Source organism: Durio zibethinus, chromosome 6 (genome assembly GCF_047325235.1).
Source record: "Durio zibethinus cultivar Kanyao isolate XHJ-2024 chromosome 6, ASM4732523v1, whole genome shotgun sequence".
NCBI lineage: Eukaryota > Viridiplantae > Streptophyta > Magnoliopsida > Malvales > Malvaceae > Durio > Durio zibethinus.
This window is the reverse complement of record NC_143167.1, coordinates 7,404,379-7,476,340: the sequence shown is the minus strand read 5'-3', so window position 1 is coordinate 7,476,340 and position 71,962 is coordinate 7,404,379. Positions and strand designations below refer to the sequence as shown.

Below are 71,962 nucleotides of genomic sequence, written 5' to 3'. Positions count from 1 at the left end.
AAATCGTAAAGATTATTCTCGAAGAAATTCTTTCTTTCAAAGCACATATGAATTGCATTCTCTCGAGTGTATACCTAAATGGATGAATGAATGAATAAATACACTGAGGCCAAAGCTTTTTAGTGAAAATTAAAAAAAAAAAAAGGTAAGAATAAAAAACAAACTGTAATTCACATATCGAAATTCAAAAAGACAACATCATATTAACATAAAAAAATATTTTCCAATTAGAAAAAATTCATAAAGCATTTCATTTTCCAAACAACTTATCACTTGAAGACTTTCTTTTAAACAAAAATCCCTTCCATGTTTATTATTATACCATCACTTTCTCATTATTTCAAAATCTTTAACCTTTTATTGTCATTGGATCAAACCATTTTACATCTATAAGTGATTGCACCTTGTATTTGAAATTCTCACAATTCTTAATAGAATGCCCTACAATCCTACTATGGTATTTGCATTTCATATTTGAGTCAAAATATTTTTGGTATTAAGGCTTTAAAGGCTCTAAAGGCACAAGGGCAACAGTGTGTCTTTCAAATAGATAGGGATAGAGTTTTTCATATGAAATGGGGATAGGATCTAAATATTTCTTTTTCTTTGATGATTTTTGGGTAATAGATTGACTAGGAGTCCATGAATTTGGTGGTGGTGTAAAGGTTCAAAGTTGAACAATTGACTAAATAGGTAATTGGGGAATGAAAGGTTGAAGACTTTGGTTTAGATGTGGACTTATTGGAGGTTGTATGAAGTTTTAGGACCTGATCCTAGATGCTTAGAAAAGAGGTCAAAGACAGACATGAGAATAATTTGAATGTAGGTTCGAGTTGAAATAGGTGAAGGTTGTATAGAACTTAGTAACTTTGTTTTGGAAATCAAATTTTAGAGCTCTGAAACTTGGTTAGTCAAATCACTCGTCCTTTTCAATACCTTATCCAAACCTTCATTAGGTGCAAATCACTGAATGCTTCAACATACTCAGGAAATGTACTGGGCTTTACAGGGATCGATTGATCATGACTTCATGAGTTCATAGGACTTACTTGGACTGAAATTGGTAAAGACCCTTGAGAAAGCACCAAAATAAATTCTTTGAATCTATAAAAGGTCTTCATCAACTCAACGAGCTATTTTTTCATCTTTCAAATGTCATAACCATACTCCTCTTGATTCCATTCTAACCAACTTATGCAGGCCTCTAATTGATCCTCTATATTTTCAGGTTCTTATACCTACTAAAACAAATGTTTTATTTCAAGGGTTTAAACCAAAATGCTTATGCTATTATTCATGCTGAATGAATGCTATAATTCTTATTTATCTTACTATACAAAATATGTTATGGATGCCTAAGTATGATAATGATGCAAATATATTTACAAAAATAAAATGACCCAAAATATATAAATCACCTTAATGATGAATGCTTATGCTTAAATCTTTCTTTTGCTTTTTCTCTTTTATTTATCTCTACCTTTTTCTTTTTTTTATTTGGACTCGTTTTTATCCTAACTTTATTTACACTACTACCTCAAACACAAATTACATTAGACTGCTTAAAATATCCTACTTTTTAATTTTTAAGAAAGAGATTGACATAACTTTTAACTTCTAAATAATTTTTACAGCAGGTTAACACTATTGATGGCTTCATGAGAACTTCATTTGCTGATGACTGGCCTAAAACAAATACCCCATTTTTAAAATATAATTCTATATCATATATGCAACAAATTAAAGAATATAAAAATAAAATGAATCGATAATTCAAAAACAAGCAAATAATAGAAACAACATAGCAACCATATAATACAACAAACAAAATATATATATATATATAGTGTTTTAACTTTTGGTTATTTTTTAAAAAGGCAGCATGGCTTTACCCTAAGCAAGCTTCCTATGGCTTTCTATATATTGTGTCAAGATTTATTCATCTATAGGTACCCAAATCAAATCTTACATCATCACCCATTACAAACTAATAAAGCACACCAATCCTCACCCATTATAGGCTACAAACGAAAATATCTCGATCTGAGTGAAAATGTTTTGCTAGCGAATGCAGAGGTTATTACCTCACGAAAACGTAGCTACTTCACTTCCTCCTAATGAATATGCATGTAAGTGAATATGCAAAAGTGTACAAATTGACATATTAAGCAAAATAATATAAACAAATCACAAATACAAAATTAAAACAAGATAATAACTAACATGCAATTTACTAATTTGTATTTATTTATTTTTTTGAAAAAAATATTAATATAAAAGGAATTAAATTAAATATAAAATAAAATCAATTAATTTCAAAATTCTTAACAGCACATAATTAAAATTTTGGCTTGACTCTCAATAAGTCCCCAGTGGAGTTGTCAAGCTATCATAACATATCTGTCCAGAGACTTGATTGCTAGACATAATCATTTAAAATCATGAAAAATACAGGAGTTATCACCAATTTTTTTTTTTAGAATGTAATTAGCCACCCAAAAATTTTATTTTTTCAATAAAATCACTTTAAAATTTATTAAAAAGATAATTTTTGTCTACAAAAATAAGATTGGGTTCAGGAGTCAATTATGCATAGAAAAGGATTAGCACTTCTATAGCTCTCATAAAATTAGTACCAATTAATAATGTATTATTTATAACTTTGGATAAAAATGATTTTTATATGAAATTTAATTAAATTTTCCGTTATTTTTTAAGAAATACTATTTTTTAAAAATCATTTTTTTAAAATATTGTAAAAATCTCTAAATTAAAGAAATACCTTAAAATCTTTATACATAAAGGCAGAATTTGAAAGTAATCGTTTTCATCTAAAATTTACCACAATATTTTTGTGAAAATAAAAATAATAATTATCAGCGACTCTCCAACATTTAGACAGAGTACCAAAAATTATATTTCTTGAAATATTATTTTATATTTATTTACTTATTTATTTTAAATTTAGTTTTAAATAGTAGTTTCCATCAAAAGATATTTATGTAGAAAAATGATGATACCATAATTAAATAAGGAACAATAATAACAATTAAAATATATAAGTATGCGAATTTAGAATCGAGTCTTTAAGTATAAAAAGGCCATATGGACTTTTCAATCTTTAGGCAGAGTTTGGATACAACTTTTTATTTTTAAAATCCCATTTTTTATCTTTTTATTCTTTATTTAATTTTATTATTTTAATTAAGAAATTATATGAACAATCTTAATGAGATAAAATTTTCTAAATACCTCATCTTCTAGGCAACATTCGGGTATAGATTATTTCATAAAAGAATTTCATATAAATCTTTAGACCTTAGGATGATTTTGGGGTTTCAAGATTTCATTTAAGTCCTTAACTATGGTTTAAGGTTTTAAGGTTGTATTTTTGGGACTCGGGTTTTACCTAAAGTTTAGGTTTTCATTTAAGGTTTCAATTTTAAGGTTCCATTTTGGGGTTTCATTTAGGGTTTCAAAAATTTATGAATCTCTCTAAAAATTTTTAACATCTAGGTACACTTTTAGAGCAAGCTCGTATTTTGTAATTTTCTTAAAAAATCAAATCTTTTATATTTTCATATATTTTTTTTCTTTAAAATTATTATTATTCTTATTTACCCTTATCTATTGCTCTAAACAAATGGAATTTTTATATTTTATTTATTTATTTTTTCATTAAAAATTTTATTATTATTATTTATTAATCTTTTATTATTTTATTTTAATATTTAATAATTCTCTAACATATAGGTGAAATTATTATATTATTATTTTTTATACATTATCATTATTTTTAAAATGCAATTTTGGACTACCTCCAACATCTAGGTAGAAAATTCAAAATCTTTAATTAATTAATTAATGTCTTTTTTACAATATTATTATTATTATTAATCAAGCCCATGCAATAACTAAATGCCAAAAAAAAAAAAAAAAGAGAAACCAAGACAAACCTCATGGCATACTAGATAAATCATCTACACCAACACTTTTTTTACTTCTTTATATTTGCTACCACTTTTGTTTATCGAAAATTAGGAATCATGTAAGAACAAGAATATGTCATAAATCTTGAAATGCCAACTCTTATAGACAACAAAAGGAGACATGCACCAAACTGACAAACGTAAGCAAAAGGTAAAATTTTAAAGTGGCGTTTGATTCGTAGAATCGTAAATTTTGAAAGAAAGTGTGATTTTTAAAAAAGTGCGATACCTTATATTTTTTTAATTTTTAGGGCATCTAATGTTTAGATTCATTCGTTTGGTTAGGAGAATCCATGTATATTAATTCTTGAATAATTATCATAATCTCCTTAACATATATGATGGTAACTTTTCATTAGTTTTTATTAATAATAAATACCCAAACGACAAAATGATGCATTTAGCAATAAAAGAAAACAAATATTTTTATGATTACTATTTTTATTTATAAAATATCATCAATAAAAAAATATTAAAGATTATTTAAGGCGTTTCTAGTTGAGAAATACCATAAATAATTTTTAGTATTTTTTTAAAAAAGAAAAAGATTATTGAAAGCATTTTTGAACCAAAAACGCCTTAAATAATCTACTTCATTTTTTAAAAGATATTATTTAAGCCAATTCTATATAAAAGAATTATTTAAAACATTTTTTTGTACAGAAACGCATTAAATAATCCATTTATAAAATATAAAATGATTATTTAATGTGTTTTATGTACAAAAATACCTTAAATAATCCTTTCACAAAAATATTAACCCTAAATCTTAAAATATAAAAGGATTATTTAAGGATTTTCTGTATAGAAATACCTTAAATAATCTATTTATTAAAATAAAAAAAAAGATTATTTAAGACATTTCTCTATACTAAATGCCTTAATTGTAATATAATTTTTTTTTCTATACAAAAACCTACAACTGAATTTCAGTTACATCCAAACATACTTTTAAAAAAGGTAAAGTCTATTTTTTAATTTTTTATTCAGGTCAAATTTGAAAATAAGGTAATAAATAATCTATTTATTAAAATAAAAAAAAGATTATTTAAGATATTTCTTTATACCAAATGCCTTAATTGTAATATAAAAAAAAATTTCTGTATAAAAACCTACAACTGAATTTTAGTTACATCCAGACATACTTTTAAAAAAGTTAACGTCTATTTTATAATTTTTTATTTAGGTCAAATTTAAAAATAAGGCAATTTTCCCTTTGGAATCCTAGAATATCATAAAGAGATGTGAATTTTTTATTCCAAGATTTTGGGTACTATTGGAAATTTGTCACTTTCTCTCATAATTAGCTTATCCTAAATCAAACGTGTGAATCAAACATCAACCATCAAGATTCTGAAAAAAAATTTGTGAATTCTCTCGAACCAAATGCTAGCTAAGTTTTTCTTTCCACCTTATAAATGACCAATATGCAGATAAAAACCAACAAGTGGCTGGCTCGATTAATTAAGGCTTGTCCTCCTCAATAAAGAGGTTTCAGGTTTGAGTCTTGCCAGTGACTGCTTATTAGGGTCATATTGAATACACGACCTACAGCCACCTATCTTAAGCTATCAAATACGACACATTTTATCCTGACCTGAAAGATTGAGCAACCTATCTACCTTAGATTTATCTTACAAAAAAAAATACAAATAAAAGGCCATAAACTTTAATCTTAAATACAGATAAACTTATATACAGATAAACGGCTTTTTCATAAACATATATAGCTTTAAACTTTCTCGACTTATTCCATTTGGACAAAAAATAAAGCACAAGCTTTAAATCGAAATAACAGATATGATCAAAAGAGCTTCAAGCTTTCAAACATGAAAATAATAAAAAAAAAAACTTTAAGCCTCTATTCACAGCCCACTCTTTTCTTTTGTTTTTTAAAGTTATTTTTCTGAAAAAAATATTTTTAATGTGAAAATATAAATGCTTATCATCATACCAGTGAACACAGGTCAAGAATGGAGCCTTGAAGTTTCTATCATAACTAGAAAAAAGCTGAAACCTTTTTCAACAAAAGGACCACCTTACCGAACTGCTCTTTTTTTTTATTTTCGTGTCTTCATTCTCTTATCTGGTTTTGACTTTTTCTCTTAGTACTTTTTCCTCTCTTTTATCTTCTTTTTTTTATGATTTTCTATTTTTTTCTACTACCTATATGTCTTTTTGTAGTTTTTTCTCTTCTTCACTATAAAGTTTTTTTTTACTTTTTTCTTTTCCAGTTCACTACTTCCCATCCTTTTTGTGTCCAGTTTTTCTCATGTTCGTCTTCCTCTCTTGGTTACATCCACTTCCTCTACTGGTTAGTTTTTTTTCTTGTCCCCTATTACTGCCATTGGCTTTCTTCCATTTTTTTTGGTTCGTCTCTTACTCAATTTGCTTCTTTTTTTTCTTTGGCTTCTATAGTAACCTGTTTGAAAAATGCCTTCCATGTTGTCCAGCTTAACCCTTTCTCCCAATTTTTGCCCCTTCTTCTTACGCTTTCAATGCATGAAAACATCTTTTTTTTTCTTTTTTACTACTCTTCTGCTTTTCATTTTTTTTTTTACTTTTCTATTATCTCTCTTATTTGCGTTGCTACCCTCTTTTCTTTTTCATTTGTTCCCCATTTTTGTTTTACTGTCATGCTTTTTTTTTTTTTCTGTTTTCTACGTTGCCAAGTTCATGCCCAAGCCAGAAACCTATCAATTTTCATTTTTTAAGGCAACAGTTTTTCACATTTCATGCCATTTTCTTCATGGTTTTTTCTTCTTTTTTTGTGTGTTTTTAAACCATTTCCTTTTTCATGTATGTAGCAAACATAAGGTGGTCTTAAACTTCATGCCAACCTATGCATGGTTTGGCCCTTTTTTTTACATAAAAATGGTCCCTATTTATGGCCAACAAAGGCCCAATGTTTTAAGGCCTTTATTTTATTCTCCCTTTCTTTTCTTTCTTTTTCCTTTTGGTTTTGGGATTTCAAAAAACACTTGTTTTTTAATCAAGCTCTATTATTATTATTATTATTATTTTATCGTTTAATAGCTAATAATGGGCCATTGATGGGCTTTTTATCAGGCCCAATCAAGCTATATAAGACCATTGCAATAGACCTCACTATGGGGCTCATATTAGGTTTCATTCTCGAGCATATAAAAATGAATCGTTAATGAATCCAAAAAATTGAGGATCGAAGCCCAATTACAAAAACAATTTTGATTTTTAAAAAATAAAATATCTCAAATAAAATTAGGTGTCTACATAAATATAATAGGATAATAGTTATGTTATACTAGATTTATATCTAAAGAGAAAGATAAGATTGTAAGGAAGATTAATCATCTTCTTGACATAAGATTGAACTTACATGTTCTATTATATTATTTAAAATTATATTGATAATTTAAATCGTATAAATTTTAAAAAAAGATAATTTTATTTAATAAATAAATTATCTTATCCTAATCATTACTCACATTGAACTTAAAATAAGATAACATTATTTAATATAATTATATTCATAATATCTTCTTTTTATTATATCCTATTTATAATTTTATACCCTAAACATGACATAAACTCACTTAATAAAAAAGGTCAAAGTTCAATTAAGCCCACCATGCATGAACAATTTTTTAAAAAACTTAAGGTATTAAAGTAAGGGTCAGGATGGCCCATGTACATTTTTTTAAGGAGACTATTACATACATAAAATTGAAGTATTACCTCTTTTTCAAGCTTTATTTTTCTTCAATTTAGTTTTTATGTTGTCATATATGTATAAACTATGAAATTTATGTAGTTATTAATTTATTATGTGTATATAATTTTTAACTTATTCTAATTGTGTATTTTTAGCTCATAATTGAAATAAAAGCACAAATTAATGTAGAAGTGCTAAAATTGAATTTATTTATATTTGTATAATCTAATGTTTTATTTTTTTTATATTTGATATTGTCAATATTTAATTTCTGATAAGTGAAATTAAAAATGTAATACTTTATTAACATATATTGTTTCACTTTTTAATTCTAGTATTAATTATAATGGAAACTTAAAATTTTTTTCTCTAAAAAAGTGTAAATGAATATAATTACTCCTACATTATCCTTGACATTTACAAAATTAGTCTATTTTTGGTCAATGTTAAATACATGCAGCTAACAAGAATATAGATAATTTTAAAATAAACGATTATCAAATTGCATGAACAAATAAATAAAGGCACCTGAATCTGGCGCCAATGACAAACCCAAAGTCCATCCAACAAAATTTTTTGCATTTACTTCAAAATTTTCAATCGAACCAAGAATCCAAGAATATAAATAATCAATATTTTATGTGCCAAATTTTGTTGCCTTTTTTTTCTTCTGCCATGTTACAAACAATCATTTTGTCTGCTTCTTAGACTACACAAATAACCAAAGCTTTTGAAAGGCACAAGTTAGCAGCAATTGTGCCAATTAACACTCAACACTCACACAGGCGGCGCGTCGTATAACCTCCGGCAGATCCGCCGCACGACCCCACTCACCACCGACAGTATCATATACCAAAACAAGCCCTTCCTTAAGACCCCTTTGGCTCCTTCCACTTCTTCTTAACAAGTCATCTATGCACCCAACAACTTGTACCAAAATTACTTTATCCCCAACCCCAACACAACAGAACCTCACTGTTCCGTCTAGTCTTATTTGAGTCGGCATTGGTGGACTTTTCATTCTACACCACTCTCCAAACCCTTCACCGCCCCCATCCCCACCACATTTCCTCCGCGCATCGAACCGCCAAAAAGAGAGTTCCACCGCGTGGCTTGCTAGAACATATATGTATCCGGCTACCGCACACGCTGCCACAACACAGCCGCCTCCTGGTACCGCCCTGCTCCGCAACCAGACACGCGCCTCCGCATCATACAAATCCATTGAACTTGCATAAACGTGAGCATCTGCCCCACCACCTCCATTTCCACACGCGCCATCGATCTTCAATCCACCAATCACGTAAAAGATTCCATCCACCGCTGCCCCTATGCACCCATAACGCCTCCTTTGTGAGTGAGCCACCACGCGCCATGTATCACTTTCTGGGTCGTATTCCTCCACGGCAGAGGCGGCTTTTGAGCCACCACCGCCAGCAACGTAAATTTTATTGAAAACGGCGGCGGCGGCGAACTTTTTGCGAGGTAAAAGCATGGGGGATTTAGGAATAACGTGCTGGGTCCAAGCGTTGTATCTAAGCATTGAATTTCTACCAATGATGTAAATTCTTGGTCCTATAGAAACGAGCCTTGGGATGCTGTGAAGTGAAGGATTGTTCATTGGAAGACATAAAGAGAGGTCCCAAGTAGCGCTATGGCTCAGCGAAGAAAGAGAGAGGGTGGCAGCAAAGACACCGGCGTCGGAGGCGGAGAAGGCGAAGACAGAAGGGTGGAGGAGGTGGAGTTGACGGCGGAGGAGAAGGAAGGATGGGGAGTGGAGAAGGTAGAACCAACGGCGGCAGACGAGGGAAAGGGAAGGGAGGGAAGAGGAAGGAACCCTGGAAAGGCATTCCAAGAGAAGGTCATCAGGGAGAGAAGAGAGGGTGAGAGAAACAGTGGGGTGAAGGTGTTGGGGTGTTATTATCAAAGATTTGTGATTGGGGTTAGGGAAACAGGATTTCATTAGCCATGAGAAATGGCGAGAATTGCAGCTTTCTGACATGGAAAATAGATTGGAGGAAACAGTGAGACAAGCAGATGAAGGATTTTGTAAGAGAGTTGCAGCAAAATTGAGTTGTTGCCTTGTATGGCTGGCTAGTTGGTAGTCTTTTATTTGGAAAAATGGAAATTGATGAAATGATAATTGTGTCAAGTGTGCAGACGGGGGAAAATGTCAAACAAATGGTTTGGCTTGTCTTGGCTTTCCCGCAAGGGTAGTAACATTGACAAGGAAACAGAAAGAAATGGATTTTATTTGGTTTAATGGGTAAATGAATTCTACCAAACTTCAAATTCAAAAGAAGATGAAGTTGGGCGTGGGATGTGAACATGATCCACCATCCATGAGTCAAGCAAGGAGTCCATTTTCATGAATTTTTTAGAAAGGCTTCCAATTTAAGGCTAATATAATTTCAGTTGTGTTAAATAGTTTGAAATTTGGAAAAAAAATGTATAAATAAGATAAATTTTATATGTTTTTTTTAGATTATTATTTAAATAATTATATTTTGAATAGATGTATTTATGAGTAAGATCTATCATTAAACTTGGTTTTTATATTTTTATATATTTTTAAATTAAAAATAAATAATTTTTTACAATATTCTAAATAAAATCAAGTATAAAAAATCATATTCAAAACTTAATTAAGAGACTAAGATTGCATTTGATACAATTGCAGCCTATGAGGTGCGGTTAGCATCCAAAACTATGTTTTTGTTATCCAAATGGGTCCAATAGTGCGTACAATTGGATTAAGTAACAGCGCCACGCCTTTATCTTTTTACCAGACCTTTTAGGTCCCACTGAAATTTAATTTCCCATTGCAATAAAAGTTTTCAATCTTATTATTTTTTAAAATTTTTATCCTCTATTAGTTAACCTTCCTTTTTTTTTATTTTACTTTTTTTTTTCAAAAATGTTAAATAATTTTATTAATTTAATATAATAAATAAATTTGATTATAATAAACTAATAAATAAATAAACATCTTCATAATTAAATATTAATTAAAAATAAATATTTACATAAATAATAAAGAAAATAGCATACAAATTTTTATTATATACAAATTTTAATTTAATATCTTTAATAATTATTTTTTATTCTCACTATAATTTATTTTATCTTCACTGTTATTTTTATATCTAAATATATATCTTATTATTGATTTCAATCTCATCATTATAATAATTAATCTCAATTTTATTATTATTTTTAATCTATCAAAACCAATGTCATTCTCTATGTAAATGGATTATAAATTGCTAGATCTAATGGACAGTTTGATCATGAAAACACTAATTTTCGGAGTCTTTCATATATGATATAATAATAATAATAATAATAATAATTAATAATATTATTATTATTATTATTAATCTCTTTGTTGTCCTAGGAAAATTCAGAAAAAGCTTTGATAGTCAAAGTTAAATAGTTGAAATTGATTGGAGAGAAGGCCCACAATTAGAAAGCATAAAATTTGGTTGAATTAGTATGAGTGAATGACCCTACAAATCCATCTTCATGATCTCACTCTTGAAACTCTTTTCATTGAGGGTAATCATTTGGTTCCCCCAATAATTTAATGATCTTACTAAACTACTGTCTATAATTAGGTATTTTTGCTAAGTTAATTTTTTTAAAAAATATTTAAATGATATATATAAAGTAATAGATAAATCAAGAAATAATCATAAACGATTTATTTGTAATTAATTAATTCATGACATATGAAAATATTGATATTAATATAATAACATAAATTTTATGACTTTTTTCTTCTTACTGTTTTAATTAAATTTAGATGTTAATAAAATATGAAAAGTCTTTCAAATAAAATTTATTTTATATTATTTTCCAAAAATGTAATCATTAATTAATAAAAATACAAAAATTAAATTTAAGACAATAACATTTTTTACTTTTCCTATTCCTCTCATTTTACTTAAATTCGTTTGTTGTAATAAGAAAAAAATTTCTAAGTAAATTGACTATGAAAAGATTGAAATGAATATATATATATATATATATTGATTGTTATTTTCCTACCATTTTAATTAAATTTTATGATAAAAAGCATGGAATTTGAAATTTTGATTTATATATTTAAATGTTTATGTTCAAATCATGGATTAATAGAATATACAAACATTATAATTAATATGCTAATTTTTCATATTTTATTTTTTAATAATACTAGTTTATTAAAAAAAATTAATACTTGCAAATATTGTAATTAATATTATATCTTTATATATTACGTTTTTTTATTTAAGAAAATTTTTATAAAAAAATTAAAAACATTTTATCGTGCATTAAGTACAAGTTTAACTCTACCTACACATAAACGCAAATTTTTAATATTTTGCTTTTTATTTAAACTAATTTATTGAAAAATGATAAAAACATGTAATACTATAAATGAGCAATAAATTACCACTAACAAAATATTAAAATTAATATGACAACTTTTGATATTTTGGATTTTTATTTAAAATAATTTATTAAAACATAAAACATTTAATAACGAATAATACTTTTTTAATAAATAGAATAAAATAAATAATTAATTAAAATATTGATATTTAATACATTATTAATAAATATATTTATTGTTAAAAATCTAATCATATATATATTTATTATATTACAACAAACAAAAATAGATAAAGTTTGCCTATGGATGCTTAGATAGATATCTTTTTTTGACACATGGATAATACCTATTATACATTACTCAAATTCAAATATCAAAATTTTCAAAAATAAAATTTTACCCAGATTATTTATGATTTTTTCTTCAAAATAAAAAACTCAATAAGTTGTAATAAAAATATAAAATTTTAAAAAATTAATCTTATTTGATTAAGATTTCACCTAGAGATATATTCTTTTTTAAATTTAAAAGTTTAAAATGGATATTTTTATATTAGTAACTTTCTTTATAATCTTTTAGTTTTTAATGTTTTTAAATTTAAAAATAAAAATATCACTTATTATATATATGTATTTAAAATGAAAAGATATTTATCATCAATTTAAAGTTTAAAAATCCTAATTATCATCCAATGTCTATAAATAGTATGAGCTGCAAAGTTTTTTTTTTTATTCAATTTGTAATTTTTTTTGAAAGGTATTATTATTTTAATGATTTTATTTTTATAAAAAAATAATATTTATTTTCAATTATTTTTCTTTTGACACACATTTACTACTTTTTATTTTCAATTTTTCAAAATTTTTTAAAAAATCATATAAATGAAGTCACATAAATACTATGAGCTAATTTATTATTCAATTATGTATAATTTTTCTTTTAAAAAAATAATAATATTTTTATATTCTCATTGTTTTTAATATTTAGATCATAATTATAATAGTAAAGGTATGTCGAATTTTTTATGATTTAATAAAAATTAAATTCAATTTCTTTGAAGAAAAAACGTTGGCACAGTAATAAACTTTCTATACAATCCAATAGTCATATAAGGTTAAAATTTTACTTAATTTTAAAATCCACTTTTTCCATTTCTTTTATTATTTTTTCATACCTATCATACTTTATCCTATTATCTACTTGTTGGCATAAAATACATATATAATCCAATCCTTTCTTTTCTTATTTTTTTTTCATTCTTATCATACTTTGTCTTATTATTTACTTATTGGCACAAAAATACATGTATAATCCGATATTTATATAAGATTGAAATTTTAAGTAAAGTGAAACCCATTTGTTTCCTTTTCTTTCCTTATTTTTCCATAGTTATATTTGTTCTTCAGGTGTAGTCTACAACAAATATTAATATAAATTTAAATTTATTTTTTAATTTAGATATATATATTTTTTAAATTTAAAATTTTTTATTTGTGCCATTTCATGTTCTTATATTTTAAAATACATCATATTTTTGTTTTCTAGGTTAGTTTCTCTTTCTTTCTTAGTTTCTTTTTCTTTCTTGGTTTAATTAGTAACTTTTAACTACATTATATTATTACTTTAATGGTTTTTATCTGGCATTGTCTAAATTTTTATATTTTTTTTATGAAAAATATCTTGATCTATTGCTTAATTGCCCGTTATTAAGCTATTTTCAACTATTAGCATAAAAGTTTTCGAGTACAAGTTAAGGATTTTATAACTATTGAGAATTTTTTCTTAAAGTTAAAATCATTAAAACTATGTCATATTGCATACTCTTTATATATAGGAGGTATATATATATATATATATATATATATATATATATATATATATATATATGTACACACATAAAAAAAGACAATAAAAAATAATTTAAGTTGAAATCAAGACAACTTTATATTATACTTTACAAACTTTATAATAATTATTGGATAAAAAAAATGTATACTAATTATGTTGCTTAACACATATTTCCAAGTAAATATGCAAGTATGATAACTAATTAATATAGATCAAATTATTGTAACAAGAGAATTAAGTAAAACCTCCTTTTTTTTAACTCCTAAAAATGTAAACACAACATTTTTTAAATTTAAGTCTCCTAGATTCAAAATTTTGACATGAAATTTTTATGGGAAATGAGTTTTGAGTTGTGTTATTTCATAATAAAAATAAAAAATTTTGATGAGTTATTCTCCTCACCTATTTGAATTCAAAACTATTCAAACTATCATTTAATATGTAATAAATCATTGATTTAAAAAAAATAACTATTAAATCTTAACAAGAAATGATGCATTTGTTTCCTATTTTCCCTCTTTACATATTTTTAATTTGATCTATTTTTTCTTTGTAAGTATTTAATAATATTTTCTTTATCAATTTAACAAGTTAGGAGTCATTTTTTTTACAATGTATTTGTAGTCTGTTATCATTTTTAATTATAGGAAAAACATACACTTTAATATAAAAATATTGACTTTATTTGAACGCATTAATTGAATTTAATGCTTTTATTTCAAATTATTATGATAAATTGATTATTAAATGATAATAATTAAAATTCATGTATTTATATTAGATATATTAATGATATAAGAATAAAATCATTATCCATGCATTCAAAAATTGTTCGGATATTTAATTTTATTATGATTATTGTTTATAGTATGTTTTAAATTTTATCAATTTTTTAATTAAAAATTTTAATTTTATTATGATTTGATATTTTAATTATATTGTACCTATTATATATTTTAAACATATAAGTGATTAAATAATATTAATTTATATTTTTATATACATTTAAATAAATAATATATAAAAATAATGTGTACATCATATGAATAACAAATTAGTTATTTATATAAATTACTGTGCAAAATGTTAATATATTTGACAATGACATTGTGTCACTTTCATTGCATATCATACCTTAATTTTTTTCCAATAATGAGAAAACTGATTTAATATGTATCAAGTGAGGTGATAATGGTCAGTATTGAATTGTATTCAGCTTAATTTTTTTGAATAATTTATGTACACACTTTATTTAGTTCAGAGCTCAAATTAATTAGGCTCGGACTTCTTGCAAGTCTAATTATTTTGTTCTATGTATTATTTATTTATTTATTTGTTTCATGTGTTTTATTTTTTATTGTATTTATGTATATATTTTATCTTATTTATCCTATTTACTTATTTATTTATTTTTCTTTTTTTCTTTTCTTTATTTGTTTTAAGTTTTATTGTGGTTTATCTTAGATTTAATTTATCTCATTATCAAGTTATTTCAAAAAACAGAAGGGAAGAAAATTGTAAATGTCCGAAATTCGATTAGAGTAGGAGTAACCATTGATGAGGTTGGATTGAATTTTATTCTTAAGTGATAATTCATGCTTTTAAACTTGAAATTTAATATTTTGCTTGGAGATAAAAACTACCCCAATTTGATGATAAGGTAGGATTTTGATGAAATCAATTTCTAGTAGAACACTGATTAAGCTAGAACAGGGTCCTATAAATAGGCCTTGCAATTCACAACAAAGACATACTACAGACAGTAATCATAGCAATAAAAAATTTCAAGAGAAAAAAAAAGAAGAAGAAGTTCTTGGCAAAAAATTTTTTGAAAATTTGGGAGTCGTGAAACTTTGATTTGGTCTAGTCAATGTTTTGAAGGATTCCAGAAGCCCAGAATGTTGGAATTAGTGTTTTTTTTACGAAATTTTTAAAAAATTCTAAAAAAATTTTTTGATGAAATTTTAAATTTTCCAATGACTTTTCTAATGAGATTTGCAGTTTCCAACAACTTCTTTGATGACACTTGAATTTTCTAGCGGCTCCTTGAATTTACTAATGATGATTTCTAGAAACCATTGAGTTTTTTGACAAACTTTGACAAAAATCAACAGTCGAAAATCACCCAGAGAGAGAAAACTAAAGGAAGAGAGAGAAAAAGTCCAGTAGAACTATGAAAAAAAACAAAAATTTTTGCCTTTTATATTGTTGCAAAATGGTGCCGTTTTGAAGTCCCCAACCTAAGCAAAATCCACGTATTGCCTCAAAGTCCAACTCGATTTGCAACACATGAACGATTTTTCAACAGCCTTTGCCTAAAATGAGTCGAGCCATTCTCTTAATGGTTTTAACAACTTTTGGTTCCTTTAGTTGAGCTGCAACTTAAGCTGAGTCAAGCCATTCCCATTTTAGTAATTTTTTTTAGAAAAATTTGTTTTATTTTATTTTATTTATTTAAAATTTTTTATTTTAATTGCTTTTAATAGGTACTTTTATTTATTTATTTATTTTTATTTATTTTGCTTGTGTAAATTTTATTTATTTTAATTGATATTTAAAAAAAATTTCAAAATAAACTCATAATTCTTACTAAATCATTGAAAGATTTTTATAGGTTTAGAAATTTTAAATTATGAATTCTATCAAACTATTGAAGAATTTCATAATGACTTTTTGTGAAAAACAATTTTTCAATCTTACTAAACTATAAAGAATTCAAATTTAAAAACTAAGAATTACAAAACAATTGGAGGACCTAATGAATTTTTTTTTTTAAATTTCAATCCTACCCAACGATTAGAGGATTTAAATATCAAGTTAAATCTTACCAAATTATTGAAAGATTTAATAACTCATTTTAAAATTTCATGGAAATGTTTTCAAATAAAAATGTCACCGAACTATTGAGAGATATGCATCAAAATAAAATCATACAAAACTATTAGAGGATTTTATTTATTGTTTTCAATTAATTAATTTCTTGAAAAATACATTAATAAATCCGATGATGGAGCTTATTCAAAGTAGAACATTAATCTCTATGAATACTCCAAAAATGAAGAAATTGTCTTAAATTACTGCCAAACAATTAGAGTAATTTTAAGATCTATTTTCAATAATTAAATTATTAGGTAAATAACTAACATTTTTTAAGGTTTAGGTAAAACAAATTCAAACTGGTATTTTCTTTGGATAGGTGTTGTGAGGGTGCTTTAACCTTCATTACACGTAATCATACTTCTAAATCTAGGTCCAATTTTGTGAACTAGAATTTATCTTTTAAAAATACATTAGTCTAGCTTGGGAGTTCTCTTTAAAATAGGATAGATTCGGTTAGTGGCCAATCACACCTAAACAAAAAAAAAAAATTAGTGGTGACTTTCTAAATTTATGTCTAATGATAAGTATACAAATCTATATGTTATGACAATTAGCAACTCTATTAGGGATGCTAAGAGTCAAGCTAGTAAATGATCTCGTATTATCTAAACCCAACTTAATAAATCTACAAATTTTTGTTTTGTATCTTATGCTTTTATTTTTTATCGTATATTGTCATTCACTTGCAAATGTATAACATGAGCTTTACACTTGAACTCTGTCCTTTAAGAAAGAGTAAAATACCTATGTTTTTGTGAGATTTCATGTCTCCACATAGGCTAACAAAATGCTTTCACTCAAATTGAATCATTTTCATTTATAGCCTATGATAGGCGAAGATTGAGTGCCTTACTAGTTTGTGACGGATAATAATGTAAGGAACAATTTGAAAACATCTAAGATTAACCCAAATCACATGTAGTTAACCTTATGAGCCCAACTTATAGGTAAAGCCATGTTTCTCTTACCTTTTAGAATTGACTTGGAGTTTAGGATTATATTATTGTATTATATTTGTTTTATACTAGGTTGCTTTTTTTTTTCTTCTTATATTGAGTTAACTAATCAATTTCTTTGCTTTTTTTCTTTTGCATATTCATAAAACATGCATACGACTAAATAACATACTTACCTTGAAGCTTTTATGGAACCTACCGAACATCTTGTTTGCACTTCGTTCATGTTCGTTAAGTGTGAATCACCCAGAAAGTTAAAGATTGAATAAAATATGCAACAAAAAGAAGATTATCTACCACTTGGCTTTGTTTGTACATCGCCTAAAGAAGTTCGATTGCTCCTCAAACAAAATGATCGAAAAGACTTGATAAACATGTGAAAGAACATAAATCCATCAAGACAACAAGCCTTTTGTCAGAAGTTTGGTCATATCGCATACTTTTTGTCAATAAAAGTGAAAAATTCACTCATTAAGGCAATGGTGCAATTTTAGGACCTTTTTTAACGTTGTTTTATCTGTAATGAAGTCAATATGGTGCTAATTATAGAAGAATATTCAATTCTAGTAGGTATACATTTCTAACATCTAGACAAAATTTATGTGAAGAAGCATAAGCTTGGGTATAACAAGAAGTTAGCTCATATATTGAGAGTCGACAAGAAGGTTATAAATTCACATTTGTAACAAAAAAGAGTACATAAAGGCATTCTTTAAGAATTTCTCCGTGACTTTATTACAAAACATTTGGATGATGACTAAAAATTGAACGTGTTTATCGTAGCAATATATGTATGGTGATTTTTCTTAAAGTCTTGGGCTATATTGAGATGGAGGTGATAGATTTGTTTGAGTAAATAGAAAGAGGATGCAATTCTTCTCTAGCAATCTTAACAAAAACCATTAAGTCATTAAACTATTATTAATGAAATGATAAAAGACACTTTCTGGGTTACACACCATTATTGTACCTATAAATGAAGAGTCATTTTGAATGTAAAAAGAGTGCATTCTCCAAACTCTGTTTTCATAATTAAAATTTGATCAAGAAGTTTTATGAATGCAAATGGCTAGAAATGAACTCTAAAAAAGAATAGAAGTGTTTGCTACAAGGGCCCATAAGTAGTTAAATGCAGTGGTTAGTCTCATGGATAAGTCGATAACCCATGTTATATCAATGTAAAAATGAAACTGGGATTTGACTTTTAGGCTTGTAGAGATTAACAAGCTATACACCACTTATGGTACGAAAGCAATATGGAGTAGAATAATTTATCCACATGACACATAAGCTTAATCAATTAGATTGCTTATATGATGAGCCAAAATATTTTAAAAAATTGATAACATAATCTAGGCATGAAAAAAGTCCAAGAGGTTAAGTCCTAAATCTTTTACTAATAAGGTTACCCTAGGATATTTGGCATGAAGAGTGAGAATGAGCAAAAAAGTAGTGTTCAAAGATTCTTGCCAATTCATAAAAAAACATGTGAAATAATTACCCTCAGAGTTAAAGTGTGCAAGAAAATAATTTAAAGTTGAGAAGGGCAATTTGAGGTAAGAGATTTAAAAACTTCAGAAAAAAATGAAAAAAAAAGCAAAAAAGCTAAGATGGATGAGGTTATTAAAGAATGTGACATAGCCATTAATGACTTGATAGAGCTGTACAAAAAATGTAAGAAGATGACTACTGAGGTAAAAAGATAAAGGATTACAACCCAAAAGATAGCTAAGAAATACGACACTCCTCTTAATGAGTTAATGGAATCACATCAAGAGTAGAAAAGATTGAGTATCCAAGTAGAGGTCGAAGAGATAAACATCACTGAATTGACTTGTGAGAATGAAAGATTGAAGAGAAAATATTTCCAAAAGGGAGGTGAATGTGTTGAACCATAAAAGAAGAATAAGGCATTTAAGAAATATGTTTAGATTTTGAAAAAAAAATTAAATGAGCAAGGGAATCACATCGTTAAACTCATAAAGGAGCATAGGGAGTTATCATACAAAGTTAGGTTTGGCAAAAGAAAAAATTTGGGATGACATAGGTACATAGAGCATCTTATGACCTAAATAAGCGTGATAATGATCAAGGCAAGAGAAATGACTGTAGAGACCAAAGCTTCAAGAATATTGATCACCCTAACAGAAAAGCATAGACAACATTTGTTGAACTTCATTGAGAAGGCCAATGACCAATATGAACAAGTTAAAGATTTTTTTTAAATTAAGAATAATAGATTCTATGTTAACAGATTTCTTGAGAATAAATGAAAGCTTATTTTTGTTGGAATTTTGTTTAAAGAGGGCAAACATTATTTTTCATTCATTGCATCAATTCATAATTAGTTTTTGATTACATTAGTTTAAGAATAAGTCCACTAATCTTAAATATTATGGTACATAAAGTTCAAAGATAGATCAACCATCTAATAACCCAATTCAATTTACTTATCACCAATATAACACTTGAGCCAAACAAATGGAATAAAAAAATGCTAATCAATTTGAAAAGACAAAAAGGGCTTAAGAAAGGCTTAGATGAGAGTTAAGCAAAATCTTTGAAATACCAAATAAGTTAAATAAAGAAAATACCATAGAAAAAGATGTCAGCCTTCAAGACCATCTATTACAAATGTTGTTGATCCTCTTTATCCTCTTGGCTATGGCCTATATTAAGCCTAGTCTACTTAAGGCATTCCATCACAATAGGTCACATTCCTTATTAGGTATACTTACCCAAAAATATTGTCTACATCAAGCCAATAGCATTACCAAAGTTATGTTAACCCCATTTTTATGGAAGACGTAGTTGAGCCAATCCAAGTTCTTAACTTGGACGATTCGAGGGAGAAAGAGAAATGAAGCTAAAAGTGGTTGAGTCTCTAAAGGACTTGAAAGTTGATCAAAAAATAAATGTACTTGATGAGAGGTTGTGAGTTGTGGAAGGGATCAATTTTTATGGTTTTATGGATGCTGTTGGGCTTTATTTAGTCTTAAATACTGTTATTCTTTTAAAAATTCAAAGTTTTAGAGTATGAAAAGTTTGATAATATAAAGTGCCTTATCACATATGTCACTATATACTATAAAAAAAATGGTAGCTTACACCAACAACAAGAAGTTTCTAATCCATGTGTTCTAAAATAGCTTAATCGATTCTATTGCAAGGTGGTATATTTAGCTTGATAGAACTTGTATCCATTATTAGAAGGAGCTAGCTCATGCTTTCATCAATTAGTATCGTCATATCATAAATTTAGCTTTTGATTTTTTTTTTACAAAATATAGAGAAAAAGACGACAGAATCATTCATGAAGTATACTTAGAGGTTGAAGAATGTAGCTGTCTAAGTTCAACCATCCTTAACTGAGAAAGAAATAACTATTTTGTTCGTAAGCACCTTGAAGTCACCCTATTATAAGAAATGATAAGGAATTGACTAAAAATTTTACTGATATGGTGATCTCGAGTGAGATCATAAAAAATGCCATAAAAATGACAAGATTAAAGAGGGCAAACTAGCTAGTTCAAAGAGAGTGAAGCTCAGATTGTGAATTTCGAAAGGCAATAGTTTAGAAACTATCCCTCTTGTCCACTACCAGTTTATCCCACATACTACCCCAATGTAAAAAATATCATATCTTTCTTATATCAACTAGTTCCATAACCATCCTACCTACTTATTTACTAACCAACATTTAGACCACCCACTAATATATACAGTCCTAACACCTAACCTATAGTGAGACCCCTAGCTTACCCAATTAACATTGCAAGTGGTCCACGAGAGCCATGAAATAATTAAGAGAAAGCTATTTTTAATCCCATCCTTATAACATATACCAAGTTATTTCAAGAACTCATCAAGAATCATCTACTTGCTTATATTTATATAAAGTTATTCAAGCCTCATTAACCTAAGTGGTATAATCTTACTACCCACTATAATTATCACTTTGAAAATATTAGCCACTTCATCGAAAACTACATCACTTTGAAGCATAAAGTGTAATGACTGATCAAAGTTAGGATGATTAATTTTGACATAAGCGGAATAATAACACCTAATATTAGTAGTAACCCATTGCTTAACCATAATATGAATGCTTTGAATAAGGATTGATAGTGCCATATAAAAAAAAAGTGGAAAAAATCACGATTCCTTTCATTCAGTTGTTTGATACCTTATATGAAGTTGACAAAATACATCCAATAGACCCACGCATTTATTGTGGTGGATATGTGTCAAACAAAAGATGCAAATACCATAGTGGGGCTCTTGACCATTCTATTAAAACTTGTGAACATTTTTATCAAAAGGAACAAAAACTTATGGATTCTTATCACATTGAATTTTATGAAGAGAAAAAAGTTTCAAGAAGTGCTGAGGTGTTAGTTACCTATAAACCATCAAAGTTGGTACCAAAATCGATAACAATCTACTATGGTAAGAAGTCGAAGTTAGTCATTGATAAGCTTATTCCCAAACCAATGACTTTCTAGGTCCTTAGCCTTTTTTTTTTATAAGGATAAGAAGGCTGTGTTATAGAGATATAGCTATGAAGTTATAGTTCTAGCTAAAAGAAGACCACACCTAAGATAGATACTGGTAATATAACTAATGTGGGTGGTAAACTTGAAGTGAAAGATGTTATACTCTAGAGTGTTGAAAAAAAGTGAGAGACAAAAGTAAAAGTTATGGAAGAACGGGATGAATTGGTATTAGTTCCAAAGAAAGAGTGTCAAAAATCAGTGTGTAAGAAAAAAACATGTGAATTTTTTAAATTGGTAAAGCATAATGAGTATTTTTTGGTGGAATAGTTAAATAAAATGCCAGTTAGAGTCTCGTTATTATTGAATTCTAAACCTTATTGTAATGTTTTACTATAGGTGTTAAATGAAACATATATGGCACATAATGTATCTATAGAGTATGTCAATCATTGGGTTGAAAACCTAGTAATGCCACATTATATAGCTTTTAGTGATAACGAGATTCCTCTAGAAGGAAAAATAAGCACCAAAGCATTGTATACCATTATTAAATGTAGGAGCCACACCATAGCTAAAATCTTCATTAATAATGGCTTTGTGATTAATATAATATCTATGTTAACCCTAACAAAGCTACCTGTTGATTTGTCGCATATGAAAAGTAGCCATAAAGTTGTTTGAGTTTTTTATGAGACTAGATGTGAAATTGTGAAAGATATTAAGATGTCTTTGTAGATTGGGCCATGCACATTTAATGAAAAATTTTAAGTGACAGATATCTCTTTATCTTATAAGTGCTTATTGGAAAGGTCATAAATCTATATGGTAGGTCTATTCTTTTTTTCTTACATTAAAAAAACAAGTTTAATGTAGAGAGACAATTGAAGATTATGTCTGGAAGAGAAGATCTTTCAGTAACATAACCTATGAATACCCTATATGTAAAAGTTGTTAAGGAGGTGTTGCAATGTTCTTACTAATCTTTCAAACTTGTCAACATTGTAAACGAAGGATCTAACTTATACTAACCTTGTTTTGTAAAGATAGTGGTGAATTAGATTATTAATAATGATTGGTATCCTAGGGCTAGGCTAAGCTAGGCTAGGTAAGAATTTGGAAGGAATAAAAGAGCCTTTAGCAATAGTTGACAACATTAAGAGGCTAGGCTTAGGATATAAAGTAGAAGGTAAAGAGATGAAAAGGATCTAAACAAATAAAATGGAAAAAATGATAGCAAGCCTTAAAGGTTATGAACTAGAAGTGATGCCAATGATTATCCCTCACTTCTATGACGCTTTTAGACTAAAAGGGTATATGTATTCGGGTTCAAATGAATACTTTGATGACAAGCTAGAATTGACTATGGAGGAGGCTTTCACTAAACTATCTATCCAAGTAATTGGCAAAGAGAATGAAAGGGGTTAGGAGCATGAAATGTTCTTCTGCTTATGTCCTCTAGGCTATGAACTGAATAGTTTGAGTGTCATCGAGATGCTACTATCCTTAAGACTAACTCAATGTAATTGTAATCCCCAAATGCTTATGCCTAAAAGCATTAAGATATTCTTTATATATGGGTTGTTTTTTTTTTTTTCAATAAAATAATAGGAAGATGCATTTTTATCATTTCTTCTATTTGCTTTTAATTTCCATTTTCTTCAAGCCAATACATCTTGCCAATATCTTTCATTTTACTCAATTTCAGGTTATCAAATGAATATGAAGATAATCATAATAACAATAGTGATTTAATTTTAAAAATTCAATAAACACTGACAAATTTGGCAAGGAAGATAACTTCAAATAATATACTCTGCATTTGGACTTAATGAGATTAATCGAATATAAAAACAAATTGATTAAGCCTTATTAAGAAGTAATTGAATTGATACATTTAGACGATAATGAGAATAAGAAAGAGATTAAGGTCAGTGCATCACTTCAATTGGTAGAGAAGCAAAAGTTAAAAAAACTACTCTAAGAATTTATGAATGTATTTACTTGATCCTATCAGGATATACTCAAGCTTAATATTGAAATAATGGATATATGTGCCCCTGAAGTCAGAATGTAGACTAGTCCAACAAACTGAGAAGAATGAAACCAAAGATGCTATTAAAGATTAAAAAAGAGGCAAACAAGTAGTTTGAGGTGAGTTTCTTACAAGTGCCCAAATATCTAGAATGGGTAGCTAACATAGTACTTATCCCTAAAAAAGATGAAAAAGTACAAATGTGTGTTGATTATAGTGACCTGAATAAAGCTAGCCCAAAAGATAACTTTCATTTGCCTCACATCGACACATTGGTAGATAACACGTTTATACATTTTATGTTTTCTTTTATGGATAGATTTTTTAGATACAACTAGATAAAGATGGCTCAAGATGACATGAAAAAAACTATTTTCTTAACCATGAAGGCCACATTTGTTACAAAGTTATGCCCTTTGATTTGAAAACATTGGGGTCAGTTGTCAAATAGCCATAGCGACACTCTTTCACGACATGTTGTATAAGGAGATCAAGGTGTATGTGGACTATATGATTGTGAAATTTTATAAAAAAGAAAACCTTGTCACCAACCACAGAAAGTGGTTTAAGAGGTTGAAAAATTTTCAACTCAAGCTAAATTCGTTCGAATGTACATTAGGGCTAAGTCAAAAAGTTGCTAGGCTTTGTGGTCAATGAAAAAGGGATTAATATCGATCTAGACAAGATATGTGCTATTCAAAATTTGTCACCTCTAAGAAGGCTAAAAGAAGTTTAAGATTTTTTAGGTAGATTGAACTACATCTCCCACTTTATTTTTTAAATTACCTCTAAATGCGATCTAAGCTTTTTCACAAGAATAATTTTGGTAAGTAAAACAAAGAATGCTAAGAGGATTTTGATAAAGTTAAGCAGTACTTGTCAAATCCTTTAATGTTGGTATTGCTTGTTCTAAGAAGACCATTAATCTTATATCTGACAATATACAAAATGTCAATGAAATGTGTGTTAGGGTAACAAGATGAATTTGGTAAAAAAAAGCAAGCTATCTACTACCTGAATAAAAAGTTTATAGAATATGAGTCCAAATATTTTTTATTATATAAGATGTGTTGTGTATTGACTTAGACATTTAAAAGACATAGATAATGTATGCTCTATCACAATACTTAGCTCATAGTAAAACTAGATCTAATCAAGTACATCTTTGATAAGCTTTTGCTATTTGGAAGGATTACAAGGTTACAAGTAATACTCTCATAATACAAAATTGTATACGTGAGCCAAAAAGTAATAAAAGGAAGTGCAATAGTCAAATTTCTCACAAATCAAGCTACCAAAAACTATAAGCAAATGAAGCTTATTTTTTCAACAAGGATTTAATGGCTATTCTCAATTGACAGAAGATGATGATGGTTAGAAGTCCTGGATATGTACTTCAATGAACCTGCTAATGCCTTATGACATGAAATTAGAACAATTATAATATCTCTTGAAAAATAATATTATCACATTACAACAAGATTGAATTTCAGTTACACTAATAGTGTTGCTAAATATGAGGCATATGCCATGGGTTTACAAACTGCTATAGATCAAAAGATTAAAGTATCAAATGTTTGGAGATTCAGTTTTTGTTATCTATTAGTTGAAGACAAGAGATTCAAAATTCATCCCATATCATAAATATATTTAAAAGTTGATTAAGCAATTCAAAGCCATCTAATTTAAACATTTGCCTCGTGTAGAGAATCAGATTGTTGATGCTTTAGCTACTTTGGCTATAATGATCTAGATTGGTGGAAAATGATATTCAACCCATCAAATTAGATATAAAGGATATGTCGATATATTGTTCTAATGTGAAAAAGAAAAATGATTGAATGTCATGGTATTATGATATCTTACAGTATGTTAAGAATCACTAATATCCATACCAAGCAATAGAGAATGACAAAATAGTTATTAGTAGGCTAGCTATAAGTTTTTTTCTCGATAGGGATGTTCTCTATAAAAAAGGTCGAGATCAGGTGTATTGAGATGTGTAAATGCAATTAAGGCAAAGAAGATTCTTAAAGAGGTACATGATAGAATATGTAGGGCATATACGAATAAACATATAATAGCTAGACAGATTATAATGGCTAGGTGTTATTGGTTAACAATAAAAAATGATTACATTGATTATGCTCGAAAATATCATAAATGACAAATCTATACTAACAAGATCCACGCTCCACCCATTACTTTACATGTTTTGGCATTACCCTGGTCATTTTTTATGTAGGGCATGGATGTTATTGATCCTATCATCTCGGAGGCCTCAAATGGGCATAGATTTATTTTTGTGATAATGGATTACTTCATAAAATGGGTAGAGACAGCCTCATATAAAAATGTGACATGATTCGTAGTTTGTAAATTTATAAAAAGAGATATTATATGTAGATATAATATCTTAGAGAGGATCATTTCATATAATGTCAATAACCTTAATAGTAAGATGATTGAAGACATATATGCCAAATTCAAGATCAAACATGATAACTCTACACCATATTGTCCAAAGATGAATGGTACAATAAAAACAACAAATAAGAATATTAAAAAAATTATTGAGAAGATGATCCAGACATATAGAGACTAGCATGAGAAATTATCTTTTACTTTATATGCTTATTAGACATTAAAACTAACCTCTACCGAGACAATCCATTTTTCTTGATTTATGGAATGGAAAATGTATTGCCAGTGAAAGTAAAAATCTTATTTTTGAGAGTCATAATAGAAGTTGGATTAAAAGAAGTCGAATGGATTCGAGAGCATTATGAACAATTGAATTTCATTGAAAAATAGAGACTAATAGTGCTGTGTCATGATCGGTTATATTAGAGAAGGACGATGAAAGCTTATGACAAGAAGGTTCAACCTCATCATTTTTTAGAGAGTGAGTTGATTTTGAAAAGAATTCTCCCGAATCAATATGATAACAGATGCAAGTGGATTTTGAATTAAAATGGGCTATATGTTATGAAAAAAGTTTTTTTTAATAGAACATTATTCCTAATGGAGATAGATAGAGATGATTCACCCAATTCCATAAATTTTGACGCTGTGAAAAAATACTTTACTTGAAATAAAAGAGAGAAAAAAAGAAAAAAATAAAAGAAAAAAAAAGAATCAAGTCAAAAACTCGAAAGGATATTTTAAGTAAAAAAAAAGGGCTCATCTAAGTTAAAAACCTAACAAGTTAGCTTAAATGATGAGGATACAACATTATTTGGGAATTACCCAACATGAAGGTTAACATATTATGATGAGCTTTAAAGTGTTAAGTGCATCAAGTGGTTGAGTTTTTACAAAGAATTCAAAATATGTTGTCATGATTATCTATTTATTCATTTTGGAAGCTATTATCCCAAATGTCCATCTTTGTAATTTTTTTCTTTTTACATTGTGGTTACTAGAATTATTCTATCATTCTTTTCAAATAAAAAATATTCCATTTCATTCCTTACTCTTGTATTTTTAATGCTTATATCTTTTTTCTCTTAAATGCCTTGCAATGAATAGAAGAAATATGTGATTGTATTTTACATCTTGAAATTGAAATAATGATTGATAAATGAATAATGGCATTAAAGATTTTTACATTACCTTTGGAAAGTTAAAAATAATAAAGACAAAAGATGAAATATTCAAGGCCTGGTAAGGACACTGACTTTGGAAATGAAAAAGAAAGATTTCTTTAAAAGGAAAACATAGTTGCTACTATTGAATAAAGAGATGATGAATGATTAATTGGTTTTGTTCTCATTGCTCGAAATTTGAAAAGTTTCGAATCCAAAAAAAAGTGTCTTGAAAACCTATGTACCACAATTGATAATGTATTAATTGACATTTGCATTACATATATTTTTAAAGTTATGTGCCTTCATATTGAATGAGCCTTTAATTTTTAAAGTCGTGTGCCTTCATATTGAAAGGACCTTTAATTTTTAAAATCGTGTGCCTTTATATTAAAGGAGCCTTTAATTTTTAAAGTTATGTGCCTTCTTTCATGTTGAAAGAGTCCTTAATTTTTAAAATTGTATGCTTTTGCGTTGAAAAAGACCTTAATTTTTAGTAGTTGTGTGCCTTTATATTCAAAAACATTCCAAAAAAAAATAAAGAATAATTTGAGCCTAGACATAATAGATTGTCTATGTTTTTGCACAATTTTTATTGCATAGAAAATGCATAAAAATGGACAACTATAAACACTTTATTTAGTTGAGGTCCCAAACTAATTGGGCCTGGACTTACTCTAAGCCCAATTACTAGATTTTTGTTCTATGTATTATTTATTTATTTATTTATTTCATGTTTTTATTTTGTGTTTATTTATATATTTTTATCTTATTTATCGTATTTACTTATTTTTTATTTTTATTTTTATTTCCTTTATCTATTTTAAGTTTTATTATGGTTTATCTTAGATTTAATTTATCTCATTACTTGGTTATTTCAAAAAAAAAATTAAAGAAAATTGTAAATGGTTGAAACTTAATTGAAAAAGGATTGACCAGTGATGAAGTTGGATTAAATTTTATCCTTAAGTGATAATTCATGCTTTTAAACTTCAAAATTAATAAAGGATGTTTCTTGGAGATAAAACCCATCCTAACCCGGTGATAAGGTGGGATTTTGAAGAAATCAAATTCTAGTAGAACACTTATTAAACCAGAACAATGACCTATAAATAGGCCTTGTAAATCATAGCAAAGACACACAACATAGATAACAATTAGAGCAACAAAAAAATTTTGAGAGAAAAAAGAAAAAAAAAAGGTTTTTTTGGAAATTTATGAGTCATGAGATTTTAATTTGGTCTAGTTAGTGTTTTGAAGGATTCCAGAAGCCCAAAAGGTTTTAATTTTTTTTAAAAAAAATTTATGGAAAATTTTGGAAGAAGTTTGAATTTTTCAATGAAAGTTTAAATTTTTTGACGAGATTTGTAGTTTTCAGTGACTTTTTTTATGACACTAGAATTTCTCAACAACTCCTTGAATTTATCGATGATGATTTCTAAAAACTATTGAGTTTTTTGGTGAACTTTTGTAGAAACTAATAGCTAGGAAGCAGAAGGAGGAAAGAGAGAAGGTTCAGCAGAATTTTAAGAAAGAATAAAAAAATTTACCTTTTACATTACTCTAAAACAATGTCATTTTGAAATCCTTGACCCGAACAAGATCTGCATGTTATCCCAAAGTCTGACCTGACCCACAATGCATGACCTATTTTCTAGTAACCTTTGTTGAAGCCAAGCTAAGCCACTCCTTCAGTTGTTTGGTTTCTGTAATTGAGCCACAACTTAAGTTGAGTTGAGTCGTTCCCATTTTGGTAAATTTTTTAAAAAAATTTATTTCGTTTTATTTTATTTATTTAAAATTTGCTTATTTTAATTGTTTTTAATGGGAACTTTTTTATTTTATTTATTTATATTACTTGTGTAAATTTTATTTATTTTAATTGATATTTTAACAAAATTTAAAATAAATTCATAATTCCTATGAAACATTTGAGGATTTTTATAGGTTTAGAAATTTTAAATTATAAATTCTACTAAAATATTTGAGAATTTCATAATGAATTTTTTTTATGAAAAATGAATTTCAATTCTACCAAATGATTGAAGGATTCAAATTTTGAATTAAGTACTAGCAAACAATTAGAGAACTTAATGAATTTTTTGAAAAAATAAATTTTCAATCCTATCAAATTATTAGAAAATTTAAATATCGAGTTAAATCTTAAAAAACTATTGCAAGATTTAATGACTCTTTTTAAAATTTCATGGAAAGGTTTTCAAATGAAAATCTCACCAAACTATTGGGAGATATGTATCGAAATAAAATCCTATCAAATTATTGAAGAATTTTATTAATTATTTTTAAATTATTAATTTTTTGAAAAATACATTAATAAATCAGATGAAACCTTTTCAAGTGAGACACTAGTCTCTATGAATACTCCTAAGATGAGAAAATTGTCTTAAATTACTACTAAACGGTTGGAGTAATTTTAGGATCGATTTACAATAATTAAATTATTAGGTAAATAACTAACATGTTTTAAAGTTTAGATAAAATGAAATCAAACTGGTACCATCTTTTAGATAAGTGTTGTGAATGTGCTATAACATTTCTTACATATAACTGTATTCTTGAACCTAGATATGATTTTATGGATTAGAATCTATCTTTTAAAGATATTTGAGTTTAGTTTAGGACTTCTCTTTAACAGTTCAGTTAGGTGACTAATCACACCTAAACAAAAAAAAATTTGTGACAACTCTCTAAGTTTATCTAACGATAGATCTATAGATCTTTACATTATGACAATATATAAAATTATAAATTTTTAAAATCTGATCCGAATTCGAACTAAATTTTTATACGATCCAATCCAAATAGAATTTCACCAAATCGGTTCAATTCATCAATTTTTTAAATTTAACTTTTTTTAATTTTTTATATATTATTTTAATATAATTTTTAATATATTGAAATAGATTTAGATATAAAATAATTATTTTATCTTATAAAATTTTAAATATATATAAGCTAATAAAAATATATAATTTGATTCAATTTTTTTCATATTTTAATCCAAAATTTAATCTAAACTTAATATATACCTTTAATATCATCACCAAACAAAAACAAATCAATCCAAAACTAAATCAAATATTCAATTTTCTTACCCCAAATGCGGTTAAGGTTTTATATATCATTGAGTTCCTAATTTTTTGTCAACTAACTTGTCTTTCAAACTCCAGTCGGCCCAATTCCCATCTCTGCAAAACTCAACCCAACCCAACTCATTAATCCACGCACCCAAATGCCCGTACACCTATAACGGCTAGAAAATTCCAAAACAAGGTGCTTGATAGCCGTTAGATTCGAATTCAATCAAACGGTCAAAATTCGATTTCAGAAATTGGACCGTTGGGGAGAAGCGTGCCTTCCTTTTCACATTGCTTCAAAAGGAAATTCGACTATTGAAAAAGGCAATTAACAACTCATTCTCATTAACAAAGGCAAATCCATTCAAAAACTGAAAAACAAGAAAGAAAAATAGCAGAAACCAAGAACTTTTGCATTAAGGAAAAGAGTTAGAGGGTGGCGACTAGTAACCTAGAAGGGGAGACGCGTGGAAGCCGTCTCCAGGTGTTCCTTTCATCTTTGTTAGCCAGCATTGGTGGAGTTTTAGGCCAGGCTGTAGAAAAAGAAGAAGAACCGGATATGGCGCCTAGAGCAGTTGTTCCTCAGCATGAAAACAATGGTTTTTTTTTTTTTTTTTCTGTCTCTTGATTCTTTCTGGGTTTTGATATTTGCGTTCATTTCTGTTGAATTTTGAGATTTTTTTCACTGATCATAGGATCCTTGGAGGGGTTTTTCTTATTTGCTAGTTCTGTTGTTTGATTTTGATTCTATTTCTTTTCCTTTCTGGGGATATTTTGTTAAATCAGCTTCAGGATTTGGACTGGTTCTTTAATTCACTAGTATTCGTTTTTATTTTGAATGACATTCTGAGGCTTCTGTAGTTTGATTTGCTGACTTCCTTTTGTTAAACGTAGAATTGTTTGGTTAGTTTCTTTAAGCTCTATTTGGTTCATGGAAACTTTGAAGGGAAAGAAAATATCAAAGAAAATCAAGAAAAAAGGGAAAGAATTCTTGTTTCGTGATGCATGGAATAGGAAGGAAAATATATATATATATATATATATATATTTATGTTGATTTCTTATCTGAAACATAAGAAAAAGAATACTTCTACAAACATAAAATCAGAAATAAGATTTATTGGGAAAATTATTCATTGTTCATTGTTTTGATATGTTCTATATTATTCTTGACTTTTGGGGTTTTTCTTTTTTCAGGAGAAGTGAAGCAGAAAAATGTAGTAGTAGATGGAAGGAATCGAAGAGTTCTTCAAGACATTGGCAATTTTGTCAATGAACGAGCAGCACAAGGAAAGGTAGTTCCATAAACATTAAATTTTCCTTTTCCTTCTCCTCACTTTTAGTCATAGATACTCATAGTTGCAAATAGTACCAATCATTAATTGCTCTTGGTTTGCTTGTAGAAACCAATTACTGAAGGAGTTGTTGCTGTTGCACAACCTGTGAAAGGAGGTGGTGTCACAAAGGGGGTAGCAGCCCAAAGGAAGGCAGTTGACAAGGTTGACAAACCAAAACCTGAGTCTGTGATTGTGATAAGTTCTGATGAAAAAACTGAGAAAAGTAGACATGTTAGCAGAAGCGAAGGATCTTCCAAGAAGGAAGTCAAAACCCTTACTTCAATCCTCTCTGCTCGGAGCAAGGTTATATATCAAGTGAAAGAATTGACTGCTTTTTTGTTTTTTCGTGTTGTTTACTGTTTGTGGATTGAAATGATTTCACTTCAGGCTGCTTGTGGACTTACCATTAAGCTTAATGATTTGATTGAGGACGTTGATGGAGCTGATGCTGATAATGAGTTGGCTGTTACTGAATATGTGGATGATATCTACAAGTTCTACAAGCTCACAGAAGTAATAATCTTTCACTTTTAATTGTGATTTTTTTCTTCTATATATTTCATATGCTAACGTCACAAGTCTTCTGATGCAGGACGATGGTCGAGTACGTGACTATATGGATTTGCAGCCAGATATCAATGCCAAGATGAGATCAATCCTGGTTGACTGGTTGATTGAAGTCCATCGCAAATTCGACCTTATGCCAGAAACACTCTATCTTACCATTAACATTGTTGATCGATTCCTTTCAGTGAAGGTTGTACCTAGAAAGGAACTGCAATTAGTAGGCATTAGTGCAATGCTAATAGCATGCAAGTATGAAGAGATTTGGGCACCAGAGGTACTTTTTGTGTGCATTTTATAATTTGGTTTTGCTTCTGCTGATATTGCTGCTTCTCTTACTTTGTCTTCTGGTTTTCAATTTTACAGGTCAATGACTTCGTTTTCATATCAGACAATGCTTATGCTAGAGAGCAGGTCTTGGTCATGGAGAAATCAATCTTGGATAAGTTAGAATGGTACCTAACAGTTCCTACTCCATATGTCTTCCTCATCCGGTTCATCAAAGCCTCTATTCCATCTGATGAAAAGGTAAAATTTTATCTAACAGCTCGTCCCTTCAGAATTTTTTAAGTACAGTTTGGTTCATTTTGGGTGAAAATGCATGCAGATGAAGGATTTGGTGTTTTTCCTTGCTGAGCTTGGTCTGATGCAATACCCAACTATAGTTTTGTACTGTCCTTCTATGTTAGCTGCTGCTGCGGTATATGCTGCGAAATGCACCCTTGACAAGAGCCCTCTTTGGAGTGAAACTCTGAAGCACCACACAGGCTACTCTGAAGACCAGCTAATGTAATCCCTCTTCCATTTTTCCTTTCTTTTACTTTTCCAATTTTGATCAAAAAATTGATAAGTTCTTTTCTGATGTGTAACAGGAATTGTGCAAAACTGTTGGTCAAATTACACTCCAAAGCTGCAGAAAGTAAACTCAAGGCAGTATACCGGAAATTCTCAAGTCCAGATCGCAGTGCCGTGGCTCTTCTTTCACCCGCAAAAAGCCTTTTACCAATACATGATGCAGAGATATTCTGACTACAAGATTATAGTTGAATGCTTTTGTGTTCCTTGATCTTTTCGATAGGGGTGATCATGTTTCTGTTATGATCTGCTATCTGTACATTTTGTTCTTTGAAGTAGGATTTGACTGTTACTAGGAATTTAATATGTGACCAAGTGTGATGTTTTGCAAATGTTGATGCTTAGCCGCATTTTGCTTCTAATCTCTTTCAAACTAAATTGTTATTGTTGATGAGACATATATTATTACATTTCTCGTTACTTGGCCTTTTGTTATTTCTCATATTACATATATTTTGCACCGACGAGTTGATCCTCATTTTTTTATCAGAAGGGTGTTGTTGAGAACACTGATTATTTGCCCTGATGGATTCAGGAAATTGTTTTTAGTGAACTAGAATATATGAAATTTTTTCGCACAATTTCCGCTCCATTTTTAAATCTCCTCTGAACTCACGGCATCAAATCTTACAAAATATTGAGGCCAAGGGAGAAATGGAAAAAAGCAGGATAATAAGACTTACTGAAACAATCTGTAAGATATGCACTGTTATGCAGTTTATACTTTTCAAGGTTCACTGTGGCATGTGAACAGCTCTCATCTCAAGCTGAATGCTAATATGTATTGTCATCGTCTTCAGTGCCAGACGTAGAGGCTATCAGAATTTGGACCAATTACTTCAAAATTTTACCATTTTTACATGTAGAAGTAGAACCATATATCTTAAATGAACCCTTTAAAATACTTTTTCCTCGCTCCCTCACAGAAAAGACAATCACGTCATTCAGTTTTTGTGAATCAGGCGAAAACTTGGTTGGAAAGCGAATTGTGGTATTGGCTGACAGGGAAAGAGTTTTCGTAAGACTTTGTTTACGGTGGGGTAATAGAATAGTTTCTTGGAAAAAGATATACGGGGCTTTCGTTAGTCTTGAGCATTTATTTCATTGCATGATCTTTTTCGCATTATTTGTATCATCTCTCTCAAAATTTCCATTTTTATTCCGTTTTTATGAATTCCTCAAAAGTTATAATGTCAACAAAAATTGTTTGCGGCGTTTACAATCTTCATTTCTGTTTGTACTAATTTTGGATTGGGGAAAGAGCTCGGAGATAAACTTTGACACGTCAAATATTGGTATGGAGCTCCGACTTGAAGGTATTCGTGTGTATGCAAAAGAAAATGAAAGTTAAAGATAAAGGTCAAGACAAAGGATATTCTTTACGTTTGCATTCCGATATGTAAGTCAATAAAATTAGGTCGATCAAAGAGTAAAAAAGCAAGAAGGAGAGAAAGATGAATTGAATAAACCTTTCTTCTTGATAATTGAGTCTCTCTATTTATAAGTAAGCTGACGGGATCATAAAGGGATAATTAGAACAAAACTAAATTAAGGTGACACGACAATCTCAGGTCAAGTTAGCACAAATGATAAAGATATCTCTGATTGTCTGTTGAAAGCTTTGAAAGAAAAAACAATCACTATATCCTTTTAAACATCAAATACCCTTAACAATATCATAAGAAGATACTGTGATAAACAATACTCTAGTTTCTTTCTCCATGAGAGATGGTTAGAGTTGGACAACAACTTTATATATCTTAGAATTCTCCTTTTCATGTTATGCAAAGATAAATGATTTGAAACCAAATCAATAATATATTTGCATTGGATGATGAATGTTATCAACTTCTTCAATGAATGAATGCAGATTCTGTTCAACAAGACTATGATAATGAGTGCAGATATTTTCTTAAATCAAACAACACTTTAGATTTCTTTCCTTTTTTATGCACTTATATTTTACCATTTTTTTATTGTGCCTTTGACTCCTGGAATGTTTGAACATAATATGGACCAAAGCAATACACTGTTCTGTATTTTTTGCCATTGATGCTCCCTTGAGTAGCAACTTCCACTACCATTCCTTCTCGTTTGTTCAAAATTAGGTTGTCTTAGAATTTTTTTACAGTAGAGTTATTTTTGAATTTTTATTATCACAATTTTATAATTAAATGTTATATTATTATATGCTTTTGCTATAAAAGATTTTGAAACCATCTCCATCCTTTGGTGAGCATAAGTTTTATTGTGAGTTGAGTTGATAGAGTTATTAATTGGACTTAAATTAGCAAAATAATATGGTAAAAGATTAAATTTTTATGAATTATATTAAAATAATTAAATCTCAATTTTTTATGAATATATAGACTAATTACATATTTTGATCTATTTTCCTTAGTAATTCATTAGTAATTGAAAATTTTTTTTATTAAATTTTAAAACATCAATTACTTAACATATTTTTTTTATATATATATATTATAATATTAATATTTATTTTTATATAATATAAATTACCTAATATCTAAACGAGAAATGATGTATATTATATAATTGAAAGACTAAATTCGGACTTTGAAAGTTGAAGTTAAAGGTCTAGCATCAAAATCAAAGGGATCGAAAGAAAAAAAAAGAATGGAGTTTGAAAACCTTTTCTATTTATTTCGTTTTTGGAGACGGTAAGACAGAAAATAAATAAAATTACAGATATCACAAGGAAAGAAGAAAGAAAGGCACCAGCGCCAGAGAGCAATCCAAAGGCCAAAAGCTTTTGTGTTTTCCATTGGAATTGAGACACTGAAACCCAAGAAGTCAGGACAGAGGTAGATGGTATGGGATATAAAACATTTCTGGTTCTATTTTGGCGCGTGCAATTACCTACATGTACCGATTGTAAAGACAAGGCTTATATCAGGGGAACTGGAACTGCCACCGTCACAAGCCAAAATCATATCAACTCTTACCTGCCTGCAGGTATTCTCAAACTTGGTTTTGCTCCTTCAGTTATACTGGAATTTATGAAAAAACTGCTCAGTAATTGTTTCTTTGAGTATTGGTTTTGTTTATCAATTGTTTATAAAAGTCGGTTACAGGACAAGGCATAGAGATGGGACTGAGTAAAACAGAATTGAATTTTCGGAGGTTACTTGTAGCTGCACCCCAACAACAAAATCATTCTAAACTCATACATGTATGTCCGCTCATGTTTCAACTCTTATTGTTAATTATATTCTCTGGAGATGGTTTAGCTTCCTTGTCTTTCACGGACTGCTGACTGGTTTTCTTCCTGAGAGTTTTTATTTTCCTTTGAATTTTGTTTTCCTTTTATATGATTTTTTTTTTCCTTTTAAATATGCGAATGATGTAAAGAATTCAACTTTTCTTTTCCTTTGCAGTATGTTGCTACTTTATGAGAACTATTAGAACAGTTAGCTGAAGAGAGAACACCAGAAGGTTTACCAAGGTTCATTTTTCTTCCCTTATTATGCTTTAATTTGATTGAGCTGCTTCTTGGTTTTAATTTGTTAGGATTACAATAATATAAGAGATGCTTTTTCATAATTGATTCTTCTCTTATGTAACAGATTTAATTGCTTTGTTTCTGAGATAGCTTATTAACTTTTCAATTTTAATTTGCATTTCTTCCCCAGAGTTTCAAGTGCTGTGGTCAATGATTATTCAAAGGAGATTGAGGATGTTGCTTCAGAATTAACAGCCACAGTGGTGTGTTTATATGATCTTTAAAGCTTATCTTATAATGATTCAAAGAGTAACCGGGATTTGTAACGGAAAAATCCAAAAATACTAGTTCTGAAATTATAAATGTCGAAGAAATAAATTTTTTCTTCCATGGCTGCATCAGTCTGTATGCATTTTGCTTGTCTGCACATGCATGCTTGTCCATGTGTGTCCACTGACTCTTGATTCTTATTTACAGAGGTTGTGATAGTTAACCATTCTTTTATATGGCTAATTTCTAGCCCAATATTAAGGTATCCCAAGAGCCCGACAGAAGAAACTCTTTTAAACAGAGTCCTAAATCAGATTCAGAAAATCACATGCCTTCTTCTCCAGGATTAAGGAGAGTTGTGTAAGTGAATCTTAAGGACTGAGGATGAGTATAATTCATATTAGCTCTTGAAAAATGCTCTTTTTTTTTTTTTATCATAAGTTTTGTTTTGATTGCTTTGAGCAATTGAACAGGCCTACCTCAAGCATCGAAGATAGAACTCTTGGCACCATTGAGGCTGATACATCTACACCTATCAAACTGGATGCTGCAGCAGAAGCGCATATACAGAAGCACAGGTATCATTTGATATTGCTATTGCTTATTGATACTTAGAGTCAAAATTATGCTTTGTCCTAGATAGAGTTAACATTTTATTAAGAGCAAATTATGATATCTCCCTGCCAGAAGGAACTGCAATTATGATGAGTTCAGTAAATGGCTCATCTTGCAATTATACTTCATATGTCAAAGCTATGTCTTAATGGACGTACCCTGAATGATTATAAAGCTTGAAGGTATCTCCATGTTTATCAGTTTACATTGCTGCTAATGGCTGTTAATTTTATTCTCCTCGAAAACAGAAAGCTTCAGGAGGATTTAACAGATGAGATGGTTGGGTTGGCAAGGCAACTTAAAGAGAGTAGTCTCATTATGAGCCAGTCATTGGAGAACACTGAAAAAGTAAATTTCACTTGTTTACTATTGAGTGTTCCATGGTTCCTTACACTGATAATCACTCTTGATAGGACATTGCATGTGTCAATTTTATATGTTTTGGAGAATATGGAAGCAGATAATTTTTTACTTATTATTTTACTCATGTGTATGTCTTCATTTGTTTATAAATACTGTGAAACCTTGTGTGGTTTCTTACCGTGCATAATGCACATTGAGAGTTGATGCATTATGAGATTAGAGTCTAATTTCTCCTCTGAAGCAGTTAGTAGTATCCTCATTACTGGATTTAAGTCTGGATTAGGTCACATTTTATAAATTTCTAATGAGTGGGATTACCTTAATTCAGCTTACAATGTAGGTACTTCTATGAAATAACTAGAATGGTGGCTAGGTTTTAAACGTATAAAAGGATGCTGTAATAGTATGTTATATTGTTTATATATTTCTTCTTGTGGTATCTCACCTACTCATTTATTATAGCTTCTTTGTTTTTGTTTTTTTTTTTTTAGTGAAAATGGAAATGACATTATATTGAATTGATGTTTTCATATATAAGTCACCCATTGGATCTTGGTGTCTGACTCTAGACGATTTGATCAAGTCCTGATCCAAAAGCAGATTTTTGCCAAGTTTATGCATCTCTTTTATCCCTTTTGTTCAACTAACGGAGCATTTGGGATTTTGATGTTTTCCTGATGCACCTCTGGGCATTTATACCTATTATATGTGTGAATGTGTGAGTGTTTGTGAGAATTATCTTGCTATCTTACTTTCCATGTTTTATATTACAACTGTTTGTTAGTGGTCTAACAAACTGATTATGGCGTATTACAGATACTTGATTCCACAGAGATGGCTGTCGATCATAGTCTTGCTAGCACTGGACATGCTAATGTCTGTGCCATGATGATATATTCAGAAACTTCTAAGACTACATGTTTCCAATGGCTTCTGATCTTTGTCATGATATGTATTTTTATCATGGTTGTGCTCCTAATTCGCATGACATGAAATAGTTCTTGAGAATGAGGACAACTCACCTGGCCAGACCCATGAGGTAATGCTACTACCTTTAGAATGATTCACCCCATGATTAGCTCCTGGTCATGTTTTATTAATGTGTTGCATTTAGGTTTAACTAGCTATCCGTTTGTAGAATTGAGGTTTAGTGGCGGTCACAGCTTTAGTATTTGTTGCTGATAACAATTAACAATTGATTATTGTTCAATTCTGTATATCCCCATTCATCTTCTCATCCTTGGTGAAATTAATGCCAGTCTTGGGTGCATTTATATGTGCCCAAGCCTCCCTGATACCATGTCAGTGGAGAATTCACTTTGAAAAAAATAGAAAGTGGGTTCAAATTATTCTCAAAGTTGGATATTACACTATAAGAATTGAACCATAATTTCTTGTGCACAATCCAGAAGTCCCAAAATACTCGTGATGCATCTTCTCTACATCAACTAAGAGATTATTAATCTCAATCAAATAGGATTAGCCCTTCATTATGTGCTGGAGCCTGACTTCTTACCTAACTTTTGCCTCCTAATTGTGCAAGTGAATTTTCTGCAAGCAAAAACTTAAAATATGAATGCAAATCACCAAGGCTGCCAGTAGCTGCAGCTTTGCAATCAAACATACAGTAAATCGTTTTGTTTAATTTTAAGACTGGTTTAATGAAATTTACTTACCACATCATATGGCAGATCTTCTCAATTGTCACAGATAGGCACAAACTTTAAAAGCTAACACAATGTGCAACAACATTAGATGGTATAGCCATGCAAATTTTCAATGAATTAGAACAGTTAAACGTCTTTCCTTGGGAAAAAAAATTTGGTAAGAGTCTTAGAGATATGCTAGCTTAATAGTGGCTCCATCTCCAAGTGAAACAGCCCAAATCCAACATAATAGAGCCGCTGCTGAAATGAGAGGAAAAGAAGTAGAATCCCTGTGGGAGGAAGTGAGGGAGGTCAGCCTAGGAAACTCCGTGGACCGCCTCCACTCTCGACCCACCCCTATCCAGTTCCTCAGAGACTTTGTGTCCCAAAACAAACCCTGCATAATCTCCAACGCCATCTCTCACTGGCCAGCCCTTTCCCTTTGGCCCGCCCCTTCCTACCTCTCCACTGCCCTCTCCTCCTCTCTCGTCTCCCTCCATCTCACTCCCGATGGATATGCTGACGCCCTCGTCCCCCACCCTTTGCACCCTTCTCTCTGCTTCGTCTCAGCCCATGTCCAACCCACCCCTTTCCCTCAAGCCCTCAGCCTCATCTGTCAGCCACCCAATCACTTGGTAGCATATTTGCAGCAGCAAAACGACTGCTTCAGGACTGAGTATCGGGAACTCAAGTCCGACTGCGATGGCCATATTCCATGGGCTTCTGAGGCCTTAGGTTGCCTTCCGGAGGCCGTCAATCTCTGGATTGGAAACCATCTGTCCCAGACTTCTTTCCATAAAGACCATTACGAGAATTTGTACGCCGTCGTCTCGGGGGAGAAGCATTTTTTGCTACTCCCACCTACTGACGTTCACCGGATGTATATTAGGGAATACCCAGCAGCTCGGTACTCATATTCCGAGGTTTTCTCCTTCCCGCTATTCTTGAAATTGGGTGATTAACATTACTCGTAGAAAAATTGGAAACCCTTTTTTTTTTAATTTGTATTTGAGAGTGTTGTTTTCTTGATTTACAGGAGAGTGGAGAGTTTCGTTTGGAGCTTGAAGAACCGGTGAGATACGTGCCATGGAGTAGTGTCGATCCTTACCCAGCAACGGGGAATGAGGAGCAGGAGAGGTCGAAATTTCCGTTGTATTTTAATGGGCCTAAGCCATTTGAGGTTACCGTCAAGGCTGGAGAAGTTCTCTACTTGTAAGTTTTCCTTCTCTTCTTATGATCCTCTAATGTCTAACTGATGACTGTAGACTAATTTTCTCCAACAATTTGCACATCAATTGGAGTAATTCATATTCTAGTAAATGGTATGATCAGCCTCTCCTTATATTCCTCATTGTCCATATGCATTGTGCATCAAAATTTGTTTCCACTTTCCCAATCTGAGTTTTATCGTGGATGGTGACAATTGCTTTTATATGCTTTTCATTTCTGCTGTCTGTATTACTGTTACATTCTTATTTTAAGACTCTATGTTTACCCAATTTGAATTGGATGACTACACAATTGAAACTTAAAATAAAGCTTGTATGGTTCTTGAGAATTGTGGTTTTCATATTAAGAAGGAAAGTGGTTTTATGTGGATCATAATCCTTATGTTTCGGCGGGGTGGTGCAGGCCAAGTATGTGGTTTCATCATGTTAGACAGTGTCCGGGAGACGGAGGATGCACGATTGCTGTAAATTACTGTAAGGATTAAATGTTTTCTTGTTGCCTTATTTGGTTCGATTTCTCAGAAGATAAATCGTGCAAGTTTTATTTGCAGGGTATGACATGCAATTTGATATCAAATATGCATACTTCAACTTCTTGCAATCACTTCCTTACCAATCAACTGATGATCCAACGATACCAGAGAGTGAATGTGAGGATTCAGGACCTTATGCATCTCCCAAACATTTAAACAGTAGATTCTATAGTGGTGAATCTGAAACAAACAATGTGGAGGAGGTCAATAAAGACCATGGGAATGTATAAGTACTGACCTTTCATTCTTGATAGTAGGTTTGTGTGATTCTTTGAGGCAGGGAACTTGAGAAATCTCAGGGACCATGAGAACTGCTGCCTGCCGTCAACATGACCACAATTTTGATAGAGTCTCAAGAGAACTGCAGTGTGCTTCTGCTACCTGAAAATGATGGCAACATTAGAGAACCTTAGAAACTTTTTTGAGTTGGGCCTGATGTCCTCAACTGAACATATTCGTAGTCTGGTAGATGATGAAACTCACGTTCATATGGACGTGTAGCTATGGTTGGTATCAGCATGCAATTGTTCAGGGCATTTTACTCACAGAGAAACGTGTGAAGTTGCTTTGGATTTTGTTTATGTGAAACATTTTCGAGAATTGATTGGACATACCATATAATATATGTTATCAATATTTTACTTATTTTTCAGTTTTATGAATGACCTTTCTCTATGGAATGGATGGTTACGTTTTCTTCATGTATTCCTCTTTAGCTGTTTTTGGGAAGCAAGTTGGTATGCATATGCAAGAGGGAACTTTTAATTAGATCTAACAATTTGTGTATTTTTATTATATAAAATATTGATAATTTATGCATTTATATAATATTTTATATGAAAATTATGTGATATGATTTGTATTTATACAAAAAAATATAAATTTTTTTTATTTTTATTAAACTCATTTAAAATTTTAAATCAAATTTTATTAATGATTTTTTCGGTTATTATGTATCAAAACTGTCATATCTAATTTTAATAATCCTTAATAATTTGCAAACCTGCAAAAATATGAAATCTAAAGTTAATGCTCGTAACTGAGCTCAGCTAAATTGCTCTCTTCTCTGATAGTAGCGAAGCTGGCATCTCCTCTTCTTTGTTTCACAAATTCGATTTTTATATGGTAAAATCAGTAGGCTGTAAATTGTTTATTACCAGCTAAAGTATAATTAATTTTCTCAAACCCTTTTTATTTTTGCAATTTAATTGAATTTGGAAGGTGGCGTTTATGGTCAGCGAGTATTACGGTGCGCTGCAGCTTTTAAACCGTTGGATTTTACGGTTTGAATTTGCTACATTACGTGGCAGTTTGTATTGGATCTGGTGACATTGATTTTGATGAATTATTATTATTATTATGATTGTGATTAAAAAATTTTAATAAAAAATTTATTAAATAATTTTTATTAAAATTAACATTTAAATTTAACTGTACTTTATTAGAAATGCTGTTCCATGCAAGCGACCACTGAATGAGAAACACAATTAAAGAGTTAGAAACTGATATAAGACAATCAGAGTAGAAACGCAGGATTTGCGGTAAAAGTATATATTAAATCAAATGGTATAACATTGAAATAAAAAATAAAAAATTGTTTTTCTTTTTACATTTTAATTTATTATCATTTAAAAATACAAAAACAAAAAAACTAAGCTTAGAAAGATTTTTTTACATTTTAATTTTCTGTAATGTATTTATAATTAAACTGCAACTTCCTCTTTAGAAGATTTGGACTAGAGATTTTTCAATATTGATATATAATTTCAATCCCTCAAATATCTATACGCAGTTGTAGTATAGATATTTAGAACATGAAGAGGAGTGCTTGCTTTGTTTTATTCTTGTGATTTCCCTCATTTTACCGCAAGTGAGCTTTCTCATATTCACTTTCTAGTTGATTTTGAGTATAATTTTTTTTTAATTATAGTTATAATCAAGTATTATATTTGTATAATCAACTATTACATTATTAAATAATTAACTAATAAACTATAACTTAATTAAATAATCAAACCCATGTGCCCTAGAACTTAAACCTAGGTTTTTTTAAGGTTATATCATTCAGTAAGACTTGAATTTGAATATAATCTTAAAAGTTAGCCTATCATTAAATAAAACATATTATTTATAATTTTTTTTATTATAATTTTGTAATTAGTTTATCATATCTAAAAATTATGCAGAAGTTCATCACTTAAAAATATAGAGTCAAAATAATTTTTTTATGAACCATATCTAATATTAAATTTTAATTAATTAATTATATTACAATATTTACAAAAAAAAATTACATTATAGTAATTGTTTATACTCTCTCAATAGGTAAGTAACAAATAAATTGTTGATAGAGACTAAAAAATAGTAATAAATAATAATAAATACAAGAACACTTAAAAGCGATTAGTTTTAGGCTTTTTTTTTTTTCTTTAAATAATAGTTTTAGGTTTTTTTTTATAAAAATTTTAGGGGAGGAGATGTCGTTTTCTCATTTTAAAATCAAGAAAGATTGTAAAAAATTAAATCTGAATCTTATATAAAAAAAATTATCAAATTTTACTAATTCTATTAATTCGGTTAACTTAACCTCTCTTTAATAAACCTTTTTATAACTAACATATTTTTTTTAATAAATTACAAGTATAAGAGAAGTTACAATCATGATTAAATATTAATTAATTGAATAATTAATTATTATATCATAATTAAATTATAATTATTGAACGATAAACTAATAAATTAAAAACATAACTAAATAATCAAATTACATACAATCAAATTTGAAATTAATACTTCACAATTTTAGAATTTCTTTTTTACCACTAAATCAAAGTTTTAACATGATAAAAACATTGAATTTGGACTCAAAATCAGAAATACTCCAAGATCCTACCATCATTTTTTTATTTATTTGGGCGAATATCCTACATTTTTTATAACAATTTTCAATAGGGCATAGGACATCTCTGCCCATTTGCATGCCTTATGTCCAGGGATCAGTAAGTTCAATTTAGCTTTACTTTGGATAAATATTAATAAAGGAAAGGAAAAGAAATGAAAGAAAAAAAAAAAAAAGAAAAGAAAGTTTTTTAAAGGAAAAAAATATATACATGTAACCCTTATTTAGATAATTAAAATTAAAAAATGAAAGAAAAAGAAAGAAATTCTAACAACTATTATTTGAAAAAAAAAAAGATTCATTATAATAATTTTTTTCAATTATAACATTTCATTACTTGTGATTTCAGAGCACTCATATATTATGATATATTTGTTATCTTATCTGATATCACAATTACTATTATATCAATGATTTTTAATCAAGTGAAATTAAAAAATATTTTACAAACATGCATTGATAGATTTTGAATTAATCTGACATCTCATAAACCAAAAAAATATATCTATTTATATTCAATTATTCATCAAAATTAAATCATCAAAAAATTATAAAAAAATTTTATATTAAAAGAGATATATGAAACTTACTTTTAAAAAAATTACAGAATAATTATGATCTGCTTAAATTTTTTTGATTAAATTTTTAATATTAATAAAAAAATTGAACATAATAATCTTTTTATAAAAAAATTTTTCAACTTTTTTTCTTTAACTTTTCCTCCAAATTAAAGTAATAAAAAAAATTAATTCACAAAAAAAAAAAATTTATTTGATTTCTACCTTTTTTTTTCTTTAAATTACAAATTTATTCAAACAAAAGAATAAAAATTTTATTTCTTTTATATTCTTTTACCCTTTTTTTTTTTGCCCTTTTCTTCTTCTCCCCTCAATACAAACTCACGGTTAGCGAATGTTTGTTATCAAGGAACCCATCAACAAAATCTGAAAGTGAAAAGACAAGCTACAGAAAAGTGTCTATGGGAAAATGACATGGGAAAAAGGTAGTTACGAGAATTTCAGTTCTCTTTTCATCCGTCCAAATGAGAGTCCAAAAGGCGAAGAACTTGAGGAAAATTAAAGTTTCATTATGTTTTAATCTTTTTCCTTTTGCAAAGTACAACCCACATCCAATACATTAATATTACGTTTATTTTATTATTGTTTTATTATATCAAAAAAATAAAATTTTAATATAAATAAAAAAATATTTAACTCAAAATTAGATCTTTAATGTTTCTTCAATCACTTTTAACAGTTAAATTAAAAACTGAGTAACTACTTATGTTTTATTATTCTCTCATCGTTTTGTGCTCCATAAACAGACAACTTGCAGACAAGTTGACTTTATTGTTGGCCTCGATATTTAAGACAATTGACAACCCAAAGAATCAGAACCGTGAACTTGAACCGATATTAAAATATTTATAAAAAAAATGATATAATTTAAAATTTTAATAAAAATAATATATTAATTTAAAAAAATCAAAAAATATAATTTACATTTGACGTATCATAAAATAAATAGAAAACGATATGCCAAAATCTATTCAGCACTGTAAAAAGGGCTACAGTTTCATATGCAAACATAGATAATCGAGAAAGAAAGGTCTGTGAGTAGATGAGTGGTGAGGAAATGGAAGGGATAGAACACAAGATAGTGGCGGTGAATGGTATAAACATGCATGTAGCAGAAAAAGGGCAAGGCCCTTTGATTCTTTTCCTCCATGGCTTCCCCGAGCTATGGTACTCTTGGCGCCACCAGATCCTTGCTTTGTCTGCCCTTGGCTACCGAGCTGTGGCTCCTGACTTACGGGGCTACGGTGACACTGATGCCCCTGATTCAGTCACCAGCTATACATGCTTCCATATAGTGGGGGATCTGATTGAGCTTCTGGAAACAGTTGCTCCTGACCAAGAGAAGGTGTTCGTGGTAGGACATGACTGGGGCGCTTACATGGCTTGGTATTTGTGTTTGTTTAGGCCAGACAAAGTGAAAGCTTTGTTGAACCTGAGTGTGCCTTATATTCAATCTAGTCGACAAATGAAGCCCATTGATGGCTGGAGAGCTTTCTATGGTGATGACTATTACATCTGCAGATTTCAGGTAAAATTTTGTCTGCTTCAAGCATTTTGTATCGCCTTTTTCTTTCAGTTCTTCATTGATTGAACAACTTATTAATTTTGTAACATTCTGGATTCAATTTTGAATACGATATGTTGTTAGTAGGAAAGGATTTGTAACTGTTTCTTTGCCAATTTTAGTTATATCTCAAGAATCTAAAAATGGGTTAATTTTGATCACAGGTGGCTATATTTGTGCTAGCGGTTAATTTATGCAAGGGTTAATTTGACCCTTAAATTATATTATTTTTAATGATTTGATATCCAAATTTTATTTTCGTCAAATATTTTGTATCATTGTTGGCAAATATTGATCAATAAAAATGCTACAGTTTTTATAATATTATTGATTGTTTTTCGGTCATATCAGTTTATTGGTAACAAAATTAATGTGATGCAAAATATTTGACAAAAATAAAGTTTGAATATTTAATGTTAAATTTTTTTGTAAGTATTAAATCATGAAAAATAGTATAATTCAAGAGCTATTTCACACATTTACGCTTTATGCAACTAGATTTCACTTGAGAGCCTTAGCCCCCTTTAACATGGCAGGAACCAGGAGTAATAGAGGCTGAGTTTGCTGAGATTGGTACAGAGAGAATTGTAAGGGAATTCCTAACATACCGAGTTCCAGGTCCAATATATTTAACCAAAGGGAAACTATTCTGACATTCAGCAGATACCCCAATTACGTTGCCTTCCTGGTTGTCAGAGGAGGAAGTTAATTACTATGTCACTAAATTTGACAAGAAAGGCTTTACCGGTGGAATCAACTATTACCGTAACTTTGACCGGTATGTTTCAATTCTTTCCAAGTTTTAATTCATTTATAGTAATGATCATTCATAACAGATAGATGCTTAAATCTCACATCTCACTTTTTTTTTTTTTTTTTATTTGAGATTATCAAAATTTAAACCATGAAACTAAGAGTTCAACACTAACAACAGTCATCTCCTTTTATGTGATGTTATAAGGTCTTCCTTTTCAGGATTGCATCATAAATCCTGTTTTCCCGGTTTGTTTTTTGTGACAGAAACTGGGAACTCATGGCACCATGGGATGGTTGTGAAATCAAAGTACCAGTTAAGTTCATTGTGGGCGATCAAGACCTTGTTTATCATATGCCTGGTGTCAAGGAATATATTGACAATGGTTGGTTCAAGAAAAATGTACCACTCTTGCAGGAAGTAGTTGTAATGGAAGGAGTCGGGCATTTCATCAACATGGAAAAAGCAGATGAGATTAACAATCACATTTATAACTTCTTCCGCCAGTTTGATCAACATTCAAAGTCTTGTTTATGACAGCCCCATTACCTTTAAGCTTTCGTATGATAAATTTGGCTGGGATAATAGCCTTAGTACTCATCCAAGCCTTCATCAGTAAGTTGTCATGCTTGTGGAATTAAATATTTTACTCGAACAATATTGCCTTCTACAATTTGATGGTGCAAGTCAGATACGTACAGGCATAGCTGAGTAGAATATGCAATGGAATGCTTGCATTTTTCTTTATTGTGTCCTAGCTATAATTTGTTTTTATTTAGCATTAGCAAGCAGGGAATAAATGGTGGAACAGTAATCTTCAGAGGAAAACTGAATTAACGAATGGCTTACATCAAATTGAAAACTTGACATTCACACATCGGTCAGTTATGCATAAACCATTCAGACAGCTCCAAAAATCCTCCATATGCAAGTCTGAATATGTTATATTAATACAAAAGGCAAACAAAAAACAATGCCTTGGTGTTGGGACAGGAGAATGGAAAAGGAAAAGGAAAAGGCAAACTAGGGAAAAAGAATGGTGGAAACCCAATACAGAATCAAACCCTATCGTTACGAACTTATGATACACGATAGATAATAAAACTCAACATAATTACAATTAGCAAAACAGAATCCTTAGGAGGTCTATTAGGTTCCTAAAGAAGCTCTGTCTTCGGGGCCAGCGAGCATGATCTGGCATTTTCAAAAATAAAAAATTCATTTAGCAGGGGGAAAAACAGCAAAAGGAAAGAACAGACTTCATACACATTGAGTGTACAAGCAGAATTTGGACAACCACTTACGTTGCAGTCAAAAGCAAATCTCCTAGCAAGCATAATGGCTGCATTTCTATCTCTCTCTGATTCAAATGCTAATACAACTGAAAGCCCTTTCTTTGCTTGCCAAAACAATGCCTGGGCGGCTGCATTTCCACCTCCTCTAACTCCACACAACTAAAATCACAAAGTATGAGAAACAAAACATAGTAAGCACATCGGATATCAATGTCAGAAATATCATGTTCCATATCAATTTATTAATTATTTGTACGGAAAAGTGGTTCTTAGAAGTATAAGAGAAAGCATTATCGACATGTTTGCAGGCAATTCTCATTCTATGCCTTTTTCCTCTTCCTCTTTCGGTGCCTAGTGTGTACAATTTCTTCTAAATAATAACATCCAAAAGAAAAGCCAAAAGCATGATGTGTAGGATATATATAGAACTATCCTCAACCCACAACATTTCTCTTTTTTCTCCTTTACCATTGGAGTAAACATCAAAGCATCTTTCATTGATGAGAAAATGTACGAGACTTAATACCTGCATTGAGCTGGAATAATACTCTTTAGCAATTGTTGTCTTTCCTTTACATAGCTTCATCCTCATCTTTCCGACATGTAGTACATGAATAGATTCTGATGGATGATCTGCACCATTCATTTGGGTAACAACTACCTATAAAATATAAAACAGTAATAACATAATATTAGAAGCCAAAATATAAGAAATAAGAGGTTAAAATCTATACAGAAGATATGAGAAACATTTCATTATCCATTCATTCAGGGAACAACTACCTACAAAATATACAAAATTTACAAGCAACAACAAGGAAATAAATAGTTAAATTTCCAGCAGATACAATTAACATTCTCATGTACCCAACTGCAACTCAAACCTGTGAAAAACTGATGGGATGAAAATAAGTAAATTAGCCATGTACAAAGCTTTAAAACCTTTCCAGTATGTCATTTTCTAAACCAAAACCAGATGTTGTAAGACACTGATGAAACAAGTGCTAGCAAGATTTTAGAGCCTATTTGGTCAATGAGGAACAGGGTCAACAACAAGCAAGTTCGGGTTTATTGGTAACCAACATCAAAGAATGATGCCAGACAGGAAGTTCCGCTTGATGCAGGAACTGCAAATTCAACACTATTTTTCTACAATTTTAAGGCTTTAAGGTCTGAGGGATTGTTTAGGCCCTTAGGGTTTAAAATTCTAGCAAGGATTAGGGAAGAAGTTTAGATCTTCAATGCTCTAATGAGCTGTAGCAACAGGAGAGACTCTTCAAAGAACAATGCAATATCTAGAACAAGAAATAAACGGAGAAGAGATCATTTCTCTAGGGAACCACTGTTAACAAGATAGTGTGAGAAAACACTTATTTACAACTGGTTGTAATCTTGTAATCTGTATATTTATATTTGTATCTCTAGAATTAAGTATTTGTATCCCTAAAATTAGGATAGACAATCTCTCAATTATAAGATTAGTTTTTTAGGAAGATTTAGTTTCCTAGTTTAACCCCTAGTTAGTTGTATATAAACCTAAGATTCTTGTATAATTCTCAATAAGCAGTTTTTCAATATACATTCAGTTTCCACACTGATTTATTTCTTAGTTTTTTCACATGGTATCAGAGCTTTAGGCTCTTCTTGGGAAGCAAAATTTTCAGCCTTCATTGTTGACTTCTATTTTAGGCCTTCATTGTCGAATCCTATTTAGGCCTTCATTGCCGAACCCTTTCAAAGAAAGATATCACTACCACCCAATTTGAGGAAATGTCAACTGAAAAAATCACTGGAATACTACAAATATCTTAGAAACAAGGAAAGTTCAACAGGGAAGAGATTGAAAAACAGAAAAACTTATTGAAAATCCTTGAAAAGCCTACTGTGGTATGTTATTTGGGTAAGGTTTCTAGTTCAAGTAAGGCTTCTGGTTCTCATGGATTAAATGTCTCAGCTAAGCCTATTACGAGTTCTTGGGTCATTGACTCAAGAGTCACAGACCATATGACATATTCCTCACAAAAGTTTAGTACAAATAACCTGTGTCCTAGTAATAAGAAAATTGTTGTTGCAAATGATTCACTTACTACAGTGGCAGGATTAGGAGATGTTCAAGTTAGCCCTCGTTTGTTCTCAAAAATGTTCTTCATGTTCCTGGATTGTCTACTAATCTAATATCTATACAAAAACTTACCAGAGATATGAATTGCAAAGTAACTTTTTATCCCTCTTATTATGAATTTCATGACCAGAGTTTGGGGAAGATGATTGGACTTGCTAAGGAGAAGGATGGACTATACTATCTTGAGACATCAAATAATACATGTAATATCAAGAATAGTTTACCTTTGTCATTTCTTTTTGAAAAATCTTCCAATAAAGACAAAATCTGGCTTTATCATTTTCGTCTTGGACATCCTTCGTTTGGAACTTTAAGAAACATGTTTCCTTTTTTGTTCAAAGGATTAAATGTCGAAGATTTTCATTGTGATATTTGCGAACTTACAAAGCATAGACGTGTGTCTTTTCCAATCAGTAACAAAAGAAGTTCTACTCCCTTTTACTTGATTCATAGTGACATTTGGGGTCCTTCTACAATTCCTAATATTTCTGGTGCGAGATGGTTTGTTTCATTCATAGATGATTGTACCAGGGTCTCTTGGGTTTTTTTACTTAAATCCAAATCAGATGTGAATAGTGTGTTTTTAAGCTTCCAAAACATGATCCAAAATCAATTTGGAGTGAGAATCAAGAGATTTAGGTCTGATAATGCAAGAGACTACTTCAACCAGAGTCTATCCACCTATTTCCAAAAAGAAAGGATTATCCATGAGTCATCTTGTGTTAATACTCCACAGCAGAATGGAGTGGTAGAGAGGAAAAACAGCCATTTACTAGCCACAACCCGAGCCTTTCTTTTTCAAGCAAATGTACCTAAATTTTACTGAGGGGAAGCTATTCTCACTACCACACATATTATAAATAGGTTAACTTTAAGAGTTTTGGGATTTAAAACTCCTATGGAACTACTCTCACAATTTTATCCCAACCTCAATACCACAAACAATCTCACACCTAGGATATTTGGTTGTACATCATTTGTTCATGTTCACAGTCATAACAGGGGAAAATTGGATCCAAGAGCGATTAAGTGTATTTTTATGGGGTATTCTTCAACTCAAAAAGGATACAAATGCTATCATCCTCCTACCAAAAAATTCTGTGTTTGCAGATGTCACTTTTGAAGAAAATAAACCATTTTTTACTCAACCTTATCTTCAGGGGGAGACTTCATTCATGGAAGATAAGGATAAAGACTTCTTTTTGCTTGATTTGCCCCTTTCTTCAACATTTACACCCATTAATTCTTCTAAGTCGAAACCTGTTTCTATTGAATCCAAGTCAAACACTGAATTTGAGTCTGAACCCATTCCAAATACGGAAGATGTGACAAAGGATAATATTGTTCTTGATTCTATGAAGGAATTACAGGTGTACTCAAGAAGGAAAGTTCCAAATCCTGAACCAGTGCCAGTCCAAGAACCTGATCCTAATTTTGGAAATGAGGTAACTACAATTTTTTATTCTGTTTCTCAAAATGAGCATGAATCTCCTAAAACTATAACTAGTGATTATGATCTGCCTATTGCCATTAGAAAAGGAACCAGAGAATGTACCAAGCATCCACTATACCCAATCTCTAATTTTATGTCATTTGAAAAATTCTCACCATCCCACAAAAATTTTCTTGTGAGCCTAAACACTATTTCTGTTCCTACTACATTATTCGAGGCATTATCCAATGAGAAATGGAGGCAAGCCATGAAAATAGAAATGGGGAAGCCTTAGAGAAAAATCAGACATGGGAACTGGTAGAGTTGCCTAAAGGAAAAAATCAAGTAGGGTGTAAATGAGTTTTTCCTGTAAAATACAAGGCAGATGGTACTGTTGAAAGGTATAAAGCCAGGTTAGTGACTAAGGGCTACACTCAAACCTATGGAGTGGATTACCAGGAAACCTTTGCTCCAGTTGCCAAGATAAATACAGTTAGGATTTTGTTATCATTGGCTGCAAATTACAATTGGCAGCTTCAACAATTTGATGTAAAGAATGCTTTTCTACATAATGATTTGGAAGAAGAAATATATATGAAGGTTCCACCGGGATTTGGAGGTCATCTAGAAGCAAACAAAGTTTGCAGGCTGAAAAAAGCTTTATATGGCCTTAAACAGTCTCCTAGAGCTTGGTTCGGGAGATTTGCCAAAGTGATGCTAGCAATGAGATATAAACAGAGTGAAGGAGATCACACATTGTTTATCAAGCACTCTGATTCAGGGAGAGTCACAGTTCTATTAGTGTAGATGATATAATTCTAACTGGAGATGATGGAAAAAAGAGAGAATCTCTAAAACAGTGTTTGGCTAGAGAATTTGAGATAAAAGAGCTAGGGAGATTGAAGTACTTCCTAGGAATTGAAGTAGCTCACTCACAGCATGGTATTTTCATCTCACAACAGAAATATGTGATGGTTCTTCTGAAGGAAACTGGAAAGCTTGCATGTAAACCTGCAAATACCCCTATAGATCCTAATCATAAAATTGGAGAAGCTAATGAAGATGCTGCTGTAAATAGAGAGATGTACCAAAGATTAGTTGGAAGCTTCATTTATCTCTCACATACTAGACCTGATATGGCATATGTTGTGAGTGTGATAAGTCAATTTATGCATAGTCCTAAAGAAGTGCACCTACAGGCTGTCTACCGTATATTGCACTATTTGAAGGCCAATCTTGGGAAAGGTATCTTATTCAAAAAAAAATTCGGGTTAGTTCTAAAAACATATACAGATGTTGATTATGCAAGTTCAGTAACTGATAGAAAATCCACCTCAGGCTACTGCACTTTCTTAGGTGGTAATCTTGTGACTTAGAGGAGTAAAAAACAGAATGTGGTGGCAAGATCAAGTGCTGAAGTAGAGTTCAGAGCAATGGCTCAAGGAATTTGTGAACTACTATGGTTAAAGATTATCCTAGAAGACTTGAAAGTCAAGTGGGATGGACCAATGAGACTCTACTATGATAACAAGTCTGCAATAAGCATTGCACACAATCCTGTGCAACATGACAGAACAAAACACATTGAAGTAAACCGGCATTTCATAAAGGAAAAACTAGACAGTGGGTTGATTTGTACACCTTATGTATCAACCAAGGGTCAACTTGCAGATGTGTTGACTAAAGGTCTCAACATTGCAACATTTCAAGAAATTATTTCCAAGTTGGGAATGGAAAACACCCATTCACTAGCTTGAGGGGGAGTGTGGGAAAACATTTATTTACAGCTGGTTGTAATCTTGTAATCTGTATATTTATATTTGTATCTCTAGAATTAAGTATTTGTATCCCTAAAATTAGGATAAACAATCCATCAATTATAAGATTAGTTTTTTAGGAAGATTTAGTTTCCTAGTTTAACCCCTAGTTAGTTGTATATAAACCTAAGATTCTTGTATAATTCTCAATAAGCAGTTTTTCAATATACATTCAGTTTTCACACTGATTTATTTCTTAGTTTTTCTACAGATAGCAATTGTATTGCATCTTAATTACAAAGAAAGTTTAAAGTGGAAACCCTTATTATTATATCCTCTGAAGTATAAACAAAAATAAAAAATAAAAAGTTTACCAAAAATAAAACTAGAACAAAATAAATCAATAGAAAGACAAAATGACCAAATCCTATTTGAAGTACCCAAATCAAATAAAGTTGAAAGTTTACCAAAAATAAAACTAGAACAAAATATATCAATAGAAAGACAAAACAACCAAATCCTATTTGAAGTACCCAATCCAAAAAAAGTTGAACGCTATTCATTTAGCATATATGGCGGAATTTTTTTGACAACATACATTGAATTCAACATCATGTTTCCGCACAAGTGCCTCCACATAGTTTCCCAAGCCAGCAGCTGCTCTCACAAACAAAGAAAAAAGGTTATAAATTTCAATAAATAATGAGAAAAAAATTTAACAAAATTTTCAAATAAATTAAAAAAAATTAAAAGTATGCATAAAAAATCCAATATAGCAAACCTGGATCAATAGCATCAGTAGTTGTCAATATGATTAGCTGGCCATCATACATAATCTCAGCCTGTAGGATCCGACCAACATCAAAAGGCTCTGGAGCATAAACTGATTTGCTGGCACCTGGATAAAGCAAGGTAAACAAACAAAATCAGATCTGAAAGGAAAAAGAGCATTCTACTGCCCATAAGTGTCATGCATTAGCATCTTGACCTCAATTATGCTTATTTCATTAAAGTTTTCTATGTAGCTTACTGAAATTATTTTAGTATGATAACCACTCTTAACCAAAAACAGCCCACCCCCACCCCTCCTAAAAAAAAAAAAAAGAAGTCTGTCTACTTGATCAACATAACATTGACTTTCTTTTGCAGTTCATTTCATCCATGCCATAGTCTTCTTTCTCCTGTAATCTATGTAGCTATTAGTTTCTTGAATACTACTTCTAATCAGTTAGCACACAGTTTCAGCAAAATGCACCCCATATGTTCAACCGTTTAGTCTGCTTATCTCTAAAACATGCCATTTATACCAAGCCCAGCTGACTTCTTCCAACTCTTCCCAGAAAAAGAGAATAACCAAATCCTAAATGGTGCTTCTTTCTTCTTAAATTGTCAAATTGTGTTCCTCTTAATATTTCCAATTCAATGTTATATGATACTTTTGATACACACGTTAATGCCAAGTATGGGCTTCTTGAGGTAATTTACTAAATAAAAACAAACCTTCAAACAATAGCTCAAGCTACAATTATTCAATAGATAAACACAGGCCCAATGTAAGTGTAGCTCATACTGTTTTTGTTTCTTAGATCATTAACATGTTGATTCTAACAACACTAAAAATATGCTTCTTTTCTAGCATGTAACTAGTTATGGAGTTAAAAGCATTGTAAAAAATCCAAGTTGAAGTTTTAAATCTTTCATCAAAACAGACCTATGCTGTTCATAAACATACACATTAAGAATCTTTCTTAAATATAGGATGGTTCTCTTGAGACTCATTTATGTAAGAAGAATGCTAAGTCATAAAAACAAATATCAATCAAACATCACATGAACATAGAAAATATCGAAACAATGACTTTACAATCAAATTCTCTATACAGCCATTCTGATCCTAAACTCTAGAAGGCAGAAACCTAAACCTGAATTAATTTACAACGATATTAAAAAATAGAAACCCAGTGCCCAAATTAATTGAATTAAAAAGTAGCAAAGAATTAGTAATCATTAGTAACAGCAAAGTTCTGTTTTTACTTTAAAAAGAGTCAAATTTAAAGTAGCTGAACCTATATTGCCTGCCAGGGAAAACAACACACTTTAAATTGTGTTTGCAGTAATTATCATAGAATCCATGGTCTGAATAGACAATGTAAGCAAAACCTTTGAAAGTTCATGGAAATTTAATAAACCTCAACTCAGGTTACTGAATTAGGGAGACCAATTCCATTGATTTGGATATGACAAACTATTGGTCAAAAATATTATGATCAGTCCCCGTACTTAGACGAAATGGTGGATTTAGTCCCTCTCAAATCATCGATCAAATTGGTTCCTTCTATTTTTATGAATTGTTAAATTAAGTCCGTTCAGTAATGGAGCCAAGTTTTTTTCGTTAAGTTCACTGACAGCCTGGCATGGCTGCTGACCATGCTGACATGGCATTGACTTGTATTACATTGTTATATGTTAAAATAATAAGAATTTCAGATGATGACATGGCACTTTATATGGCCAAGTGGCATGTTAACGTCACATTTTTTCACCATTTTTTGGTTGAAGAAATTAGCTAAAAAGGATTGGCTCCAAAAAAGACATGTCACACAATAACCAAGATTTCTTCTTCCACTAGCTGAGACATTCATGACCCGATTGATTTGGCATTTAATTCATTCGGGTCTACTTGTGATTACTCCAAAATTTCTAAGGTTTTAGGACTAGTTGATGCAAATTAACAGTTTCGAAACTCAATTAAGATATTTATTTCTAAAACCCATCAACTAAAATTTTGATCAAGATTAGAAAAAAAAAAAAAAAGGAGATCATTCAATATTTTGGGTTTCATGCCCATAATAGAAGAGGAAGATTTTCCAAAAAAAATTCAAAGCCCCAAATAAAATATTTATAACAACATTATGCATCGAAAACCCAAATTTCAACAAAAAATAGCAACTACAATCTGCAAAGTCCTAAACCAAAAACCAAAAATTCAACCTCCAATCACTAATTCATCACCACTCAACCATTCACCGCTACCAAACACCTAAACCAACTTTACCAAAGTTCTTGCACCACAAAACTACAACCTTTAAAATTTATAAAAAAAAAAAAAAGATCATCAAAGCAACAACAGAATTTAAACTCAAAGAAAAACAACCACCAAAAATTAAATAAAAAAGTTGAGTGGACATAATGAGCCGTAAGGAACTCTATGAAATTTGGAGAGACTCCCAAACATGTTGATTATGTTGTTACTCTTGCCATGGAAGCTATTTAACTCAAGCTTTGAAACATCGACTTAGCTAAGACTTTGCAAAACCAAACTCTTAGCCAGAATTGAGGACTGCATCTGTTTAAATCAATTTAACATTTCTTTTCTTGGAACAATGTTTTCACTTGATGAAAATTTGGCAGCCTGGTGTGTTTTGTAGCAAACCTCCTTCTTCCCTTTTTTTTTTTATCAATTAAAATTAAATATTTATCCAGAACAAGAAGTGGTGAACCGAGGAGGAGCTTTGTGTGAGAAGAAAATTTAAATAAAGGGAGGACAACAGTATGGTTTCAAGTAAGAAGGTGCTTTAGAAAGAGGAGATACAGGGGACGTCATCCTTGGTGAAAAATCTATGAAGGGAGAGATACAACTGGAAAGAAGAAAAAGGAAGGAGTCACCAAAAGCAAGTTCCGATCCAGTGACAGAAGAGAAGAGAGAAGTTTAGAGAGAGGGAGAAGGCTACTGTTAGGAAGGTTGAGAATAGTGGGGAGACTCAGTCAGTGGTGAGAGAAAAGGAGAAAGAAGAACCTTTCACATGGTCAAACAGTAAAAATAAAGCAAGTAAAAATGCCATGTTTCTCAAAATATCCACATCATTATCTGCAAAATTTCACAAAAATGTCACTTCATGTTGATTAATACCACATTAGCACTATTAAGGGAAAATTTTTGACTCCATTACTGATTGGACTTAATTTAAAAATTTATAAAAAGTAGGACTTAATCTGATCAAATAATTTGAAAGGGACTACATCACCACTTGGCCTAAGTATAGGGACTAATTGTACAATTTGACCCAAACTATTCAATTTTCAATATCATAAAACAACATGCTAGCCTGTTCGACGATATTTGCATTTCAGACCATTTAATGCCTAATGGGATATTTGAACATTGGCAATACTTCTTTGCATGCTTAACCTCCAACTTTAATTCAATAAATCGACAAAAATTATATTTATCTATGGCCACAATGGTGTTTAGCTTTAAGGAATAGAAAGTGTTAAAACAACAATTGAGTACAACAAGGTAATTTAAATACTGCATGATGGGCAACAAGACAAAAAACATGTTAAAACGTTCATATTTTCTTTCAAGAAAATCAGTTTGCCATGCATCAAACACCACCTATTCGGCAATCTTAAACATAGAGATGAAGAATCAATGGCTATCTTTACCTGATATAAGCTCCTTTTTGCCACCTTCATATGTAATACGGTACCACTGAATTGAACATTTGGAAAGTTCTGGAGCAATATCAGAGCAAGGTTTAATCCGCAAATATGAACCTAAAGTTTCAGCACCATCTAATTCATACAAATGAGATAAATTTTCCTCAACTCTCTTGCTTCTTGCTAGCTGCAAAAATCGGTTAAGGAAAGGAGAAGTTTAAAGAAGTCAATGATTAAAGAAAAAGAATTGAACTATAACTATATGCACCAGTCCATTCCACACAAATGCCTATGAGGAATTAGAAAATAAATGTATCAGAAGAGATGAATTTAAATCCTTCAGAAAGAATACCAGTATAACACTGCAAAGTTGGAAAAAGAAATGATACTAAGCATCCCACTATTTCTGCTTATCTGTATTTGAAATGGAATAACAATCATATGAACTTAGGAGCTGATGTAAAATTCAGGGGCAAAATCTACTAGGGACAAATTTAATTTGTATAGCAAGAAACCATATGATCATGTGTATGGCATTTTGAACATATTAAGTAAGATTGTGTCAAAAATGAAAATTAAATATCAAGAAAACTAGAAAGTGTAGTCTTTCTTTGATGTTGAACTAATTTAGGGTATTACTTAAGCTGTAGATAGTACTATTCACCAATTCAATATTATTTTAATAGAGGTATAGACATCTAAATTGGTTCAAACATTTGAAATATGCTTAAGAACCCCAAAAATACAAGGCCCTCAATATGCTGAAACCAGAGAATTACAGATCAATGAATTATCCCAAAGACGCATAGAATTTCCTAACTTTTCAGTTTCAGACTATGTTCCTACAACAAAGCACATACCAATATGCTAAAGGAATGGGAAGGGAAAAAGAAATGAAAAAATTGGTGGCTCAACATTGTGCCATAAAAAAATCTTTGGAAGAACTAAGAACAAGCTAAAATCTATGAACATTCATTCAACTACACAACTAGAATGGCTGAAAGAAACTGATTAACAAAATCTACAGAATAAAAGGTAGAAGGCAGACCTCTTTTTGAAGCAGTAGGGAATGCTTAGACTTCTCTGCAAGTTGAATCCTTAATGCACGAAGCTCATGTTCCATATCCATAACCTGCAAATTGTTATTAGTTAAACTCATCTGCTATTTCAACTAAAAAAATGGAAATAAGAAAATCATGGTGTCAATTTGATCTGCCATACTGCAAAGCATACATATTTTAGAGGATGCTTCTACATATATTAATATAATAGACTTGCGAAGATTTAATTTTTATGCAAACAACCTTAATATTAAACAAGCCCATCCATGGCTAGAGTCAATTTGGAGCCAAAGACAAGCCATCATTCAATTAGAGAACTCTATACGTGAGACCAAACAGAAAACTTAAGAATGCAACACGTCAACAAAAATTCTAATCAATACAGACACACCCTGAGAATCTTCTCTGTCCCCATAAGTCAGACTCCAATATACAAGTCCAATCCATTGTTTTGTCACCTTATTTGTGGAGGATTGCCACATAAGAAATGACTAAGTGGATGTTCTAATAATGATTTTCACGTTCAGAAGAACCATATTCATCATTAGCAAGGTAATTTCCTTTTTTTCTTCTAATTTTTAGTTTGGAGAGGATGGAGAGGGGGCAATGGCAATAATAAGACTTGCCATTTGGCAAACATATCTTTAAAATTTATACTTGCTTCATTTTTTTCTTAAGAATGGTGTTCATCACACAAGTCCATTTCCTTTTCCTTTTATTTCTTCACTTGGAGAGCAAAAGAGGACCGTGTTCATATTAACACTTGATTTTTGGTAATCATATCTTTAAGAAACAACAGCAGCAGTAGCAACAAAAAATCTCAAATAATAGGTACTTTACCTTAGACAAGACGAGCCCTTTATTTAAATTAAATTTAAAAGATAAAAGATAAATGCATAAACCATGCACATGGTAGCAAACAACTTCTCATATTTGTTGCTTTTTTGTCAGCTGTAGTTTATAGATTCTTTCCCTCAACAAAAAAAAAAAAAAAAAAGACTTCAACTAGTAATATACCTCAAAAGATTAGGACTAGAAACAGGGATTAAACAAGAAACGAAAATCCCATCAACCCCACAAGCCATCCTGACCTCCAGAACGATGATGAAAGTACTTCACCAACAATGTTCCCCATCTTTAAAATACATTTAGAGCAAATGATATTCTAACTTCCTTGTACTTTATACAAGCTTATGAATTCTATAACAGCCACATATAACTTGCATCATGCACAAAAATAAACCAATTTTCATGGATAAAAAAATTAAGACAGCAGCATGCTATAAACCCATAAGTGACTTAAAATAATTTAAAAGGATGTTTTTGAGTGATTATGATGAAAAAAAAAATAGTCACAGATCTGAGATAAACCTTGCTTGGTTGATGCAGCATTTTGATCCTTCTAGCCTCTTGAACCTCCTTCATTAATTCTTCCAGGTCCTGAAATCCATGTGAAATATTTGTTCTAAAGGAAAAAACAAAAACATAGAAAAAATTGCCACAATAAGAAAAACAAAGTAGAAACTGCTATGACAAACAAGAGATGGTCACAAGATAACAGTATCATATGAAATTTGTATTAATTGATAGTAAAAGTAAGATATGCCTAAGCAATAGATTTGTTCACAGTTAATGCAATGTGGAAACAGAGGGGTATCAGTATAAAGCTAGATGCATTTAGCAGGTAGATCCTTAACAATGCAAATTCCCATAACCAATCTTTGAAAGTCAATAAACAGAATATTGAAAAAACAAAAACCTGTTTGCCTGAAGCTCGAGACATTTGTTCTTGCTCCTGAAGGGCCTCTTCAACTCTCTGAACTGCTGCTCTTGCATTCTCAATTTCAGCACGAGCAAAAGCTCTTTCCTCATCAACAAGTTTCTTAGCATCTTCAGAAGCCTATTTGGAGACAGAAATATGCAAAAGTAAAGCAGTAATAGAAGAATTAGTATGTTCTATGCATCAAAGTATAAAAAGAAAAGAGAATTAAGCAAATAACTTATGGACCCAGGCCCAGCATTATTAGATTCCTCCCAGACATTATCAGAGCAGCCTTCATCTAAAAACGTACATGTTGTTCAGCCTCAAGTCATGTTTGGTTTTTTTTTTTTTTCAACCTTTCATTCTCAAAACACATTTGGCAAAAGCAAAAGAAATTAGGTGCCTTTATTTCTCAGCTAAAAGTAGATTCGAATAACTTAAACTGAAAACACCAAAATTAAACTGAAAACACCAAAATGAAACCATGTAAAAACAGATAAAACCTAATAAATAGCATTATTTTTTAGAACAAGGGGTGTCCTGAGAACAGTTCTCTTGGAAACTGTTACATAGAAAAGACTTTCGATTTTGAGAATGAAAGAAAGTTTCAGGAAGCAAGAACCAAAAACAAGTCTCCCCTAGAAAACATTGATAACAAGGGATTGTGAGTTACCACACATAGAAGTGTAAACATTTTAGAATTAAGAAAGCATGTCTTTTCATTCCTTGCCTATACAAGGGTTAGTAGTTAGAAAAAAGTGGGCAAGGAAAATAAAAGCTTGCCAGTATAATCAGAAAGCAACAAACTAAGCATATCTATCACCATTGTATCAGTAATTGTTCAATGACAGCAATCAGAACCAGGCGAAACCAAGTAAATAGATTTAAAAGGAAAGAAATATTAAAGTTAAGGCAGGTGTCATAAAGAATAGCTTCAATAATGAGTGCGCTAGAATAATAGCGCACTATTTAAATGGAAATAGCAAGCACAACATTTCCTAAAATATTATTTTATTCAAAATTTCATTAGGATATTCTTACACTCCAATTCCAAAATATACATTAGCAAACTTGAGAGAACCATAATTTAAACTACATCATCCCAACAAAAAAAAATCAGTAAGTCAATAAAGAAAAAGGCATTCTTCCGCTAAACTCTAATAACTGACCAAAAGGCTTCATATGTATTCACTATTCAACCAAAATTATCTATATAGGTACTTTAGCATGAAAAGCCCAGGAGAAAGACTAATAAATCACTGGCTCGATCATGATAATACATTTAGGTTTTTTAAATGTTGCCAAAATAATATATACGCTATTACAGTATCTCTTAACCAAAAACACACTTACGAAGCACCGCATGGATATGTAACAAATAATGCATTAATTGTTCACCATTTTCAGATATATTGGTGGTACAACTATACATCCTAAACAAACTTAATATGAAATGCAGAATAAAAAAAAAAAGGGCGATGACACATCATCCTTCATTTATCATAAGTTACCTGCTTAAGGAAATTTGCTAGTTTCTTCACTTCTGCCTTTTCCTGAATCAACTCTCCTTCTCTTTGAGTTAGTTGAACTGCCAGAGCTTCCACCTGGCGAAGCACTTCAAAGGTCATTATTGCCTCACTTGAAAGTTAGCAGGCAATATACATTAACATCCAAATGGACAATTTTAGTTTTAGATGAACCACACAAGGGGAAATGATATAACCGAGGGATCAAAAGAGAACATCTCAAGCATTGAAAGTTTTGTTTCCTTTTTTTATTTATATCCATTTTTCCACCCAAAAGGTTGGGAAAGCATGCAATCTTAAAGCTGATATACTCAAACAAGATGAATAGTTTTTTCCGGAAAAGAAGTTGGGTTCATACCTAACCATACTATAGATGATAACTACAAGACTTACAACATTATTACAGAAGGCAGAAGATCACTTTACACTTGTCATGCTATTTCTAAACCCAAATCCATCTTCACTAGAAGGCAGGAATGGATACTGCATATCATATTTAAGTGTAAGTTAAACTCCAGACCTAGTGCTTTACCAATAATTATAGCACGGAAAAATCTTGATACAAAATGATAATAACACCTTTGAACCTAACAATGCCAACGGAAGCGACAAATCGGCAATCATGCACATAAAGTTATTGTCATTTTTTTTTCTCCTCATCTTTCACCATGAACATTATTTCCCTATGCATCAAGACTAATAGCAAAGTTTTATTAAAGTAATAGTTAGTAATTCATTTTAAATACTAGCATTTAACTTGCAAAACTATGATAAATAGGTCTGGCATATCACTCTTATAGGTAATAAATTCAATGGTAGAAGCAAAATGTAGAATACTAACCATGGCAATAGCTTCCTCCACATCATCCTTGTTTCTTCCAGCCACACGTCCTTTTAAAGATTCCAGGGCATCTCTAAGCTTCTTCAAAAGGACATGTTTCTCCAGTGAGGCGGCCTCTCTGAGTCTAGCCTGAATCCAATAAATGACTATCTTATAATTTGTTCACATGATAATGCATATTGGTTAGAAATTAATAAAAGCCCCAATGCTTCTCAACTGTGAACAGAAACAACAGATATAGATAGAAAATCAATCGCATGAACAGACCACTCATTGATCTAACCTATTTCCTCAATCCAGTGATACTTCAAGATGCATAACAAAATGATAACAACCCATAAAAAAAAAATTACCATTCGATTTATCTTAATGCCACTCATTGACAAAAAAGAGCTAACCTTTTATTATTAGATTAAAACACAAACCAACTTATAAGTAGTTTCCAACAATCTATCTTCAATTCCTTGAATTCATCATAAAGCTAAAATAAGTCCAACTAATGTTAGCAATTTAAAAAACTGTCTTTAGCAATCTATCTAAAAGAACTGCAATGAATAAATAAATAAACTTGGAATGAATTTGACCTCTTCAGACAACTTGGCAGCAGCAGCTAACCCCTTCTCAAATTTACTAGCAAGGTCACGAACAGAGAGGCGTTTCTGCTGCTCCAATAACAGCGCGGTCTCACGTGCAACTACCTCCTTCATGGTCAAAACTTTAGGATCATCTTTGGCATCCACTATCTGATTATTTGCCCCAATTTTGTAATTGGGAAAACGACTAGAAGCAAATATTACATCAGCTGATACAGCTGGAACTGCTTCCTTTTGCATGTTATCACCAAATTCTCGACTTACCCTTGTCATTGTTCCGAAACTAAACTCTGTCAGATCACCAAAAAACAAAGGTTTTAATTTTTGGGGTCTGGGAAAAAGGATTTTAAATTACTTTAAAAGAACTAAGAATGGAAAAATGTTATAAAAAAAGACTTGCTAACAGCAAAAACCAAAATGTGGATCAGTATTAACCAACCTAAATTACTTCAATTAGGTAAATTAATTATCTAATTAGTTGCTAAACATCTAACAAAAAAACAATTTTAATCAGCTAATTTGAAGTTGGTAACTAAGCAGAAATAAAATACTTAAAATAATATTCCAATTATTCCTAATATAAACTCAAAAAAAAAAAGAAAAAGAAATTATAGATCAAAATTTTTTTAAAAAAATCACAAAATTCTCTAAACTCTAACCAAAGTAAAACACCACACTAAAGACGTGCAAAGCAGATGAAAGAGGAAACAAATAAAAAAAGATAAGATTTGGTTATCTTAAACCCTAATTCAAAAAAAAGTTAAATAATAAAGGAAAAAAAAAGGAGAGAATTGGAACTTACAGATCATGAAAAATGTGAAAAAAGAAAATTGAAAAGGAGAATTAGATTGTTGGATCAGCTAGGATGAAATGGGAAGGAAGCTTTTGGATTATATAGAGAAATAAATATAAATAGTTAACAACAAAAATGAAAATAGAAAGAAAAGAGAATATGCAGGGATTTTTTTTTTTTTTTGTTGGTTGTTCTGCTTTTTGAAAAAGGGGAGGCAAAAAGAAAGAAGAGAAGAAGAAAACGCCGCCCTCTCTACTACCATGGATTTAGATATATGTAGATATATCAATTCTTTTTTTTTTTTTTCTTGTCAAAGAAAATGGTAAGAAAATGTTTCTGATAAATTTTTAAAAAATTATTTAATGAAATTTTTTTAATGAACAAAATGTAAAAAATAGTAAGTTAATTTATTTTAAAATAATATTTAATTACTTTAATCCTATATTCTTTTCTTTTAATCATCTATTTATTTTTTAAAATTTTTTCCAATTACAATTACTTATGAAATCATATCCTTTTTATAAAAAACTAATAAAAATTACTAAATATTCAATTTTTAGTAGCATAATGAATAATTTTTATATATTAATTCAGTATTTAAAATTTTCAAAATTAAATATATTATTTAATTTTTAGCATTAGATTTATTCAATTTATTAAATAACATCATTTGTCACTTTCTTTACTTTTGATATAAATTCTTCATTTATGTGTTGTAAAATATGATGTATATATATCATTTTTAATATTTGTTAAATATTATCATTATTTTTTAAGTATGAGTGTAAACAAATCAAATATAAATAAATTTTATTATGTTTGTAATTTGTTTATTTAATTAATGAATATTGAAAATATTGTTTATGATAATTTGTTAAATTTAATAAACAAATATAAACAAATAAAACCCAAATATATTCATAAATTATTTGACAAATGCTTCATTTATTTATATTTTTTGATATAAATAAATTAAACATTAACAAATTATATTATGTTTATGATCTATTTATTTAATTAATAAATTTTAAAATATTATTCATAATTATTTATGAAGTTTAATAACAAAAACTTAACATATTAATGAACTATTTCATCGAACGTGTTCGTTTATATCCTTATTTTTAAGATTTAAAATTACTTTTTAAAGAAAACATCTCCATTCAATTCATTTCATTTTTGTTAATAGTTATGTTACTTGTTAAATTTAAGATTATTATTTAAGAATGCTATTTCATTCAATTAAGTAAAAATATCATATAATTATATTTAATATATATATAATTAATATAACAATATTTTCTTAAAATTCATTTTAAATTAAGTATTTTTGAGCATTGCGATATTAACTTTTTTTTTTTTTGGCTTTTTATTATAAGAGTATTTCACCCAATTTGCAGTCTTTTTTTTTTATTATTTACTAATGCGCATGGACAACGGAAACGCAAAAAAAAATTGGAATTGAATTGGATGGCCATGGTTGTGCTTCAAATTTAAAACTACTTTTAGAAAGACCGAGACCATGACCCATCAATTAATTATTATGCTTATGTCCTCACCACACATACCATATGTTAGTATTTAAAAAAAAAGAAAAGGGCGGTTTGGGCGGTGGAAGTATGGAGGATGACTGCTGCGTACTGCGTAGATGACCGAAGCAGCGTGGCACCCAACCTAACGAAAAAGCATTTCATTGAGTTAGATTCATTCTCCGTCCTGCCTGTCCTCAAGCTTTTACATCCACAGTAGAAATCAAAAGAATTATAATTTTTTTTTTAAAGGACACGTCACAGCAATGTGAGAGATAGTGACTTTTTATTATTTTTAACATATTATTAATTTTATTGATAATAGATTAGATATTATCAATATAAAATAAAATATTTTATTTATATATCAAATTATTATTTATGTTATTTTTTCTGTCTTTACGTAGTATTTTATTTTAAAAATTTATCCTTATATTCAGAACGTTATTATTTAGGTCCTATTATTATTGTTTATTACTAATATCATTTAACACGTCATCATTTCTGTTTCTTTCACTTTCAAATTGATTGTGTCTTTTTTCTCAACTAATCGCCTTAACCGTATTTGTAGGAATATTAGATTGGATATTTGGTCAGAGCCAAAGCGTGTGGACACATCATTGATGTGATTTGCTCATTTGTTTACTTTTGTTTTCAAATCATCAAAAACTGTATTTTCACACCCCAACGATCAGGACAGAAAATAAAATAAAATAAAAACAAGATTTTAACACACCCATTGTCCGAGTGGAACAGGGAAAAAAATTGGAGAGAAAAATAGGTGAAAGGGGAGAGTTACGTATGAAGTTATGGATAGTTTACATGTTACACTTGAAAATTTTAAATTTAAAATCTATATTTTTATGATTAAATTTGATATTTTAATAATTTTTTTAATTGAATTTGTATCATTCCATTCAATAGACCAATCCAATCAAACACTTTATATATAAATAGATATTAATTTTTTTAAAAAAAATTACCAATATTAAAGAATGCCATATTTAATCAATATTATTTTTAATAATAATTGAATTAAATTTTATATTTTATAAATATTAAAAAATAAGAAAATTAAAAGAATCGGTTAAAGGATTGTCAATTTTTACATCATGTTGCCATTGGAGTGACTAGATTTTAATTGTTTTGAGGTTTTCTTGTTATCCTTGAGCCTAATTTTTTTTAGAGTTAAATATAAAAATGACTTATGTACTATATACTTTTTATTAGTTTGATATTTAAAAAAATAAAATTATAAGTTTAGCACTTGAATTTTTATTACATCATTCATTTTAATACATTTTATTAATATTATTAGTCAATTTACTGATGTACCATTACTTTCAATAAGATATTAACACATGTCAAAAAATTTAGTCAGTACCATATTATCAATTGCTATTATAAACATCTCATTTTGTCTAAAAAAATTTTTCAAAATTGAAATGGGCCTTCGATTGTAAATTGGATCCAATTAGATAGCTTTGGGGGGTAAAGCCTAAAAATTTTAATTTTAATTTGATTTTGATTTGATTTTGTTTTTGGTTTTTATCTTTTAGTCAAAGGTCAAGAAAAAAAAGAAAAAGTCAAAAATTGAAAAATAAAAACATGGGATTTTCCACCAAGATTTGGATCCTCGATTCAATCTTTTGGAGCGTAATGATCAAGACATTTGTAGCTTAATTCATGCAAAATAAAATCATAAAAAAATTAATTAAAAAAAATCGAATCAAATCAAATCACGATGAAATCACGGGTCTAGTGAAATTGATATTTTTCTCAAACTGAAGAAACATGAATCATTATATAAAGGACTTAAACTGTGATAAGAGAATGGGGAAGTAATTGGCAAGCGTTAAAATCAAGTAATAAACATAAGCAAATTAAGCAATTAGAGTTGGAATTTTTTGGGTTCTAAGATTCTAGATTTTTTAGAGTCTTACGTGAGTTTTTGAGATTCGTTTAGTTTGGGTTTTTGGGTATTCAATTATGGAGTTTTTGATATTGGTTTTGGGATTCAATTCTTTGTATTTTGAAAGTAGTTTTGGGTCTTAGAGAATTTAAATTTGATTTTTGAAAGTGTTGAAAATTTTATGGGTTTTTGTTTGATTTAAGGGTTTCGTGTTTTGTTTGAATTTTGGAAACTTCTAAGATTGTTAGATTTGATTTTTGTGTTTAGGTTCTATGTTAAATTTCTAAAATTTGTTTGGGATTTCTAGAATTTTTGAATTTTTGAAAATTTTTGGGTTTGGATTAAATTTTTGGTTGAAAGTTTAAAGTTTCTAGTGGTTTTCACAATGATCGAAGAGAATCAATGGTGGCCAAAGTCTAGAAATTTAGATTGTTTTTGAATTTATGTTGAATTTTTTGGTGTTAGAATCTAAAAATTTAGTCAATGTTCTTGAATTTCACTATGGGTTTAAAGAGAAGTTAGAAAGAATTTGATACTAGAGAAAACAAGTAAAACTAATTCTGAAAAAAAAACAAAAGATTTTTGGCTTTTATAGTAACATCAATACAATGCCATTATTTACCAAACTAGGGTTCGTGTGTTTTTTTTAACCTGACCTAATACCCGCTTTTGCGACCTGATCTATTGCACGATATAGCACCAAGCCATTAAAGCCACACCATTGAGTTGCTAAGCCAAGCCAACTTTCTAGGCCATTAAACTAGTGTTGGGTCGAGTTGTTTTTAGCTCATAAGTCAAGTTAATCCCCTTTTGGTATTTTTTTTTCATTATTTATTTATTTTATTTATTTCAATCCTATATTATCTCAATTGATTTTTTTTTTTAAAAAAGGGTTTTTAAAAATAAAATTCTTCAATCTTGTCAAATTATTAAAAAATTTAAATCTCGAGTTAAATCTTATTAAATTATTCAAAGATTTAATGATTTTCTTTTAAGATAAAACCATAAATAAATTTTCAAATAAAAATCTCACTAAATTATTGGTGGATATGCATCGAAAAAAAATCCTATCAAAATTTAGAGTATTTTATTGATTGTTTTCAAATAATTAATTTCTTGAAAAATACATCAATGAATCTAAAAATAAAGTCTTTTCAGGATTAAATATTAGTCTCTATGAATACTCTTGAAATGAAAAAATTACCTTAAATTACTATAAATTATTAGAGTAATTTTATGATCAATTTTCAATAATGAAATTATTTGAAAAATTATAAAGATGTTTTAAAGCTTGGATAATTTGAAATTAAATCAACATCATCCTTTGGGTAGGCATTGTAAATGTGTTATATCTTTCATCTAGCATAACTGCACTCCCAGACCTATATATGATTTTGTAAATTAAAATCTACTTAAAAATACCTAAGTTGAATTTGAAACCTCTATTTAAAATATGATAGATTCAATTAGGTAACCAATCACACCTCAACAAAAAATATTGACAGTGACTCCTAAATTTATATTTAACGATGGGTCAATGGATCTATACATTATAACATCCATGTTAGTATTAAAAGAAAATTTTAGAAAATTCAAAAATTAAAAATTAAAAAAAATCTAATTTTTTAAATTAAAAAATCTCAAATATTTTTAGAAATTAAAAAATTTTAAAAATTATGAAAGCCTAAAATTTTCAAAAAATCTATGATTTTAATAAAAATAAAAAAAAAGAGAAAATTTTAATAAAAACAAAATTTTCTTAAAATTAAAAAAAATCACAAATACTTGAAAAATTAAAAATAAAAAAATCTAAAATTTTTTGAAAAAATTGTAAAATTAAAAAAAATCTAAAAATTCTTTAAAAATTTTAAAAATGCTAAAATTTTAAAAATTTTCAAAAATCTAAAATATTGTAAAAATTTTAAAAAAATCCAAAAAATTAAAAAATTAAAAAATTCATAAAATATATAAAAAATTTAAATTGTAAGATTCAATTACAATAAAATTTTTCATAATTTAAAAAAAATTATTTTTTTAATTTTTATATTTTTCAAAAGAGTTTAGATTTTGTTTTATTTCAATTTTTTAAGCTTTTATGAATTATTTTTTTAATTTTAAGAAAATTTTATTTTTTTATTTTTCAAATTTTTTTTGAATTTTTTGGATTTTCACTAAAATTTTAAGGTTTTTCAAAATTTTTTATATTTTTTAAATATTTAAATATTTTACTTTTTATAATTTTGTAAAATATTTTAGATTTTTAAAAAGATTTATATATTTTTTTAAAATTTTGTGAAATTTTCTTTTAATGCTGCCATGGCTATTGATGATATGCCATTGATTGAACTTTTTTTTTATATGTGTTAGTATTTTATTAGATGTTCTGCCATGTGAACAAGTTAATTGATGATGTTAATTTTAGGTAAAAAAGTGAGTAACAGAATAAAAGTTAAAATATCAAATTGAAAGTTTTATTTCTTTAGATATCAAATTGATAAAAAATATATAATACAGGGATATTTTTATATTTAACCTTTTTATTTTAAAAAGGTTAAAATACCAAACTGAAAGTTTTATTTCTTTAGATATTAAATGGATAAAAAATATATAATACAAGGATATTTTTATATTTAACTTTTTTTATTTTTAAAAGCTTAAATTCAAGGACTAGTCTTTTTTTTTAATAAAAAAAATTCAAATTGGATTTGTAAGTTGATTATTTTATATCAAAGTAGGTTGAATTTAACCACTTTTAAGCATATATTTTAACGGAGAGGGAGTAGGGTAAGAAAGTAGCCAACAATCATATATTTTGCATTGTTATAAGCCTTTTTATTAGAATTGCTATAAGTTTTTTTTTTTATAATGATTTTTGAGGTGTACCAAATATTTTCAAAATTCAAACTATCATCAAATACAAATTATATATAAATATATAAAAGTTAAAATTTTGATAAAAATAGTTGTCTTACATGAATAATTTAATTTTTTGACATATGAACCTTATGCAAATGTCAGGTGTCCTCTAGTTATAATTATATTTTTAAATATTAATATTATTTCCTTCCACAAATTAGTTACCATTAATTTGATGATTAATTCAAAAAAATCAAAATTTAAATAAAGAGTTCATTAATCATGATTTTTTTATATCTTTTAATCATTATTTATGGTTATATAAACCCTATTAATTTGCTAAAACAATTTACTCCCAATAAAATATCCTAAATTATAAGATGAATTTTCAAAAACAAAAACATAAACAAGTTGA

General features: G+C 29.5%; 5 protein-coding genes and 2 pseudogenes across 7 annotated transcripts; 5 read left to right on the top strand and 2 right to left on the bottom strand.

Annotated features, from left to right (window-relative positions):
- Positions 1-8,162: 8,162 nt before the first annotated feature.
- LOC111285764 (Galactose oxidase/kelch repeat superfamily protein) lies at positions 8,163-10,107 on the bottom strand. The gene has a single exon (XM_022875362.2). The coding sequence runs from the start codon at positions 9,683-9,685 to the stop codon at positions 8,447-8,449; it is 1,239 nt and encodes a 412-aa protein (XP_022731097.1). The 5' UTR covers positions 9,686-10,107; the 3' UTR covers positions 8,163-8,446.
- Positions 10,108-31,284: 21,177 nt separating this feature from the next.
- On the top strand, positions 31,285-34,144 carry LOC111285551 (G2/mitotic-specific cyclin S13-7-like). The gene is made up of 8 exons (XM_022875055.2): positions 31,285-31,557; positions 32,156-32,253; positions 32,362-32,598; positions 32,683-32,808; positions 32,888-33,136; positions 33,226-33,387; positions 33,467-33,648; positions 33,732-34,144. The coding sequence occupies exons 1-8, from the start codon at positions 31,518-31,520 to the stop codon at positions 33,886-33,888; spliced, it is 1,251 nt and encodes a 416-aa protein (XP_022730790.2). The 5' UTR covers positions 31,285-31,517; the 3' UTR covers positions 33,889-34,144.
- Positions 34,145-36,249: 2,105 nt separating this feature from the next.
- On the top strand, positions 36,250-41,238 carry LOC111285706 (uncharacterized; annotated as a pseudogene). Its single transcript, XR_016342780.1, has 9 exons — positions 36,250-36,690; positions 36,810-36,907; positions 37,113-37,180; positions 37,368-37,440; positions 37,698-37,807; positions 37,921-38,025; positions 38,311-38,410; positions 39,242-39,464; positions 41,108-41,238. The product of XR_016342780.1 is annotated as an uncharacterized LOC111285706 (transcript).
- Positions 40,041-42,479, top strand: LOC111285548 (2-oxoglutarate (2OG) and Fe(II)-dependent oxygenase superfamily protein). Its single transcript, XM_022875042.2, has 4 exons — positions 40,041-40,994; positions 41,108-41,283; positions 41,704-41,774; positions 41,852-42,479. Exons 1-4 carry the CDS (start codon positions 40,338-40,340, stop codon positions 42,061-42,063), a joined length of 1,116 nt encoding a protein of 371 aa, XP_022730777.2. The 5' UTR covers positions 40,041-40,337; the 3' UTR covers positions 42,064-42,479.
- Positions 42,480-46,266: 3,787 nt separating this feature from the next.
- Positions 46,267-48,375, top strand: LOC111286774 (epoxide hydrolase 2-like). 2 transcript variants are annotated; one of them, XM_022876968.2, is made up of 3 exons: positions 46,267-46,838; positions 47,411-47,652; positions 47,895-48,375. In XM_022876968.2, the coding sequence occupies exons 1-2, from the start codon at positions 46,353-46,355 to the stop codon at positions 47,525-47,527; spliced, it is 603 nt and encodes a 200-aa protein (XP_022732703.2). In that variant the 5' UTR covers positions 46,267-46,352; the 3' UTR covers positions 47,528-47,652; positions 47,895-48,375. The 2 variants fall into 2 exon arrangements, with proteins under 2 accessions (XP_022732703.2, XP_089618160.1); XM_089762034.1 differs by lacking the exons at positions 47,411-47,652; positions 47,895-48,375 and adding an exon at positions 47,039-47,176.
- On the top strand, positions 47,908-48,375 carry LOC149518398 (epoxide hydrolase 1 pseudogene; annotated as a pseudogene).
- Positions 48,376-48,552: 177 nt separating this feature from the next.
- On the bottom strand, positions 48,553-65,517 carry LOC111286773 (stomatal closure-related actin-binding protein 1-like). The gene is made up of 13 exons (XM_022876967.2): positions 65,260-65,517; positions 64,449-64,747; positions 63,865-63,993; positions 63,009-63,101; positions 61,495-61,635; positions 61,107-61,175; positions 59,723-59,806; positions 58,681-58,861; positions 55,016-55,132; positions 54,833-54,891; positions 49,450-49,584; positions 48,933-49,082; positions 48,553-48,822 (listed from the first exon to the last, which is right to left on the bottom strand). Exons 2-13 carry the CDS (start codon positions 64,728-64,730, stop codon positions 48,778-48,780), a joined length of 1,485 nt encoding a protein of 494 aa, XP_022732702.2. The 5' UTR covers positions 64,731-64,747; positions 65,260-65,517; the 3' UTR covers positions 48,553-48,777.
- Positions 65,518-71,962: the final 6,445 nt, after the last annotated feature.

Bases quoted from the DNA above. Each gene is read 5' to 3' on its own strand.
- LOC111285764 (XM_022875362.2), bottom strand. From the start codon at position 9,685: ATGTCAGAAAGCTGCAATTCTCGCCATTTCTCATGGCTAATGAAATCC.
- LOC111285551 (XM_022875055.2), top strand. From the start codon at position 31,518: ATGGCGCCTAGAGCAGTTGTTCCTCAGCATGAAAACAATG. The intron at 31,558-32,155 runs GTTTTTTTTTTT...TTCTTTTTTCAG, and splicing joins TCCTCAGCATGAAAACAATG to GAGAAGTGAAGCAGAAAAAT. The intron at 32,809-32,887 runs GTAATAATCTTT...CTTCTGATGCAG, and splicing joins AGTTCTACAAGCTCACAGAA to GACGATGGTCGAGTACGTGA.
- LOC111286774 (XM_022876968.2), top strand. From the start codon at position 46,353: ATGAGTGGTGAGGAAATGGAAGGGATAGAACACAAGATAGTGGCGGTG. The intron at 46,839-47,410 runs GTAAAATTTTGT...TTAACATGGCAG, and splicing joins ATTACATCTGCAGATTTCAG to GAACCAGGAGTAATAGAGGC.
- LOC111286773 (XM_022876967.2), bottom strand. From the start codon at position 64,730: ATGACAAGGGTAAGTCGAGAATTTGGTGATAACATGCAAAAGGAAGCA. The intron at 61,176-61,494 runs GTTTTTGTTTTT...CATGGATTTCAG, and splicing joins CTCGAGCTTCAGGCAAACAG to GACCTGGAAGAATTAATGAA. The intron at 58,862-59,722 runs GTCTGCCTTCTA...CGATTTTTGCAG, and splicing joins CCCTACTGCTTCAAAAAGAG to CTAGCAAGAAGCAAGAGAGT.
- LOC111285548 (XM_022875042.2), top strand. From the start codon at position 40,338: ATGAGAGGAAAAGAAGTAGAATCCCTGTGGGAGGAAGTGAGGGAGGTC. The intron at 40,995-41,107 runs GTTTTCTCCTTC...CTTGATTTACAG, and splicing joins CTCGGTACTCATATTCCGAG to GAGAGTGGAGAGTTTCGTTT. The intron at 41,775-41,851 runs GTAAGGATTAAA...TTTTATTTGCAG, and splicing joins CACGATTGCTGTAAATTACT to GGTATGACATGCAATTTGAT.